A 64,380-nucleotide genomic window follows, 5' to 3' on the forward strand; every position below is an offset into this window, starting at 1 on the left:
GAAACTCAAAATATTCCAGCGGAGTTTAATGTAACTTCTACCGGTACTGCAGCTCCCAGTAGTACTCAGAAATCTACCACGAAAAAACACTCCGAGGGTCCAAGTTTAGCAAATACAAATATTCAAAATCCAACAGGAGGAATCAATGTAACTACTACCAGTACTGCTCCTCTCGGCGACACTCAGCAAACTACGATGAAAAGGCCCTCCTCAGAGGGGCCAAGATTGACCTCATCAAAAACTCCTTATCTCTCTGGAGGAGTCAATGCAACTACTACCAGTACTGCTGCTCCCAGTGACACTGAGCCAACTATCACTGAAGAACCATTTGAGGAAACGGGCTCACACTCATCACAAACTCCAAAGCTCCCTGGAGGCGTCAATACAACTACTGCCAGTATTGCAGCTTCAAGTTATACAAAAGAAACTACCACAGAAAAATCCTCTGAAGAGCCAATTTTAGCTTCATCAGAAACTCAAAATCTTCCAGGGGAGTTCAATGTAACTTCTACCGGTACTGCAGCTCCCAGTAGTACTCAGAAATCTACCACGAAAAAACACTCCGAACATCCAAGTTTAACAAATGCAAATATTCAAAATCCTACAGGAGGAATCAATGTAACTACTACCAGTACTGCTCGTCTCGGTGACACTCAGCAAACTACGATGAAAAACCCCTCCTCACAGGGGCCAAGGTTGACCTCATCAGAAACTCCTTATCTCCCTGGAGGAGTCAATGCCACTACTACCGGTACTGCTGCTCCCAGTGACACTGAGCCAACTATCACTGAAGAACCATTTGAGGAAACAGGCTTACACTCATCACAAACTCCAAAGCTCCCTGGAGGCATCAATGCAACTACTGCCAGTACTGCAGCTTCAAGTGAGACAAAAGAAACTACCGCAGAAAAATCCTCTGAAGAGCCAAGTTTAGCCTCATCAGAAACTCAAAATCTTCCAGGGGAGTTCAATCTAACTTCTACTGGTACTGCAGCTCCCAGTAGTACTCAGAAATTTACCACGAAAAAACACTCCGAGGGTCCAAGTTTAACAAATGCAAATATTCCAAATCCTACAGGAGGAATCAATGTAACTACTACCAGTACTGCTCCTCTCGGCGACAGTCAGCAAACTACAATGAAAAGGCCCTCCTCAGAGGGGCCCAGTTTGACCTCATCAAAAACTCCTTATCTCCCTGGAGGAGTCAATGCAACTACTACCAGTACTGCTGCTCCCAGTGACACTGAGCCAACTATCACTGAAGAACCATTTGAGGAAACAGGCTTACACTCATCACAAACTCCAAAGCTCCCTGGAGGCGTCAATGCAACTACTGCCAGTACTGCAGCTTCAAGTGAGACAAAAGAAACTACCACAGAAAAATCCCCTGAAGAGCCAAGTTTAGCCTCATCAGAAACTCAAAACCTTCCAGGGGAGTTCAATGTAACTTCTAGCGGTACTGCAGCTCCCAGTAGTACTCAGAAATCTACCACGAAAAAGCACTCCGAGGGTCCAAGTTTAACAAATGCAAATATTCCAAATCCTACAGGAGGAATCAGTGTAACTACTACCAGCACTGCTCCTCTCGGCGACACTCAGCAAACTACGATGAAAAAGCCCGTCTCAGAGGGGCCACGTTTGACCTCATCAGGAACTCCTTATCTCCCTAAAGGAGTCAATGCAACTACTACCAGTACTGCTGGTCCCAGTGACACTGAGCCAACTATCACTGAAGAGCCATTTGAGGAAACAGGCTTACACTCATCACAAACTCCAAAGCTCCCTGGAGGCATCAATGTAACTACTGCCAGTACAGCAGCTTCAAGTGAGACAAAAGAAACTTCCACAGAAAAATCCTCTGAAGAGCCAAGTTTAGCCTCATCAGAAACTCAAAATATTCCAGCGGAGTTCAATGTAACTTCTACCGGTACTGCAGCTCCCAGTAGTACTCAGAAATCTACCACGAAAAAACACTCCGAGGGTCCAAGTTTAACAAATGCAAATATTCGAAATCCTACAGGAGGAATCAATGTAACTACTACCAGTACTGCTCCTCTCGGTGACGCTCAGCAAACTACGATGAAAAAGCCCTCCTCAGAGGGGCCAAGATTGACCTCATCAGATACTCCTTATCTCCCTGGAGGAGTCAATGTCACTACTATTAGTACTGCTGCTCCCAGTGACACTGAACCAACTATGACTGAAGAACCGTTTGAGGAAACAGGCTTACACTCATCACAAACTCCAAAGCTCCCTGGAGGCGTCAATGCAACTACTGCCAGTACTGCAGCTTCAAGTGAGACAAAAGAAACTACCAAAGAAAAATCCCCTGTAGAGCCAAGTTTAGCCTCATCAGAAGCTCAAAATCTTCCAGGGGAGTTCAATGTAACTTCTACCGGTACTGCAGCTCCCAGTAGTACTCAGAAATCTACCACGAAAAAATACTCCGAGGGCCCAAGTTTAACAAAAGCAACTATTCAAAATCCTACAGGAGGAACCAATGCAACTACTACCACTGCTGCGCCTCCAAATGTCAGCGAGCTGTCTATCACCAAAAAACCCTTTTCGAAACCAGGAAGAACACCACCACCATTTGACGATGCTCACGGAGATGTCACTAAGAGTATTCTTAGTACTGCATGCCCCAGTGTCAGCGAGCAATCAACAAAAAAAGGAGCCCCTGAAACGCCCAGCTCAACGCATCTACCAAAAGGAAGTATTACCGAAGAGGGCAGTGACACGAAACCAAGTACTGCACATTCTGCTGTTACTGATCAATCGTCTACGGAAAATCCTTCCTATTTTGATTCAAATGGTAATATTGGAAATGGTAGCGGAGGTTCGTTTGATGGAAAGGAGTCCAACGAAAATGAGAAGGGAGGCAAGTACATCAGTGTGGAGGGAGGGTCCAGTGAAAGTGAACGCGACACGGATGAAAACAGACACTCGAGTTCTGTAAAGAGACGGCTACCTAGGCACAAAGCGTCTCGCAGACGCCGCAGGCACCGCAGACTCTTAAGAAGATTGTACAAGGTTTTGCGTTATTTCTGGAATAAGGATCGCAGCAGTAGCAGTAGCAGTAGTAGTAGCAGCAGCAGTAGTAGTAGCAGCAGCAGCAGCTATAATGACGCCACGACAAGCGAAGAAGCATCTCATCCAGGCAAGTGGTCTGGTAGGTTGAGCTTTATGTTTTTGTGACATATACGTTATAGTGCAATTTCGTGCTTTCCTGGGGCATATTGAGGTGGCAGTATATTGGTAAGCTAGTCATGATAAGTACATCGATATTGTTTCGAGATATATCGGACATAGACTTACTAAAAGTGGGTTTGGAAAAAAATGACTATAAATTGAAGCTTCCAAATGATGATCCACGGATATGCTGTTAAATTTTAATCAGGATGGGAGTCGAGGCTTATAGGAATGATCTAGAAAGGAACGTCATTAAATACCGAAAAATGTCTCGGAGGTGTCCATTGGATTTATTTTCAAATATTCTGTTGGTGGAAAATAGTATTTGCTATTTCAACTGTACCTGTCCGCTAATATTTCACGTAATTGTCACAAGAATCGGCCGCCAGTCGTCATAAATTCCTGCCCGAGCGGAGGTGGGTGTCTAGGCTTCAGAGAAAAGGAAAAGCTTTTTCTGACAACGAATGCTCGGAGCCCATTTCAATCTATTGGCGGTCTACTTGATACGCGTGCCCAAGACAAGGACAAAAAATGCAACGTATTTCAAATCGGAGACTACTACAAGTCACTAACTCTACCTTAAAACAGGCGCATAGAACTATGGCGTCCAAATTCGTAGTCTTGTCTCCGAATTTTTGCTTTAGCTGTGATACCAGCATAAAACACGTACAGATGTTCTTATGCAGAAATGGTTGTTCAATTTGGTACGAAGTATAAATTTTATGGAAACTCACAAAAAAATGAAAGACGTTTACAACCCCCTGCAATGCCGAATTCGAGCGCAGCTCTTGAGGAGGAGGAGGTGGAAGGGAGGGACAGAGGGGACGGTACGCCTCTCCTTTTCATCTACTCATCCCGTGCTCCTCGCCTCCTCCCTCTCGTCTCCTCCTCCCTCCTTCTTCCTCCTCCTCCATCCTCCTCCCCCTCATTCTCCTCCTCCTCCCCCCCGCGCGGTGCATTATGGAAAACGTCCCATAATGCAACGCGCGCGTCTTTGTGGTGCATTATCAGAATCAGAATCAGAATCAGAATCGGTTTATTTTTGTCACAGCGCTTTTACACACATGTGACAAGGGGGGCCAGGAAAAAAAGCTGCAAGTTTGCAGCTTGACGGGTTCCTGCCCCCCAAAACACAGGGCAGAGCGGCACTGTTACCAAAAACACACACACAAAAAAGACAGTGCAAATAACTTATGTAACATGACATTTAGCAATATATTAAGTATCGTCTCAATACACATTGAAATAGATAGATATAACAAACATAAGACAAACAATCTTTTTATTACCTGAAAGTTTAAATTGTACGGACATTTAACGAAAGTTTACCAACACTCATCTCCAGGCACGAAAGAAAAACACAATAAAGATAACTTATATAAGATATCGTATAAAATAAGTGCCATTGAAAATAGGTTGCGCTGCAAAAACAGACTGAAATAGTAGATATTTCAAACATATGACAAACATTTTCACTCAATATAATAAAGCCTGAGCTCTATGGGAATATAAGGTGTTCAACAGTGACGGTAATCTGTAACTCAACCTCTGGAAGCCAAATTTAGTTCTAGATGATGGGACTCCCCATGGATCCCAATGACGTGAGGGATATAAGGATACATTATTTTCAAGTTTAGCGAGGTCGAAAATTACTGTAATATGTTCTCGTAAGGCACGATGATATATGACCGTTAATCTATTAGAGTACATGTTAGATACGTCAAGTATTTTATGCTTTATAAATAAAGGAAGAGAACTATGGTCACGTGGGACATTTTCAATTATCCTTATTGCCTTTTTTTTTTTTTTTGCATTAACCTCAACCTGTCAAAGTTACTTTTTGTTGTTGTCCCCCATACCAGATGGCAATAACAAAGAATTGAATGAAAAAGAGAATTATATACTAATTTTTTTATAGTTACAGGAAATACATCTCTATATTTGTTCATTATCCCTACTACTTTACAAAGTTTTTTATGTATGTAAGAAACATGGGGATTCCACGACATGTGTTCAGAGAACAGAACGCCGAGGGTCTTTCAGCTGTCAACGCATTCTACTATATTTGGCCCAAAGTACAAATCACTGGACAATGCGATATCCGTGATCCTGGACATTTAAAAAGGACTGCTTTTCTTTTGGACGGGTTTATCGACAGAGAATTTATGGTAAACCAGTGTGTTAACTTGCGTAAAAAATTGTTTCCTTTGGAAGTGACTAGGTCTTCTCTTGGGTCAGAAAAAAAGATGCTGGTATCATCTGCATACATAATCAGCTTGGCGGAAGTTTCTATATTTGTAATATCATTGACGTAAATAATAAACAACAAGGTACCTAATATGCTTCCCTGGGGAACCCCAGAAGAAATACGCTGCATGTTAGATGACGAGTTTCCAATTTGAACATATTGGTGGCGATATTGTAGGTAGGATGCAAGGAGTGATAAGGGAATACCATGTATACCGTAACATTTTAACTTGTCAAGAAGAGTCCGGTGGTTTATTCGATCGAACGCTTTGCTAAAGTCTATGAAAATCTCTAAAGTTAAAAGTTTATTCCCAAAATTTTCTAATATTAATTCTTTCTGTACAAGTAAAGCTGTTTCTGTGTATCTATATTTCCTAAAACCGAATTGTGATTCCGACAACAAGGAGTATTTGCCAAGAAAATTGAAAAGTCGAGAGCACATAATTTTTTCAATGGGCTTTGAAAATATAGGAAGGATGGAAATTGGACGGTAGTTATGTGACGTTCCCCATAATGCACCGCGCGGTTAGGCCGACGCCTTAAGGTTACGCCGACGCCATTCAAGCCGGAAACGGGCGCCTAAGAGCTGCGCTCTAAAAGATCTGCAATAGAAACCCTCTAAAAACCCTCAAAATGTCAGAGAATGTTCCCTTCTCTTCGGTCACTAGATAGATGCGTAGCAAAGAACGAAATCTATAGTAAAAACGGGCTGTTTCTACGGAGATACGCTGCAGACAATGGGACCATATAGTTTACTTCTTTTAGGGGTCTTATTTGGCTACGCCGACGGCGACGGGGACGCCGACGCCGCTATACGCGGAAACGGGCGCCTAGGAGCTGCGATCTAAAAGTAAATATATAAAATATAGACGCCAGGAAATCAGATAAGACGTGTTCACAGAAACATGTTTGGTGAACTCTGGGGTTAAGTGTCCTGGCAATTACGAAGTTATGTAGCTGGGAAGTGGTGTCTTATCGTCGGGATTCCGTAGGTTCTTCGACTGCAGGGCGCCTTCAAAACATCGGTATTGAGGGTACTATACATGTCTTATTCTGTGTTAAAGCGGCTACGGTGCATGGACAATTGCAAGAAATATTCATTTTGAGCTTAACGTGCACCTGTATTTTTTTCCTTTTTTTTGTTTTTGCAGAACGTAGGCGGATGGTATTCCTAAGGCAGGCATCGCGCATGCTTCACAGAGGACACCATGCCAAAGACGCCACTAACACAAATGAAAACTACCGTCAAGAATGAGCAGTTTAGTTTGTTCATCAAGGATACACGTCACGTTTTCAAAAAGAAGCGCCATAACTTGGAAGCGCTCATGTGCCCATAATTTAACGCCGCCACTGCAAACATATTTCTGAAAGCGCAATGTTTCTGCTCGGCGTTTTTTTTTTTTTTTTTTTTTAATATGTATGTGTGTGTCTTAACGGTCACACAGTTTGATTTTGTCGTGAATAAAGTTATCGGGCGAAACGACTAGAATATACTGCAATCCAATTGCGCGCTTTTCTTTCCCTCTGCCCCTTTGTTTTTATCGCGTCGGAGGAATTTCTTTAGTTATAACAATAATGATATTCGATCTATCTCTGTTTATTAAGTATTCAGTAATAGCCTATTGACCTTGTGCTGGCACAAAATAGAAACAGCAGCAAAACGTGCAAATTTTAAGAAATCGGATATTTGAAACTGCGAGGATATGCAAGTACTGTTCAGCCATGATAAAGCATGAATCTAAGAGAATGGTCGAGTGTCCTGCTGCATAAGCTAAAATATCGAGGGTTTCAACACTTAGAGTGGAAGTTTAATACTCAGTCGAATCAGGGTTGACAAAAGTGTCCAGGGAAAGAAAAAGAGGACCGAAGCCTTGCAGGTGCGTGGCTTATTCTTCTGACAAGATGGGGAAGTTAATTAAGCAATGAGGGGTCTTGAGCAAAATTGAATCCGCATTCACCCGCCTCTAGTGCAGGCTCAGCAAGTTCGTAATTTCTGAACCAACTTTATTGTTCACGCAGTATGCCTTCCTTACAAGGGTTAGGACACTCCAAAAATGAAATATGAGGTAACTATACTGCTAGAACCCCTTGTATGCTCCTATATGTCTGCTATTTTTTTTTTTTTTTTTTTTGAAAATGGCACTATAGATTTGTGTATAAATTGATTTCTATGCGGGACCCACTGATCCACGCCAATCAGGAAGACCGCCATGTTTGCTGGGTCGGTGACGTCATTCGCCCAACGCGCAGCCTCCCACTGCACGCACTCGCAGATTTGGCCCTCTCGGACTGTCGTGCTTCAACTTCCCCATCTGCATTCCGCGTTTTTTTTTTTTTTTTTTTTTTTTTTTTTACACACAGTTTTGAGGCGATTACGTCTACGGCGTCGCTCGCTTCGACGGAGTCTTCAACACTAATCGCAGCAGCAACGAGAGTGATTGTTATCGAGAGATGTTGGAAGCTGGTCATTTTGACTTGGACACGCTGGAGACCAGCTCCGGGGACGAAAACAAGATTCGGCACGGACGAACTCGCCGTCCTAGGCGATGATCTCGCACGTGCGTGCAGGGTGGAAAGTCAGGGCAAGGGGTCGAGAGTAGCGTCCGAGTGGCCGAGTGGCGTGCGATCGTACCGTAGCGAACTTGGCCGCCTAGAATGACAGCGTAGCCCATATGGGCACCTTGGTGGATGGATGGATGCTAACAGCTGAACCTTTTATAACAGGCGGCAGCTTGCGCCATCCAGCCTAGAAATTAAAAACCAAAAGTATGATTCATCCCTTTGCCCTTACAGCCAATTTGCTTTCCCTCTGCGATTGTGTAACTCTCACCAGAATGACCTAGGGTGATCTGGCAAAAATACTAAAAACATCACCAAGCCAGCTCTTCCCCCCGGGTGAGGGAGTCGCCAATTTTCCTCTGGTCAAACCTAGTCGGCATTACCTCAGCATCGGGCCCACTGAAAGACAGGGTTGAGACTTTGGGCCGGAGCCACGCGGGAGGGAGTCGCTAATTTTCCTTTTTCCCGCCTATCCCCAGCCGTGTTAGTTCTCCCTAGATAATTTTCACCAGTATTTAAATCCCCTTTTTATTATTCGAATCCACTTATCCTCCATTCCTCCATTCTCGTCTGCAAACCCCAGCGCTCCAAGTCCGTTACCCCCCCTGGGAGAGCGGGAGCAACCCCTGTGCGCCTCAACACCAGATGTTCTCTTGTCTCGTCTTCCCCTTGGCATACGACCCCCCCCCCCCCCCCCCCCCAGCCCGTATCCATTTCTTCCCACTTTATCTATGTGTCCTGTACTTCGTCTCACCTTCGCATGGACTATTGTTGGCCGCGCATGCTAAAAGCGCGAGCTAGTTGCTTTGGATGAAACCGGGGCGGGTGCACGAGCGCTCGTGCAGCGAGTGCTCCAGTCAAGGCAGTCAAGGCTAGCCGCTCGCGCTTGCACGGCTTTCGCAGTTAGTCCACGCAAAGGTGAGACAAAGTATAGCCCTTAAAAAGGCGATGCAACAATTTTTGTACTCCGCGCAAATACCGCTTAGAACTAACCCCTGACGTTAATGACCTGTGAAATACCGTTCGTTTTTCACCTCACGCAATAGAAGTCCCAGAAAAAAAAAATTAAAGAAAAGCGAGCAGCGTTCACCCCCTCAACTCGCAGCCAGAACGAGCCTGGAGCCGATTATATGCCGCCAATGTTGATCATAGCCACGCGCTGGGGTTGGCAAGGCACAGGACACGCGCTCAGTTCCAGACATTGTTATGGCTCGGCTAGGGAGCCTTCATGTGCGCTTTGCTCCGAGCGCAGCCAAAGGCTGAGGGACGGTTCGCAACTTTGAGAAGAGCATTCCTACGCACCAGAAAGTAGTTCACAAAAATAATTTATTTTAAAATAACTGTTTTGTGCGTAAAAACTGCACAATGTTCCAGATGTGTACTGCTCAGAATGATTTTCAACTAAGGGAATCGAATCTCTGAAGTTTATGTTTCTATTAATATATGTAAATGCATGTGGTTTGGTGAAAACATGTATATCCGCTGGCAACATTGCTGCAGCGCTCGGTTTTTCTGTGTGATTTCGTTCCCGTAATCGCCGAATCATGTGCTTCGCTGCTTTCCTCACCGAGTCGCTTCAAAACGCCCTTTCGCAAAGGCACGTTTGGGCGTCAGGCGCACTGATCTCTATGACAATTGCTGGATCGCGCTTCCCCGCTTGTTCGCTGCAGCGCAAGTGAAGCCACCGGGCTTCACTCGCTTGGGATACGATTTGCCGTTTTTGCTAGCCTTTGCTGCGGTTTTCCAGCGTGCTGTGGACACGTTTTCTACTCGTTCGTCGTCATTCGCCGAAGAAGTTTTTTGAAGACTCTGTGTATTGTTGAGACTTGCCGTTGTGAACACGTGGAAAATTTTACGAAAGTGCAGTGTCGCAGGAAAAAGGCACAACGCGTCGAAAGGAAGGGCTGGCGGCGTGTTCAAAGCATCCTTGGCACGCCGAAGTGCCGTGTCTCTGTGCCTTCGCACGCTTGGATACCGACCAAGAACCGACGCCGTGTGTATGTGTTCAGCGAGTGCAATGTGCGTGAAGCTGTTCGTGCCTCTGGATCAGCGTCTTTTCCCCTCGCGGTTTAGGAACGAGCTTAATCCAGCGTCCACTAGCGACGGAGGATGGGGAGAAGGTACGTCTTTTTTTCGTCCTTAGACGATTTACACAATTCGTGCACAACAGCTCCTCATCACTGATCAGTGCTGGCTTATTATCAACCTACGCGACTCGCCTAATTGTAATTGGTCAACAGATTGCACACGACCATATCGGCCGCGCTTCAAAGATTTTCATTCTCGCCGTCTTGTACTTTTGCTTTCGAAAACCCCCCTGGCTCCACGTACAACGTTGCCCTATTCGTGCTCCCACGGAATCTATTAGAGTAGATTTGGGACATAGCCATGGTTAATATAGAACATAAGAATACGTACAGATCTCCCCCTTTTATTGATAGCAACTCACCGGAACAGCTGGACGATCCAGAACTCCGTGGCCGATATATATAAATGATCTAAAGGCATCTACGCGCGACACACGTTCAGAACTTTGGCGCGGCGTCAATTCTTGACCGGTATCCAAGCGTGCGAAGGCACAAAGATGCATCACTCAGCGTGCCAAGGAAGCTTTGATCACGCCGCGACACCGGCGACACGTTTTCGACGAGTTGTACCTTTTGATACGGCTTCACGCACATTGCACTGGCCCACACGCTCGTATAACCTGCAAAAACGTGCCATTTGTTTTAGATTTTCTTTAGAAAAGTTACTGTTGCAGGCGCCAGCACGTGTAACTACTCTTGTGGCATGAATATGCTCCTTGGTGCTTAAGTAATTTAGGCCCGCTTCAGACGGGGCAATTTCACCCAGCAACTTCACGTCGCAACACGAGCAACACGGGCCGTCCGCGTTCACACGCAGCAACCGAATTGCTACGACTTGCTATCATCATCATTTACTTCGAATTTTCTTGCACTATTTAGACGCCCTACGCGCTAAAAACATATTTTATATCTTTGAATGGCGTTGGAGAATACTAAGGCCCGCTTCAGACGGGGCAACTTTTCCAGCAATTTTGAGGTTGCTGGCGGGTTGTTCCCTAGCTTTCCCTAGATCGATGCGAATTGCTGAGATCGGGTCCGGCTCGAACTAGAGCACTATATAGCTCCTACGGAGCAGAGTAGCGCAATCCTTTGAACCCCGTGTTTTGCCGACAACATGGCCGACAGAGCGGCTCGGCGCGAGTCACGTGGTACTCAGGGTTCCAGGAGGCGGCCCGCCCTATGGGAGAATACATGGAGATCGACATAACACGGCTGATTAAAAAACTAACGGCGAGTTCACATTTTTCAAAACTAGCCTGTCGTGAAGTTAGTAAAGCGCTAAACACTTTATCAAAGTTTTAATAATATCGGATGCGTGTGCAAATTTTGAGAAGGCAATTTCCAAGGCAATGGCGTTTGAAGCAGACGATTTTTGCTCGCAGCGGAGATGGGCTTTTCGGGTTGGCCGGAGCGGGTCACGTGAATGGTGTGACGTCGCCGTGTCGTCTGCTGCATGATGCCGCTCAGGCAATTTTTTAAAAAAAAGTTACGTCCTTGTATGGCACAAAACTTATCGCATATTATTCTAAAATGTTTCATTATTATGTCAAAAATGATTTCCATTCCGCACATCCCCACAAAACTGAAGGAACAACGATTTTCTCACGTTCTCCATGCATTTCTGACCGCAGTTGGAACCTCCGGGCGTTCGCCGCTAGTCGCCGAGAGACGGCGTTCTAGATTGCGCTACTCTGCTCCGAAGGAGCTCTAGCTCGAACAAGCGAGCAACTCGGAGCAATTCGAAGACCGTTGAAGCGGCTGCAGCCAATCGGAGACGCGATATTTTCACGTGACACCCCTGTGGTGGTGATGATGACAGCTAAAGACTTAGTTCTGGTTTGGAATGGATCGTTTTCGGAAATAAACAGTTTCAGAACAATGAGTTAGTATTCTCAACGCCGTTCAAACATATCAGAACGCGTTTTTAGCGCGTAGCTGGGCGTCTAAATAGTGAAAGAAGAATCAGATTTCATGATGATAATGGCAAGTCGGAGCAATTCGGTTGCTGCGTGTGAACGCGGGCGGCTGGTGTTGCTGGTGTTGCGACGTCAAGTTGCTGGGTAAAATTGCTCCGTCTGAAGCGGGCCTAACTCATCTTTCTGAAAAGGTTTATTTCCGAAAACGATCGATTTCAAACCAGAACCAAGTCTTTAGCTGTCATCATCACCACCACGGGGGTGTCACGTGAAAATATCGCGTCCCTGATTGGCTGCTGCCACTTCAAACGGCTCCGAGTTGTTCGAGTTGCTCGTCCGTTTCGAGCCGGACCCGATCTCAGCAATTCCTGTCGATTTAGGGAAAGCTAGGGAACAACCCGCCAGCAACCTGAAAATTGCTGGAAAAGTTGCCCCGTCTGAAGCGGGCCTTAGCAAACGATTTCTAGACCATTTCTGAAAAGCGCTTCTGGCCGATGCCATTATCAGCGTTAGTGCGTGTGGCGCGTACATTTCTCGCCTCCAAAGCGACGAAAATGTGCATGCTGGGCTGGGACCCAACACATGTAGACTGTGATTCTCGTAAAGTATGAAATGTATAGAATGGAATAAACTGCATTCGTGTGGATCAGATGGCAGGTTACTGGTCATAAAGATCGTGCTAAAATGACAATTAAAAGAACTCTGCAACCACCAAGCCAAACATCAAGGAGCAATGGAATGCGTATAAAATACACAAATACACTGTTCATCTTCGAATAAAGAATATTTGCTTGAAGAAACAATAGTGCGTAAGGTACAGAAAGACATCATAAAACTTTTATTTCAAAATAAGTTAACAAAATTTACTAAAAAGAAATGTGTAACCGTTTTTTTAGTAACTTTTGTTAACTTATTTTGAAGTAAAAGTTCAAACACCCATCCACGAGAGCACATGGGAAGGACGTAATTCTATATAAGATTTTTTAAAATTATGTTTTGGTTTAGCACAGTTTCCATCAGCTATAAATTTGCGTGCCTTCCCTCAACGACATTAATATTTTCATGGTTAAAAAAAACTTTTCAGCCCTATATAAAAGTTTTCCGCAATAGAATAAATCAAAGACGTTTTCATCACTTCTCCTGCAAAGAATATTGCATGCCAACCATTTGACAAACCAGGAAAAGGGTCTATTGTATATTAATGGAGCTCAACACCTGCTCCATGAACCTCTGTAATAGCAGACAGGAATAGCAATATGTCTAAATTCATGTCGAAATTCAGACTTGAACTGACGTATCACTTCTCGTCTTCAACGTATCGGCCGCGTACAGCGATTACGCACATGCATAACACGAAATTCTTTTTGTAGAGTCCAGTGGTGAGCGCAGCGGGAATTCCGGCGGTGCAACGGTCCTGGGTTTAAAATTGGGACTGGAACTGCGCGGTTCCAGGCTGGATACAAGCTGGTGCCCCAATTTTGGGTCTAGGCGGAACCGGCATTTTTCATTCCGGCCTGAATCTGACATTTTCGTACGGGGTTAGTGTCCGCAAGTTCCCTCCCAAATACTTTTTCCCTCCTTTCGTGTGCGGCGAGACCCCTCATTCTTTAACGGCGTCGGCGGGTTGGCGCAGTTGACGTCGTCTGCTTTACGTCTGCTAGTCAAAGCGATGGCTGCTTTACCTTTCCTGCGTCTGTCGGAGATTCACCACTTTTTCACCGGCGAGAGTCACCGTTGCCTCGGGAAACAAGGAGATAACTAAAGGAAGAAATTGACCTCTTAATCTAAAATTGAGGTCAGCGGAAGGGTTCACAAGGGTCGCGCGGGCATATTCCATTCAGCAAGCGCCAGCCGGTCGTGGGCAGACGGTCGCCGAGCGCTAGGCCTAACTGCGGAACTCGCTTGGTCGCGTTTGGTGGAATCGTGGCCGTTGGAGCTTCTCTCGGGTGTTTGTGGATCCAGCGTTCTTGTTCGTCGTGGTCTGTTTCAAGTACTTCTTCCTTTTTTCTTGCTGCTTGAAGTCGGGACGCGTGACAAGCGCACGTAGAAACATAAACGTCCGTGGATCGTCGCGACCGCGACGCTGTTGGCCATGCTGATTTGATCGTAAGTGCGTAAGACAGCTTCGGAGCTGTCGTAGGATTTCGTCATAACCTGCGCAAAAACTTAAGAAAATTTCGTTTCGTGAATACGAATTTGTTCTCAAGTATTGTCTTACGCACATTTTTGGCGTAAGATCGTTTCGTGAGGCCTCTGCACTTACGAAAGTCGCAGGAAAGGTGAGACAGAGGCAGACGACGTTGCGAGCAGACGACGTTGGAAAGGAGCAGACGACTCTCAGATAGGGGGTCGCGATCAGCCAATCAGGGCTCGGCGTTCTGACGTCACCGCTACCCCTTGCGCAAGCAGCAGACGAACTTGCCCTCCTCATTATCTACCGGGCAGTGTGAGCTGTGGACTATGTTATTATTTTCCTCCGTTTTGTTCTTAGCTCCTACCGACGCCGCAAAAGGAAATAAACAAACGTGTGACGTGCAGCTAAAAAAAAAGGGAAGCTCTTTTTTTTTTTTAATAATTTCGTCGTGTAGCTTCCGCTGTTTCTTGTGGACTCAACAGCGAGCATCAACTGCTAATTTTCAATGCTTTTACCGACGCCCCGTGCGATCGATCGTCTTTGCCGAGTGATTTTGTATCTTTGTATCGTCTGCTAACTTTTCCGTTTCATTCGCCGTTGTTCACGACTGTTCCCCACTTCTTTTTATTGTCGTCTGGGATGGGGACTCCATTTTTTTGCAAAGTCCGGCAAGTGTTTGCACGGTCATTTTTCTCGTTACTTTTTGTAATGCTGCAGAGGCTGGTGCATGTTGTTTGCGCATCACCTATTCAGGTAAGAAATTGCGACATCGCAGTTTGTAACAGATAAACAGTAACCTCTTACGACGTAGTTCGAGTAGCTAAACGTCTTTCTTTTTGCTTCCCAGATACGCTTCAAGCGCGTGCAATCCCCCCGAGTGGCGGCGCGTGTTGTTTTTTGATTATCGTCGCAGTTGCGATCAGTGGATTCCGCTTTACAAGCGGACTGACCGTAATGAATAGTTTCTGTTGTTGGAGTGACGCACTGATCTCTATGTCTATTTGCAATTGTCATTGAGATCAGTGGGGTAACGAAACGGGGCACGCAACGCTTGAGGACGTCTGGGTCGTCTGCTTCCGTAGACTCAGAGTCCGCTAGAAACGTGCCGCGTCACGTTCGCTGCCGCTTTCATGGGTTTTCGGCGCAGTTTCCAGTATTGGCGAAGCTGTATCGTATTTGGTCACACGACGTTGTCCAACTTCGTTTCCTGTCTCAAGGTTGTGTGTACAAGCTGGTGCAAATGGTTGCCTTCAATTCAGATAGCACACAGGCTAAATTGAGGCCCTCGCGCCTTCCTTGGGGAAGTGGTAGTCAGCATTTTTCATTCACTTCTAATTTTCATGTCAAAACCTGGCAATAACCTTATACAATCGTGTGCGCAACAAAGACGAGGACAAAAGCAGAGAAGGGGACACAACAAGGCGCCTTGTTGTGTCTCCTTCTCTGCTTTTGTCCTCGTCTTTGTTGCGCACACGATTGTATAAGATGTCAAACCAACTCGCCCAAACAACCACTCTTCTGGCAATAACCTTGAACAGGAAGTGGAAACGATCTCTCCTTCCCCCTCCCTCCCATTGAAAAGTTTCTATCCTTCAATCTGTAAAAAAAAAAAAAAAGTCAAGGGGAGGGTGGTTTTCCGTTGACATTTCTAGGAAACAATTCGGGAGAAGGGGAGGGGAATCACTTCCGAAACCCCCGATGCCTGGCGCCTGGGATCAGCATCCCATTATGTTCACCCTTTAACAAAAAAAAAACAAAATTGTGCGACAGAGGTGGAATTTGGAATTGTGCAAAGCTGTTTTGTATTGCTTGTATTATTGGAAGCTCACAATTCTGAGAAGCAACTTATAGGCACTTCGGTTCAAAAATATATCCATTGTTCATTGCATTTCATTAGAGACTCGATTCCTTGATTGCCAACTTTCGAGGATTTTACAAAATAATTAGATCACAAACGTGAAATCTTGCAGCGGTATCCCACTCATGAACTGAAATAAATTGAGGAAATGATGAAATACAGAGTAGTATCCCCCCCCCCCCCCCCCAATAAAAAAGTTTGAGTTTTTTTTTTACGGCAAAAACACTCGTGACCGAACACATATTCTCCACCTAAACGTGCACTGGTGGTGCGAACCAGATGCCAAAGCTTCAGAACTCACCCTTAGCCCATTCAAAAGTTACAAGCGAATTCTTAATGGGGAAAATGGCGATTGACGGAGCTTTCGAATACACGGCGCTGAATGGGTACCAGTCGAAGAAAACGGCAAAAATGAGCCCCATTTCCTCATTGAAAAGTTTTTTTAGTAACTTTTACACGAAGGAACATAGTTCCGAAACTTTGGCATTTCGTTCGGACTGCTAGCACATTTGCGTGGAGAATCAGCCTTCGACGATACATACATAGTTTATTTATATCGCCACAGATATATCGCTACAGAAATGCGAGGAAAGGAACTGACAATAAAAAATCCCGATGCCAATTAAAACAGCTCACAATCCTGAAATCTCTAACTCGCCCTACTCCGTTTGCTGGTTTATTTCATTTAACTTGTGAAGTCCACACGTCGGGTTACTGTTGCTACGAAGGCAAGCATCTGATGTACCTGCTTGTAGAAATGGACATATTGCACCCTATAATGCCGACATAGAAGTCGCAGCTGCCCTATTGAAACCGCCTTGCACGACTTTCCCAGTTTGTCAGATAACCGGCGTTTTTCTTATAAATTTGTGTTTCGATCCTACATCAGAGTAGCTAAGTAATGCCACTCACCCCCATAACAGCCAAAGTGACCCTAATAACAAACAAGTGCATTACTTGTTCCCGATTCACAGTGAAACAAAAAACATTGTATATAACTCGAGGCAGTGCCCCAAATCAGAAGAGGCTGGAGCAAAAGTTGTGGAAACGCAAGTTTAATTTCTTAAAAATTATTTATAGCCTGTACACAATCATGCATATAGACATTATCCAACTAAACACTCATTCCACACTCTACCATGAAACAGTCGAGACAATCCCCTTAAACGGACCTTGGCGCAGTAAACAAAGGGAGGGGGACACCCATCATAGATCGAAAAAAACCCAAGCTGAGCAGAACACGCTTTGTGGTAGGTAAGGCATTCCACGCTCTTCCGCACACCGCCCAATGTTTTGGCAAGCTGCCGAGAAACTGGGACCTCGTGAACCGAAACACAATTCGCCCCTTAGCCAATCGCTCGCAATACAAGTATGCCAGACGCACGGGGAACTAAGACAATCCTGTGAGAGAGCTGTCCGTTCGAGGCATTGTTATTCCTAAGTTGAACAGAAGTAAAAAAAGTCAAAACAAACTTTGGCGAAAAAGAAAAAAAGAACCCCAAAGAACGTGAGCGAAAGTGCCGCTGCCAAACACGCCAAGGTCGTTCCATCGCCGCAGCCACAGAGCCCACACAGACGAGACAAATCCGCGTCCACCGATCGCAGTGGCAAGGCTCCTTTCGTTTCGGGATTTTTTTTGTACTTCCTTTCGCGACTCCTTAGGCGCTTCGCTCCACTGGCGAGGTCAGACTGCAAAACAAACTGCTTGCCACGCGATCGAGAACCTCCCAGGTCCGTTGCGGAAAAACAAAGCGAGAAGGTTAACCCACTAACCTCGCGGCAGACCCACGATTCCCAGTCACCTTGCACCTCCTAGCAAAGCGGCCACCTCGCTCCTAGAAACGTCTCGACAGCGCGCGGACAATACTGGGCCCGCAAAAAGTCGTGCACGCACACTCTTGCCGGATCGGTCCCTGCGAGCTTCCGAGGCGCGTCAAGGCCCCTAGAAAAGACGGTGCCTACGGTAGCAAAACCCCTCTCCAAGACCCCCGCCCACGTTGCCAGACCTCTACCTCTCCGGACCGATCGCCTCCTTCGAGCTCCAAACAAACTGTAAAAGTGGGAGACGGGGAGGGCAGACAGAGTCGGGGAGCCCAGATGAGAAAATCTGAAACATTTATAAAAAAAAACGAAGGGCAGCAGAGGGTGCCGGGAAGCGGGGTCCCTGCGGCTACTCCCACTCGGTGGTGCCGGGGGGCTTGGGCGTGAGGTCGTACATGACGCGGGAGATGCCGCTCACCGACTGGATCTCGCTCACCATCTTCTTGATCACCTGCACATTCAGAGGCACACCGTCAATGGCCGGCCCCCACCGCATTCGGGGCTCTCCAGACAGTATAGGGCCAACGCCGTCGCAACAAAAACACCCTAGAGTTCGCTATAAAAACATGAAAGTTCCAGCATGTGCGTTTGTTTTCAGTGAGGACATGAGCCGGGCAAACAGCACGGATTTCAGCCTCGCCTCCTCGCCGTCGTCTCTTCCCCTTTTTTGTTTTCGGGATATTGGGGGACCGACGACAGCCAGCAGAACGTGCGAGTGGCTCTCCAGACCCACCTGATGAGCACGCCCTAATCCTGTGCCTAAAAACACGAGTTAAAAAAAAAAAAAAGCTTTCCCCTCGGCAAAAAATAAAATGTGTAAAAGCGACCCGGAAGTCGAGAAAGACCTCCACTTCCGGTACACCAGACGCTGGGACTGTAGAAAACTCTCCCCGTTTGGACGGGCCTTCACTATAGTCGGATGCAACCTAAGAACAATCTTTTAGCTCCACCCACAAGCGCATTGCGCCCATCTGAAGTGCGTCCGCCGTCGAGAAAGTAGTTCGCTAGCAACGTTGCTTTTTCTTCCTCCAGGAAACGTGTCTTAAACTACTACAATATTTATTTAATTCATTCAGGACATTTAAATAAGTTAGAATACGTTTTTGTCAACGAAATAGCTGTTTAGTAAAGAAAGAAAGTCATGTCCAATGTACCGTCTTCCCAACTCATTTTTCTGTCCAAGATACTGTCTAACATACCGTCTAACATACCTCTCAGCAGTGCTAAGCCTCGCGCCCGCTTCGAAATTTTCGTTGGCGATAGCGTCGCTGGATTCTCACGTTGTCGCGCAAAAACTGCTGCAAACGCAAGCCGATACCATTAAGATTTCGTGGCGTAACCTCGGGCACGTAAAACACGGTGCAAAAAAGCAGAATAATTGTCACGAGAAACTAGCGTCGCGTTGCTAAGGCCAGCAGCCATGTTGAGCTTTTTTTTTTTTTTTTCAAAAGGATCGCGATTGCTCCACGGAATCGTGACGTCATGAAGACGATTGGCTGGCGTTTCTCAGCATAGGATTACATTTTCCTCTGAGAGGCATTTCCGATTTTTTCTTAGCTTGCAACCGACTATAGTCGCCCAAATTTCTTTTTGCCGGTCGCAACCATCCTCGTTCATTGGTACCGAGCAGCCGCAATGAAGCTTCCCGTCAACTCTTTTGCGCTCCCGCATTTATCCCTTTTGAGGATAAATAGGGAGTTTTAGAATAGCGCACGCTAAAGCTTTGCGTACGCAAAGAATAGCGCTGTCGCCACTGCGCATGCGCCGAACGCAAACCACGTATTGCGCTTTGCGTGCACTATTTTAGCGCACGCTATATCTCAGAAATTGCGTGCGTACGCAAAGGGCCTTTGCGCTCCTCCAAGAAAAATTCGTAATGAGAAGTTGGATAAAGCCAAGTCGAGCACAGTTAAAAAAATGGCGGCCCCCAGGACCATGGCTGCGGCCGCTTTGGCGGTGTCGTGAGCGCGACGTCGGCGGCATCCTCGAGACTGTGATTTTCAAGACAGGAGGATATTGCACTCGGTTTGGAAAACCGAGACAGGTGGGCAACAATCACCAGCACCTTGATGCTTGCGACGAGCGAACATTAATCGGCGAAGGTCAGTCTTGCCAAGGCGACGCATGCGGACACGACCGGTCGACCGCTCGCGTCGCATTCTCACGTTTAAAAAAATTTAAAACTGTTACTCCAGACCAAAAATCTTGTTTTTTCTCAAGTTACAGCATTTCGTGCGTGAAATAAAAATCGTGACTGCATCTTGGTGGCGTTGCAAGTGCGAGATGCTTGGGCTTTTCCGTCGCGGCGGATAAACGCTATTCTAAAACTCTCTTGCGTCGCATGCGCTAACGCAAGCACTAAATTTAGTGCTAGCGTGCGCTAAAATCGCGTACGTTATTCTAAAAATCTCTAATAACAAGCGCGACAACGCATTCGAAAGTTACCGCCTAAAAGTAAAACTGACCGCAACCTGGAAGGTTCTGCTATACCTGTTGTCGTTGGGAAACTGTAGTTGTATTTGTGCCGTGTTTTCCCTCATGGGGACTATTTTTAGTAGTAAAATTAGACACTCCATGCGCATGATACACACGAGATTATCAATTCGCGTGTCGACCGTTCTGGCAATGAAGGCAATCGAAACGCCAGCTCTTCCTACTCGGGCTTCCAATGCTCCTTGGAATTGATTTCGGAAGATGAGAACTCATCCTCCGACGAAACAGCTCCGTAAAGCACACCTGGCACGGATTCCAAGACCGCCGGAACCTCACGAAACTGGACGTGCCAAAGCAAAATCGAACGGAACTAAAGCAACAATTTTCACCCTCAAAATTTCATTTGCTTCTTCTCAATCTGGGGTTTGCAAGCAGTGTATGTGCTACTCTTAGAAAATAAAAAAACCTGCGCATCAACTTATTCTTTGTACAGGAAACTAAATTCGACTTTTCGTTTAATTCGATCGCGTTCAAAAGTTCCGGCAAGCGACCATACATTTCTATAGGAGGAAAAGTTTGATAGTTCGAACTCAGGAAGACTCCGCATCAGATAATTCGTCCCGAGCAAATGCGCGCGGGCTCACGTTGCACGGCACCACGGCAGAACCACCAAGGTATGGCGAAACACGGGCCTTTTGCTGCAAGGCCAAACATGTGCAAATATGCGCCTGCTCCCCTACGCCGTTGAGATGAACCATAGCAAACGACACGAGCCAGCACAACCAATCTGACGTGGAGTAGCGCAGAGAACATAGCACGTTGTCGGGCACGGAGACAGTGCATGCTCTCAAAGCACTTTTCTGTAGCATCGTGTGTGGTCAATCTTGTGCGCCAAAAAGCGCAAATTCTCTTTTCCTTTTTTTTTTTTTTTCTTTTTGTTGTTGACGGTCTGTCTGCTTGGCATCAAATTCGGCTTGTAAAGCTTTCTTAGAGTCACTGTATGGGCTCCCAGAGTAACGAAACTCCGAAGGTTCGTTTCAAAACCGCGGCGCTGCGCTGAAACCGAAATCATGGCGCCGCCATCTTGGGTCCACGCGTTGCCGGGGGTATGAAGGCAATCGTGTGTCGGAGCATTTTGAAAGAGCTTCATTTAAACTGGTCGATGGGCTACACAAAATCTTCTGTTGTGCTGCGAGTAGCTTCCGTAGATAATTAACATAACATTACATGATTTGCTCTCTACCCTTTTTTTGCTTGGCTGCGACGATAAGTCCAACGCAAAGAATCGTAGGGACTGCGCTATGTTTGAGGAGCTTCCTGCCACTGGGTCTGTGCGTTTCGAATTGACTCTTCGAACTGATCCTAGAAGTCATTGTAATAAAAAGACTCAGCATGTTGAGGCAATCTGAACGGAAAACACTGCGACCTAAACGCTATTCAGAACTATTTCGCGAAACTACGAAAATAACGAGAACATAAACTGCATGAAAGCAATTTTTCCCGGTCGTAACTACGTCACTCCAAGAGGCAAACGCACGCACACGACTTTTGATGGATTAGCTAAGTTTGCTACACATGTAAAATTGAGCAACGCGATATGCGACAGCGAGAGATCTTACCCAACACCGGACTAAACTTAGCCCATCGCTTACCAAATCCCAAGAGCGTCGCTTGTGTGGAACTGAACACAGTTGACGCCAGTTTGACTGAATGAACCAGCTGTAATCGGCACTTGCCCCACAAAGCTTGCGTGATGCAGTGGTCTCGAAATCTTTACGTTTTACTATGGCCTGCCAAGCCTACTTCCTCAGTCTTGCAGTTGCGTTCTTTCCAAACGGGATCCGGAAGAGTCTCTTTCCATTCTCCGACCTGCTGCTGCACCCAAAAGCACAACAAGCAGGCGTTGTGCCACTAAGTACACAACCTCCTTACTTTTAACGTCAGTAACCGCGTAGAAAAGTTCGCACGTAAACACGCGTTCGATGAGCAGCAGAGCGTGCGTGTGTGCAGGTGTTTACTGGACCCAAGATGGTGGCGATTAGAGCCGCTTGAAGCGCCGATGGAGGAGAGTCTAACGGTGCTTGCGTCACGTGATCGCTACCGTCCAATGATGCTCACCAAGCCAAAACATGATTGGCTAGAGTGAGTATGTTGTCGGCAAAATACAAAAAGAGAAGGAATGCGCTACTCTGGGAAGCCACACAGTGACTCTAAGCTTGCTCAGCGCGTGCTCTCAAAGCGCCGCTTTTCCGTAGCATCGTGTGCGGTCCATCTTGCGCGTCAGAAAGCGCAAATTCTCTTTTCTTTTTTTTTGTTATTTTTCTTTGCCATTGATGGTTGCTATCGCCGCCAAAGTCTGTGCGTAAATTTTTTTTTTTTTTTTTTTGTAGTACGCGATTTTTTGAGGACGTGACGTTGAGTTATGTTGCTGACCGGAGCATGCTTTTGGACATGCATTTTAAGCGCAGATGGCAGCAGACCATCCGTGAGCACTAAGACAATAAAAGGAAGTTTAATTTTAACCGTTTTTCTGTCCTTTTTGTAATTCAATCACTCGGATAATTCAACCAAATTTCAAGGTCCCGTCGAGGTCGAATTAACGGAAGTTTACTCTACTACCCCTTTAATGAACAAAGGACCCCAAGCACTAGGGTGCAACTTCTGGGAAAAAGATAAACGAGTAAGCTCGACCGCAAAAGGGGGTTAACTTTGCCACCTCGGCCTTTGGAGGGACGCGACAACTGCCGTAAAATGCTGCGCAACATGAGCCCAAGAGGAGCTGGGTGAGGCACGGACGTGCGACTATGCATCAAACAATCGCACCTTTCTCGGTGACGAAGCCCGGGAGGTAATGAAGTTCCAATTTAACTTTTACGGCCACTCTGTTCACTTTTCATGATTCTAGTCCCCGAATTGTAGTGCCGTCAGATTATTGTAGAAGAACAGATAGCACCACCTGCCACTGATAGTCAATTCCGCTGATAGATCTGGAGCGCCTTCCGAAAGCCGCGAGGGAGGCAAAATTTTGCTCCGTGGGACCCGCTCCAAATTGACCAGCAAAAGATGAACTTGCATTTTTTTGAAGCGACCCGCCCGAGACGGTCGGCCCTTCAAAACGGCCGCTGCTTGAACTCGACAAGCCGATCAAAGCCTCAACAGACTGAGCCTTCCGACGACCAGTCACAACTGTCACTGTTTAGCTATAGAAAAAACGCGTGACACAGGCCGGGTGAAAATATTCCTACCACAGAGCCCGTGTCGCAAATGACAAGGCAGATGTCTTCGCTTGCGACCGTTGCATATCTTTTGGCCACCTCAAAGCAGCGGGGCACGCACGGCATTCGCCATTGGTGAAGTTCAGATTGTTGGTAAGACTTTAATAAACACGAAGAGGTAACAAACCATCACTTTCACAGTCGTTGCCTAATCTGTTCTTGGGCCAAAGTGGGATTTTGCCTTGCCCGGGGGGCCCCGCAGGGTCCAAACCTACCCCGGGCTCCGTTCATTTGCCAGGATACCCTTTCCCCAAGAATGCCACGCACCGCCAGACATGGGTGGGCAAACCCACGTGGTTCGGGGTCCATGGTGAGGCCACTCACTAGACACTTACTGGGAGCCCGGGACCGGTGTCGCAGTTAACTGTGGCCACAATCGTTCGCTCCATGTGCGCACCTAAAGAGTCGCAGATAGCGGCGCAGAGGGGTGGCAGGCTCACCTCGAGGGGCAGGTGCTTGTTGGGGGTGGCGGGCACGCCGGTCATAAAGTCCTGGGTGATGAAGGTGCGCACCACGATGCAGTGCTGGCACGAGGGCTGGCGGCTCACCACGTCCCTGTCCAGGTGCAGGGGCAGCAGGATGACGGGCATCTGGGACAGCGAGGCCGCGTGGCCCGAGGCCCGCAGCACCTGCTGGGCCAGGTGGTCGCACTGCCGCAGCGTGCTCAGCACCAGCGGCGTCAAGTACGTGGGCGTCACGTCTTGCACCGGGAACGCCACGGGGCCCCCGAACACGTACACCACCCTGCGGGAAACCCACCGTGAACTCCTCTCCCCAGAGCCGGCCGTAAGATACCCGCCCTCCCACCGAGTGTCCAGTAAAGCCTCCGAGGCTACGTCCGAGACTCGAGAAGCAATCACACTCGCCACTCGCGGCGGTCGCACGACCGACTAGAGATACGGCCACACACACTTCGGCAGCGGGGAACTGCCGAATCGCTTCTCGAAACCTCTCGGGAGCTGCCACGGCCGAGGTTCGCGTTTTGCCGCTTTCCCATTTTCATTGCCGCCAACTGCAAGTGCCTCGTTAGCACAGCTTGAGAGATGGTCTTGGGAATCGTACGATGAAAGCGCAATTGCCACGTCGGCCCATTCGAGCTTCGGCAGTGCGGTACATACCCGTCGACTGAGAGGCGGCACGGAGTTGGACAAAGTTCTTTTTCGGGTGCTCCCACAAACCGGGGTGCTGCTCGTTTTAAAGAAATGGATATTCCCGATAGGTGCCAATCGGGGCCGCCGCAAAAACCTCCGTGCCTCTCTATCTGTGGCCGCTAGCTGAAAGCTGGCGCTTCAAGTTCAATGCACTTAAAGCTCTCGATGCACCGCGTGGTCCGGGCACTTTACGCCGGTGGGGAGCCCACCTGTTGATGTTGTGGCAGATCTTGGGGATGAGCTTGGCCAGCCGCATCAGGTCCTCCCAGTTGGTGGGTTCCTCGGCCGAAGACAGGCCCACCACATAGCTGTATGTGCGCCGGTCCCCCTGCAGCGTGTCACTCCACGTCAGACGCCCGGCGTGTCGCCCTATTGAGCGCCCACCCCGCCCTTTCCAAACCTTTCAAGGCAGGCAGTCAGGCGCCTAACCCGGCAGAGTTCGCCAAGGAGCTCCTTTGCGTCGGCCGCTTCGGCCGGCGTTAAAGGCCGAAAAAGCGACCAAATGTGTTACTCTCTACTCGCAAACAAAACGTTACATCAAAATAAAAGGAACGCTTTGCCGATAAAAAGTAAGGCATGCTACTTGTGCCTTATTGCCATTTGCATTACCTGCCGTTGACAACGACGGCCATTTTTGGCACTGGGACAAAGGGGTGTCAACGTTCATTCTTAAAGGGTAACTGCAAAGAAAAAAACTTTTTTTTTTTTAAACAGTCTCATTTGCAGGAGCGTGTCAAAAAGCAATATTTCCGCGAGAAAAAAATTTTTTATAGCAATATTTATTGCGTGAGACTGATTTTAGTTTGCAGCTATTTCGTCCGTTTTAAATCGCGCGCCACAAAGTTGGTGTGCCGTGACGTTTAGCACTGATTGGCTGCTATACTTCTCATTGGCTAAGAGACTGACAGGTTAGATCAGGGGTGGCCAGGCTGACCCGGTCTAAGAACCGCAAACAAAACCACGGAACTTCCAAGAGTCCCAAAGGGGGGGGGGGGGGGGCAAATTTCAGTCTAGAGCAATAAACGAAACTATCTACTTTCTGTCTATCCGAGTCAAAAGCAGTCCAACTGTACGTAAGGTAGCACGAGACTACCAAACCGCAACCTGTCTTTCGATTTAAAACGCATTCCATTTCTCCTTTAGGCGAAGTGCTCGTGTAACCGGGAGGAAGGCGGGGGAGTGGGGAAGGAGGGAGGTTAGGGGAGGGAGCCGCACTTTAACACGCCAAGAGCCGCAGCTTGGCCACCCCTGGCTTAGATCTTGGTTGTTAAAGCTTGTTTGCAAGACGGGCACTTACGTTTGGATTCATACCATAACAAACAAAAGATTCACCATTCTTTCATGGCCTCCGAAGTCTCTGCTCCCGCCTATCTCGCCTACCTCGACTAGTCGTTTCGCCAAAGTGGTCAGCGTTTCGTGCTGACCCAGGCGCTTGAGTGAGACTTCTTGAAGTGAAGTAGTGTGTGTTTAGCAGCTGTCGCAGGTGTTAGTGATAGGAAGCGACGCGGGGTTTTGGCTTTCATAGCGTGGTTCTTTCGTTTTTCTCTTTGCATGCTTAGCGTGCTTTTTTTTTTTTTTTTTTGCTTGCTTGTGCAAATGCTGACTTTTTTGGAGATGTCAGATGAGTGATCCCGACTGCGAGCCTTCCAGAAGCCATGTCGCCCCGAAAGGAATGCTATTTGGCTGGAGGCAATCGGGCGTTCGCGTAGCGATAAACATGTCCAGTTACATTCTCGTCATATCGCTACGGAGGCCGTCGAGATTCCCACCGGGTGCACCTAACGTCCGCGACTAGACACAGCTGTTACGTAAAAAACCTGGCACGAAGTAATAGCTGGGTTCCGCAAGGGTCGAAAGAGCGGGAGTTTCAAATGTGGAGAGGTTCTGACTCCAACTAAATTACGTCCTGTAGCGTAAATATTGCTGAAAAAATTTTTTTTTTCGCGGAACATTTGTTTTGAGACATGCTAGTCTCAATTAAGCTGTTTAAAAAAAACACTTTTTTTCTTTGCAGTTACCCTTTAAGGGAGTGTTTGCACAGTGAAGGGAGGAACAATTTTGAAGGGATGTGGGATGACTGCCAGAATTTGTACGCTATGCCGCCTACAAGCAGGTACAAAATTGAAGGAGGAGAGTGAGTGTAATAAGTAATGTAACTACGTTATCCGTAACTAGAAATAAATAATGTAAGTACGCTATCCGTCACCGTTTTGGTAATGTAACGAATCTGTCACTAAGTTACCAGAAAAAGTAATGTGCTGCCGGTAACGCCGTTACTAGTAACACGTTACCGCCAAGACTGTTTCGAGCAAGCTACCAAAATAATGCGGAAGCTTCAAACACGCGCACCGGTGCGGGGCGGCGAAGCTTCGCAGGCATGCACCGGTGTGACACGAAAAGGGCAGAGCAAAGCATGCGTGACATGAGCTGCGTGACCGTTTTAGAAATTGCTCCTTTTTTTTCCGCTCTAACGAGTGCACGTTCCCCATTTCTGAAAGATTACCTACGGTACAACTTTAGGGGGCGCTCAATCGGCAAGTTACCGTAGTACTCTCTTATGGCGACTGTGAAATGGGGCATGACAATTGGGAGTCAGACAACCCTCCCAGATGCACATCCCGTAAACAACCTATCACTCGCAACAATTGAATTTTAGAACATTCGACTGAGAGAAAACACTTGAGTGCAAAGAACCGATCGCGCCGACAAGGCCCAGTGGCCAGTCTACTCCTGGTCGCCAAATTTTGTGCCGGGGAACAAAATTTTGATGCCTTTTCTCCGCCTCATGAATGTCGAACGCTTATTCCGAGTACAGGAAGGCCAAAAGTGAAAAAATAATTTTATGATCCCTCCATACAGAGTTGGGCATTTATTTGAGTGGCATACTACTATCGTTGCAAGGTTTAAGAGAACGAGAGCAACCACATATATGGCAGCCACGGTCGTCAGAGTAATGAAACAAGGCAGCAAAGATACTAGACAGACAGCACTAGAAGCACCAACGGCAATCTTTATTTTAGTTTCAAAAATCTCCTCGACAACAGATAGCTAGCAGTCAGACCATTCCATAGTTCCGAGCGCGTTCATGTGAGTCTGAGACGCGATGTGGGAACGCGCGAGGTTCGCCGCAAACTTTTTGCGTCGGAAGCTTCCACATCTCCATCTCTGAGCTAAGCTAACTTCAATCAAACTATATATTTTAATCGACTCTGGCCCCAGAAAGCGCAATACCTTCATTGGGATGGCGAGTAAATGGCGCACATGACACAAAACTAAACCTATGCAGACGCCCGGCAATACCTAATCGAAGGAATTTATGAAGATCCTCGCTATATTCAATTATCTATTCGCCAATTACGAACCATATACGTAGGTCGTCTGGACATCTCTGCCTAACATCTGCTCATGCACAATAGCCAGTTTAATTTGCAACATTTTACCGCCAATGTAGGTACCAACATTCGCAGAGTTTCAGTTTCTTTTTAAATACGCCATGCGCTTTGAAACATCCCGCTTTGAAAGTCTGCGTGTCTTTTAAGCACACGGCTGTAATATTTGCGCAATGCATTCCCCCCCCCCCCCCAAAAAAAAAACAATGAACAAACAAACATGTTTTTTGGTTTGGATAAATAAACTTTGCACAGCAGAAAGCTTAAACTCCGTGAGAATGTGACTCTAGCAGTTGGGATAGAACCACATAAAACCCAATTTCGTCCAAACAAGAAATCACATTGTGGGCACCTCATAGCATCTATTTCATTGAAAAAATACCTTGTCAGCAAGAAAGAAAATAATATTCTCTTACTCGCTAATTAGTGTCTGTCACTGACATTAATCCAACATGCGTCCACAGTGTCAGTCCTTGTTTTGACAATACTAGGCGTAGGTGGATGTTGGCACGTAGACAAATTTTGTCTTTCTCACTTTCTTTTGATTTAAGTAACATCATGTTTTCATACTTTCGCTTGCGATCCCAACCGCTAGAGTCCCAATTCTCACAAAGTTAGAGCTTTCTAAGGTGCATAACTTTTTTTCTAAGTGGGCCAAAAACACAGTTCTTTTTTTTCGGGAACACCCTGTACTTTTCTAAACATTGATCACGGCGGGCTAGTCCCGTTTCATACCAAGCACCAGCGCAATCCTATCATAGGGCGTGTCTCCAGGGATGAAAACCCGAAAGAGGGAGGGAGAGAGCTTCACCTGAACACCCACGCTCTTGATGGGCAGCAGAGTGGAGGTGAGCCGGCACTGCTGGGACAGCCGCGTCAGGAACTCGCACTCCTCGTCCGTCGTGCCACTCTGCACTCGGTTCATCAGGGAGTGCTTCTGCACAGACGCACCAGACACCGGCCCTCAGCCCCGACACCCGCCCACAGAACACGTCCCGTCAACGGACCACCCCTCATGGGTCGTCTCGGCTACACTTTTCTGCCTTTCTATAATCTTTTTTTTAGAGCGCAGCTCTTAGGGGCCCGTTTCCGGCTTGAGCGGCGTCGGCGTCGCCGTCGGCGTAACTGCGCGGTGCATTATGGGTAAATTTCCCCGCTAAATCTAGCGGAAAAATTTTCCCTGCTAGACTTAGCGGAAAAAATTCCCCGCTAAATCTAGCGGAAAAATTTCCCCGCTAAATCTAGCGGAAAAATTTCCCCGCTAAATTTAGCGGGAAAAATTCCCCGCTATCTGCTAGATTTAGCGGGGAAAATTTCCCCGCTTAATCTAACGTAAAAATTTTCCCGCTAAATCTAGCGTAAAAATTTTTCCGCTAAATCTAGCGGAAAAATTTTCCCGCTAAATCTAGCGGAAAAATTTCCCCGCTTAATCTAGCGTAAAAATTTCCCCGCTAAATCTAGAGGAAAAATTTTTCCGCTAAATCTAGCGGAAAAATTTCCCCGCTGAATCTAGCGGAAAAATTTTTCCGCTAAATCTAGCGGAAAAATTTCCCCGCTAAATTTAGCGGAAAAAATTCCCCGCTATCTGCTAGATTTAGCGGGGAAAATTTCCCCGCTTAATCTAGCGTAAAAATTTTCCCGCTAAATCTAGCGTAAAAATTTTTCCGCTAAATCTAGCGGAAAAATTTTCCCGCTAAATCTAGCGTAAAAATTTCCCCGCTAAATCTAGAGGAAAAATTTTTCCGCTAAATCTAGCGGAAAAATTTTCCCGCTAAATCTAGTGTAAAAATTTTTCAGCTAAATCTAGCAGAAAAATTTTCCCGCTAAATCTAGCGTAAAAATTTCCCCGCTAAATCTAGAGGAAAAATTTTTCCGCTAAATCTAGCGGAAAAATTTCCCCGCTTAATCTAACGTAAAAATTTTCCCGCTAAATCTAGCGTAAAAATTTTTCCGCTAAATCTTGCGTAAAAATTTCCCCGCTAAATCTAGCGTAAAAATTTCCCCGCTAAATCTAGAGGAAAAATTTTTCCGCTAAATCTAGCGGAAAAATTTCCCCGCTTAATCTAGCGTAAAAATTTTCCCGCTAAATCTAGTGTAAAAATTTTTCCGCTAAATCTAGCGGAAAAATTTTCCCGCTAAATCTAGCGTAAAAATTTCCCCGCTAAATCTAGAGGAAAAATTTCCACGCTAAATCTAGCGGAAAAATTTTCCCGCTAAATCTAGCGGAAAAATTTCCCCGCTAAATTTAGCGGAAAAAATTCCCCGCTATCTGCTAGATTTAGCGGGGAAAATTTCCCCGCTTAATCTAGGGTAAAATTTTTCCCGCTAAATCTAGCGTAAAAATTTTTCCGCTAAATCTAGCGGAAAAATTTTCTCGCTAAATCTAGCGTAAAAATTTCCCCGCTAAATCTAGAGGAAAAATTTCCACGCTAAATCTAGCGGAAAAATTTCCCCGCTAAATCTAGTAGAAAACAACTTAAAAACGCATAACGTGTCCAAAACAATGAGCTCTTTTCAACGAGGTGGCACGCTAAACTTCATTATGCAGGTTGCCCACTGCCTCAGCACCTATCGCTTAGAGCCCCGCTTACCCAAAGCCCCGACGGAGTGCTCGGTGAACCTTACAACTACGACCAAACTCATACCCCTTTTAAACATTGTAAAAAAAAATTAAGAACATTTGCAGTTCTCTGCAATGCTGAACTGGAGTGCAGCTCTTGAGGAGAAGGAAGCAAGGGTAGAGAGGGAAGCAACTGCCCCTTCTCCCCCTCCGTGACGCGTGACGTTGCATGTGACATCATCACAAAACACATGACGTGATATATTTCCCGTGCGACCTCACGTGATGTCACACGCGACGTCACATGTGATGTCATTATGGGAAACGTCCCATAAAGCAACACACAGTGACGGTGAGAGCAACGCCGAAGCCGCTGAACCCAGAAACGGGCGCCTAAGAGCTGCACTTTATAACATTCTCGTTGCTCTTAGTGCGTCGTGAGACCACTCGAGCACAGAAGCCCTCGAAAGGCTTTTGGAACCAGACAGCTAGCAAAGGCTGCCGGAGAAACGGGCGGTACCTTGTTCAGCGCATTGGAGTAGTCTACGATGATCTTGACCATGACGCTAGTTTCGGAGAAGTCCTTTTCCATGTAAGGCTCCTCGCCACATAGAACGCGCACAGCCAGACCGGGCCCTGCGGAAAGACATCGACGAAAGCGGTCGGAAAACCAAACATGTCGACGAAGCTTTGCAGAATCCAAATAGAGTCGATTCGAAAGAGAACCACGCCCCGATGTAGAGTGACATCGACATTCGAATATGCCGCAAGTTGAGCCGGAAAAGCCAGGAGCCTGCGCGTAGCGACTGCACATTTGCGTCAAACGTGGTTTAGGTAGCCGGTTTTATTTACCCCGTGAAATTTCGAGACGTTGCTTCTTTTCGGCGAAAGCGAGAACGAAATGACGACCAACTCTCGAGTCGCGTGCTCCTGCCAAGAGGTGGTTCTATCTGTCCGTCCAGGGCAAACAGGGCAAACAAGACGAAACGAGAGACGCATTTCGAGTTACCGTTACAGATTCACCTCACCAGCCAGCTACACGATGCATTTATCGTGTAGCCAATCGGTTGCAATATTGACACCTACACAGTTTGAAAGTTACAACCAAGTTCAAATAACTAACTCTGCCACAACTTTATAATAAACTGCAACTTGGTTCAGTTGCGATCACACTTTCTAATATTATGTGAACAAATGTACAAATGTATGTCTATCTGGTCTCGACGCCAACGCCAGATGTGTTGTGACTGCCTCGACGCCAGCGAGCGGAGTGCCCAATTAAAAGCAGACTGCGCCCATCTTCCTTTTTGCACTGGAAACTGAACAGTTGGTCGGACACTGCGGTACTCCTCGAGACGTCGCGGTATACTTTATAGCTAGGGTTACGCATTTCCTAATAATTCCAGAAAACTCCGGAAGACACCTGCCAGTAAAATTTTGGTTAATTCGGATTTATCCGATAAACTCCAAATTTTGGCGTACCAATGGGCCCCCGCCCCTTCACCCCCCCCCCCCCCCCCCCCCCCCCAAAAAGAAAAAAAAGCCGGTAATAAGTATTCCTTATTAAAGTTTGAACAGCGCGCAGTGTCAATGGTCCTGAGAAAATGCCACCACAGTTATTTTTCAAATTCTCGGACCACCGACACAAAAGATCTTACTGCTTGTCTTAGCCATACTCGTAAGCATTTGAGCTCCCACAACTGCCCCTGCAACGCGACTCCTCTGCAAGAGCAACAGACGTTCGGAGAGGACTTTGGATGGGCTCCGACACTTGGGCCGAGCCAAAGCGCGGTCCGTCCCCCGCCCCCAACGTGCCCGACCGACGGTCGACGCCCACCTGGGAAGGGGTGTCTCTGGACGAGCTCGGAGGGCAGTCCCAGGTCTCGTCCCAGGGCGCGCACCTCGTCCTTGTGGAAGTCCTTGAGGGGCTCCACCACGCGGCCCTTGGCCCTGAGCTGGCGCACCAGGTCCGTGTCGTTGTGGTGCGTCTTGATGGCGTCCGCTTGGCCGCTCGCAAGGTGCGAGGCGCTCTCTATCAGGTCCGGCCGCAGGGTGCCCTGGCCCAGGAACACGTCCTCCGGGTTCAGCTGCAGCTCCCCAATCACCTCGTTGGCAACCTGGGCCAAAGGGGAAAGCCAACAGAAGGTTTGCCACTGCGAACTTCCTTCCGGGATGTCCCACAAGCCTCACACCCGAGACATTTCAATCCAGTATATTTAATTCCATTGTCTCCTTACAAGGTGCGTTATGTTCCAATACACATTATTCCAGTCTACTCTATTATGTTTCATTCTAATCAACACTAATGTTGTCTTCCAACTTGCTCGTTTGCCGGGCGTTTTTTTATCCCAGGGACATAGTACTTTTTTTTATTATTATTATTTATTTGCGCATACTGCAACCTCTGTGAGGTCATTGCAGGAGTGGAAAATATAGAAACAAATTAACATGCAAACAATACGACATGCCCTTGAACATAACAGAAATGAAAACCGTCAAGCGTTACTGAAAAGAATAGGCAGAACCGTGCTAATAAAATCATCATGGGGAAGGGTATGTATTTTACCATCAAGATTATTCCAAATTTCAATTCCACCGTAGAATACCGTGCATCCACCCATTCCACACTAAGCGCCCATTTTCAAATTTCTAAGATCCGAGAAAATATGCTCGGTACATTTAAAAGTAAAATTGATGATTGAACAAGCGCCCATCCCCCATTTTTCACAATTATCGCTCAATTTTGAGCGGGCGCTTGCCCGGTGTTTTACGGTACGTGGAAAAAACGAACATTTAAAGCAGTTAGTATGAGACTGAAAAGGAACAATATTTAATGAATATTTGTGCCAGATTAGTTTGTACTTCTCTCCATAGAGTGGGCAGACCCCATCCAATGCGACCAAAAGCTTGTGAAAGAGGGGTCAAAAGAGGGACATTTGTCGTGCCAACAAGATGACAGAAGAGAGGGAACGGCACTTGACTGGGGACAGACAAACAAGCTGGGCTCATTCTGCTACGATTCAAAGGCCAGTGAGGGAACCAGGTTTGTTTCCGCTTATTTGGTGAAATATGGCCTTCGTACAAAAAACCTCGACGCGCCACCTCATTTCGACGCAATCCTCGACGAAGCGCCGCAAAAACGCGGGCCACTTTTTTCGTTCGAAATTTGCCTCTATGGAGTATCGTACGAGAAATATTGTACGACTTTCTTTAGTGGTGCGCCACGTGCATGTACAAACCATGCTGCTGGAGTCAATTCAGTCTAGCAACTAAGGACTGCATATTCAAAGCACATTTTAATATTCACCCCTTTTTTAGGAGCGAAGCTCCTTAGGGTCTAGCCTTGACCGTCCGGCGTCCGTGTTCACATCAATTGCCATCCCATCTGTCTTCTTAAAAAAAGAAAACATGTTTGCGCAGTCGACAGGATTCGAACCTGTGCGGAGAGACCCCAATGGATTTCTAGTCCATCGGCTTAACCACTGGGCCACGACTGCGGGACGAGTAGGGGGCTCTGAGAGGTGGTAGTAACTCGAGAGCTGGGGATGTCATGAATGAAACGTTGCATCTAGCCGCTTAACGTCTACACAGGAGAGGGCGCTGGGGTCAAATGCGTATGTAATCGCGTTAAACTTTGCATGCATTGGCTCAACGTTTATAGACGAGAGGGCGCTGCAGTCAAATGCTCAAATGCATATATAACCACGATCCATACCACACATTCTCTTTCTGACATGGGCCATTGACTTAAGCGGTGGAGATGCATTCCCACGGCTTCTAGCAGATCCAAGCTAATTCGCTAGAAGAACCACTGGCTCTGCATTTCACCGACCATAAAGCAGTAATAATGAAGTCGAAACGCAACCCAGAACTCAGCACTACCTATGAGCAATAAAAAAAGAATCAGCAACATCAGTACAAACTATAAATAATAAAATCAGTATTCTCAGCACCACCAGAGCTTTGCCCCAATCAACATCATTCACCACATGGAGATGCGGCCTCTTTTTGTTTGGCAACAAACTAAGTGGCACCATCTATTGCGTGGTCCCAGCACATTTCTGGTTCGCGTATACTGTCGCAACCGGTTATAATGAGGTCGGTTATTCGCGACTCCAGCGACCTATAGGGGGCGCCACCACCAAACAAACATGGCGGCTGAGTCCAGGTCGCGTCGGCTTGGCCGCGTCGCCTGAATGGGTGGCGCATTCAATTTAAGAAATTTTCTTTTGTTGAATGCCCAATTTTATGGGTATTTGAACTGAGACAGTTAAGTGTAGCCGGTGCGCATAAACTTGCCGAGCATAGTTTTGTTTTGCCGGTGTTTTTTGTTCTTTTCATGTCAAAACTTACGTTTCGGAAACTTCGATTAAAACCGAAACTATGGGCTCCGGAGAAACGGTAATAGACTCTAATTAGTTTTGATCATCTAAGGAAAGCGGCGAGGGCTACAAAATTGTTCCACCAATAGTAATTTTTAGCTAACTCGCATGCCTCGACCATGCGACTTATCTGTCCGCGAAATTGAGCTTTTGTGCCTGTCCGCGTTTCAAGAAACAGCTGCAGTCGTGTGCTCGGTCAAGAACACAGGCTGGGGGAAAATTACAAAAATTAAGCAGCTTCTTGAGCCAAGGAGCGTGTCAACTCGCTGGCGCTTCACTAAGCAGCTGATACTCGTATTTCAATTCAGGTTTTAGTAGCAATCGAGAAGTCATTTTGACGAATATGCGGATTATATTACGTACTATGTCCCACTAAACCGATATTAGTATATTCTTCGGGTGAAATATGAACTTAGTTAACTAACTATTAGGCGTGAACTGCTGAATAAAAGTATATTTGACAGACAGAGAGATACTACTTAAACTTAGCCAAATGGTTCTAGCCGGTAGAACGGAGACGAGTGCGGACAAACTGAAGAGAGTCTTCATTGGAGATTCACGCAGAACCTCTCTGCATTGAACTTGACTTCGAATCCTGAACGGAGAAAATGAGTATTTTTTTGTGGCCGGTCAACCCGAGCAATATAGACGTATATTGCTGCTGGCTTCGACAGGGGTCATAAAATAAATATAGGAGGCGTGATAGATCCTAATGTCGTGACAGCCTCTAACTTTGCGAGACACGTCCCCCACCTTTTGAAAGCAGATAATTTCCCTCATTAATCATATGCAGCGAGCACGTTTTCTGAATCAAGTAATTGCGAAATTAGCCCAACTCCTTCAATGTGGACTTTTTCGGCGAAAAGCCGCCAAGATGAATAGCCAACGCACCGGCCGGCGTTAGTGGCTAAATCAACTTGAAGCTAATCGAGCACAACCAAACTCAAGGAAAGCAGCTATCGAACCTTCCCATTCACTTGACTGCAACATTGGTGTTCTCTCCAGTGAAACACTTCGTCTGTCGACCTCAGTCCACTGTTCTACATCCTTATAAAGAAATCACTTATCAGCACTTATCAGTTACCAAGCAGTCGTCACTTTGAATGTGATTAGAGACAGACGAGAAATCAAAACGTTTTTCCGCGATTCCTCCTCATCCAAAAAATCGAAAGCACGCGACCGTGTGTTGCGGAGTAAACGGGCTTTGAAACACGTGATGTAAAGAAACAACCTACTGAGGCTTCACCACACTAATGAACACTCAGGCAAACTTAAGAAATTTTCGGACCTTCGTAAAATTACATTGCTCGCCCCCGCGCCGACAGCACGTGTCCGCGAAAGCCATCAGAGACGCGGCGGGGCGCGGAGCGACCTGGACCGACTGGTTCCCGGTTTTCCCGCTTGGCGGCGTCCGTTTTGCTGGAGTCGCGAATAACGAAATAGTGGCTACAGCAAAGCAATCACGATTTCCCATAGCCTTTTGCACTTCGTTCTAACCGAAGTCGGTTATAACGAAATAGCAAAGTGATTTCCAATTCCCGTTGACTTCGTTATAACCGGTCTCAACATTATTTCCTAATTTTTTACTGCTCATTCTTTTACTGTAGAAGTGAATAAAGTCTGACAGTGCTACAAGTAGTCATTTCCAAAAGATTTGATTTTCCAAATACCGCAAAAGACTTCAGAGCAGGAAGTTGTTGAGGGCGCACACTGCTGCCACGACGTTTCAACTGACGCAAGAAAGTGCCAACAGAAGGCCCGCTCGGTTCACCCACTCCTCTCGCACCGGCCGCACGGCGTTGTGTTATACGAGCATAGCCTGTCTCGATACAGACGCCCCCAAATTTTTCTGCCGAAGGAGCATCGGGAGATTCAAGGAGACCACCAGCCCTCCCGACGCGCTCGAGATAAACCCTAGGGCGGGTCCTCACCCGCATGAAGGTGTCGCCGATGATCTTGCGCTTCTCCTCGGGGTGGGCGGTCTGGCAGAGCATGCGGGTGGTGCGCTTGCGCTGGGGCTCCCTGGGGTCGATGGGCACGGTGGTGGTGCCGTTGTAGAACTGGTGCGAGGCATCCACCACTCGCAGCCGCAGGCCCAGCTGGCGCAGCGACTGCTCCACCTGGACGCTCTCCTCCTTGCGCATGAAGCCGTTGTCAATGTGCAGCGCAATCACCTGGTCCTCCCGCAAGGCCTTGTGCAGCAGGGCCGCACACACCGTCGAGTCCACGCCCCCGCTCACCAGCATCTGAGGGAGGCACCCACCCTTCTGCTAACACCTGCAACGCCGGGCCTGAGTCCCAAACGTCGCCAGTAGATCCATGCAATGCCACCGGCGCCTCTCGCGGCGTCTTGTGGGCGCGACGCCAAGAGGGATGCGCTTCGCTCTCGCCGGCCGGATCGTCGGGCTTTCCTTCACAAAGCCGGTACAAATTCCGCGACGCTACACTTGAAATTATAACTGCGGACTACACGTCCGATAAAACTTGCCAATTAATCGCGCACACTCCCACCACGAACCTATTTTTGCGAGTCTATTCGCGTTATTCGACTTTTCGTTCCGTACGATCGCATTGCAAAGTCCCGGCGGGCACCCGAAAATGTTGACGAAGAAAATGGACACGTCATTTCGAATGCAGATGGACCTTCGCGTCATACAATTCGACTTTAGCGATTTCGCGTGGGCGCGCATCGTACCGCACGGTGATGCCGGGAGGCAGGCTCAAGAACCTCGCAAATAGGAAAACGCAATATTTTCGCTACAAAGTGGCCCTGGCAAGTGCAAATACCTTTTCGACGTTCGGCGGAAAGAGCGGACCCTCGACTACATGTCAGACGGAAGAACTACGACGGTTCGGCGACAATGGGGATGGATTTCATTCCAAACGTGAAACCAATTCTTGGACGAGACCTCGAGAGAAACACTCAATAAGACAGACATTGCGCCAATTTGAGACATCCGTGTCCCTTTCTCTGGAAATCTCCGATTTTATCTCCTTTCAGCCGAGTCTCAGGGTTTCCCATCCCGTTCAGCGTTTTGTCTTTTTGCGTAGAATGTCGGCACTCTCCCGAACGTGCCGTTGCGTGCACGTTTTAAGCGGAAATGGTACCAAACTATCCTGGACTAACCTGGGCAACGAGAAACAACTCGACTCTGATCATTTTTCCAACCTTGTTTTACTTCTTAGTATAATTCGACATCATTTCAATGTCCTGTCAAGGTCGAATTAACGAAGGATTGCCGCTTCAAAACTATAAACGCGATTTGTATCCCGGATAAATCTGGCCGACCGTGGCCACGTCTCGGTAATTGAGCTTCATAAAAAAAAATTTCGAGAATGATCCGGGCAAAGAGGCGCATTTTTGTCTCCTCGTTACGGACGACCCGCATTAAGAACGATTTTTTGGGCAACTGAGGTGTTCATATTAACGAGACAAAACTATTAGCAATCTTTAATTACCACAACCCCTGCCACAAACATAACAATAGCCTGGTCGCACTCGCTGGAATACAATTTTGTAGCTTCAAACTGTTTAAGTCTAGTGGGAAGCAGTGCCGAAAGGCCACCCACCAGGACCTTGCTGTTGCCCACGGTGCGTCGGATGTAGTCGATGCACTCCAGCTCCCGGCTCTGGAGGGTGAAGTTTCCCGAGAGGCCCGCCACATCGTACAGGAAGTTGGAGAACATGGCCTTGCCCTTGGGCGTCAGGTCCACCTCCGGGTGGAACTGCACCCCGTACAGACGCATCTTCTCGTTGCCAATCGCTGTGGGCAGAGGGGGATGCAAAGTGCCGTCCACGCTCGTTAACACCAATGTAAATGGGACGCTGAGATGGTAAAATGAACTAGCCAAGTCTAAGAAGCGGGACCACGCTCGGCATCGAGTAGACCAGGGAAGGCTTGGAACTGGCCCCCCTCGTTAGCCACACACGCCCGCAATCACCTTTTGCCTATTTTCTCGGAAAGCAATAGTCACCAGGTTCTGCACACAAATGCGACGGAGGCAAAGAGCGCGACTTGGAATATCCCCGCAAATTGCACGGTCACGCTTGGGCCACATCGGTGTCCCAGCAGAAACAGTTTGCGGTAGTTGCCAGAGGGCTCTTTTTTCCTTGTAAGAGGGAAAGTGGATGTAACGAGCTCACAAACTAACCTTACAAACAAACGTAACGAGTGATTGAAGCGAAAAAGCACAGTCTCACGAAACCCGTCCAGTCCAATCCAAACCGGTCCAAACCTAACCCCGACCGTCTAAACTAAAGCCGGCTGCGTGCAGCGGATCAATAAATGCCGACGCATTTTAGAAGAGCCAAATTCCCACCTGCCACCGTGGATCCGGAAGTGGCAATCACCTTGAAGTTCTCCGCCGCCTTCTCGATGCTGTCGCCGTGCGTAAGAAGCGCCTCCTCTTCCCGATCCATGCCCCTGCAAAGGCGTGCGGAAAGGCGCTCCAGGCATCCCAAGAGCAACGATGGTTCCCGGAGACTCGCAGCCACCGAGCATGTTTTGCATCGCCATAGATCTACAGACTGTCACCGGACCGGGAACTACGCCTTGGACTTTCTGGTCCGGAGTAACGGTCGCTCGCCTCCGACCGCAGCCGAGCAATTCTTCGGCCGCAATTGCCACGAGGGGGTTGAGAGGCCCGGACACTCCGAACAACAATGTACGCGCCAGAGAGCCGATGGCTCATAGTCCCGTATCAATGCGCAACTGGGATCAGTTAATATAGTGAAAACTCTTTACTCGGGAAGGGTAGGAACAATCCAAAGAACCCGGGTGCCCAAGAACCCCCTGGAGTGGTCCCTCCTTCCCTTCCTAGGAACTCAGTTTGCAAACCCAAGTTCTAGACAATAGACTCGTACCATATTCGAAGCAATCGTAGGGGCAAAATGCCACTAGGATTGTTTCTAGAGTACAGTCATCCGTCGGCTCCTCAATGCCCTAGGCTTCTTAAATGATCCGTGAGGGTCATGCTGCATCCTCATGTGGAGTCCAGGCCGCCAGACAGGTATGGGACGTGGCAGGCCGTACTCCTACTGCTCGCTAAGCCGAGGCAGGCCCTTACGACCGCCAAAGGTTTGCGCTTCCACGGGAGCTCTCGCCAAGATGAATGGATGCAACGCGAGTGAGCTCCGGTTTCAATTTCGTGCAGTCAGGGGTGGACCAGCCAGTTTTAGTGTGGAACAATTTTTGGAGCTGAAAATATCTCACTTTCGAGCACCACGCGCATTAGTTTGGAGCGGTTCGGTGCAGTTCCCCATTAGAGCTGCCGGCATGGATCGATGTAATCAATGACGTGAATCCCGTTTAAAAACCGAAAGTTAGCAGTTACCCTGTGCTGGCCAAATTGTCCTTCGAGTGCTGCGAAGCTGGGCCATAAACTCAGTCAAATTCGTGTTTTGCTTCCATCAGAGCTAGTGGACAAGGGCTTGCAGGATTGATGCAAGTGTGCTAACCATTGAGAAGTCCGTACAGAGTATACCAATCTAACCCACTCGATCGGGGAACTTTTTGGCTAGGGGGCCGGAGCATTGAATGGAAGTTTATTTGACATATGAAATGTCGGGGAGGGAGGAGCAAAAGGTTGCCGAAGCTACCTGACGAGGCTCCATTCCCCTTTTCGGCGCTACACCAGTCGCAGCAGCAGTGTACATGTCATACATAGAAAATTCAAGCTCAAAGTATTTTCACAGACACTGTTTTGACATAAACTAAACACAAACAAAACACGAACTAGGATGATTTGCCTTAAATCAATTCATAAATGAATGCGCAAAATATTAATCACCTGAGTCTGGACAGCATGAAGCAGTGACCCAATATTTAACCCGAGAGCGTAAAAGTGCACTCCTTTATTTCCTTTTTAAAGCTCCGCAAAGAAGAACAGCAATTTATAAAATCTATTACGTCTGAAAATTTGTTTAAAATTCCAGAATCAAGAAGCTAAATTTCTGTGACCCCCAGGAACCTGTTTCAGTGTCGAGGGCAAAAAATTAGGCAAGACCATATAAACGAGGAAAGAATAAATAAATAAGCCTAAATGAGCATTTAAATAAAGAAATCTAAATTAGAGCAAAATTTGTTTAAGAAAATGCGAGGTGCATGAACACATGTGGGCACTTTATTTTTAAATGCTATATGTTGCTAATTATGACATTAGAAAATAATTGCGACCCAGACAATTCACGAAGCATAAATCAAAGCGCATACGAGCTTCGGCATATTAACGCGGCATAGAAGAGGGCTAATGAGGACAATGAATCTGATGATGACAACGTGCGAGAGTTATGACACAGATCAGTTACACAGACAGGGCACTACAAACAGTAATGCTGGTCGTGACAAAGTACAACCAATAATGTGGCGAGAGAACCCCTAAAGCGCAAAAAAATGTCTTTTTATGCACTTATTTCTGCGTTTGTAGCAACAAGCCACAGGCCGGGCATCGTTGGAAAAACCGCGGAAATTCTAGGGGCCTCCGCTGGTCGCGGTTTAAAGACCACTTCTCTAGGTAATAGAGAGAGGCAAACTGGGACTACAGAAAGGCTTTTCACATGACACTATAATCAATGTTGTCTGGACTTCATACCTCGTAAAGACAACATGCTTCGTTGCAAATATATTATTTGCAGCGACACTTCCCGACGACCTCTCACTGTGAAAACATTGTCCGATGCGCTTCGCTTTTCCACGGCTGTGATAGCGATCTAGCTGCTCGAAAATCCAAGTTAGTAGACAAAAGCTTTATCAATAAAAATATTTCCGAGTTTTCTAATGTACAGACATTTTAATGAGTAGTACTAGCGAGGATTCATGTGATTTGACACGAAAAAAGGCAACAATTCGTAACCAAGAAGACCCGACCCAGCATGCTAAAGAAACGAGAACCATGTGCGCGCCCCATTTCTATAAAACGGCATTACAATTCTGAATATGGGCATGTGAAAAAAAAAGAATTCCTCACGCTTGGCAATCTTCGGTAGTGCACTTCAAAATGCAACTAAAACTGTTAAAACTGTGCCGCGTTAGGAATGTCGGTAAAATTGGGGTAAAACAATGCCGCACACCTGGAAACCTATATTGGACTGTGATGGGCCAAACCCCACTGGATTCCCACAGTCCAGATGAAAACGAAAACTCTTCCAAAAACCAATTCGATCGCGTACTCATTTGCAGGTTTGGCGTAGTTTGGCACAATTTCTTCCTTGGGGCGCATCAATGCGCAGGCAAGCAGGAACTTGTCAAAATGGCTCAAATGGTGCAACCGGACCACCCCTGTGCAGCGCCGAGTTGCGCTACTTGGTCAACGGGTCATTGAAACCAAAACCACTCGTCTCCACGGCCAACCAGGTCCCATAATGCAACGTGCGCAGTGTAGCACGACGGATTTTTGAAAGCAGTCCATTTTAGAAACCTACCCACAAACTTTCACCGCAATGTCCCGAGGATAAATGACGCAAGTTGTGCCTGCGAGGATCTTCTTATTTGGCCTTCCGAGTTTAAGCCGACTCGACTGAGATTTAGCGACGACAGAACCTTCCTTTTCTGGCCCAGGGTGGCCCTCAAATAACCTTCCAAGTTTAAGCTTCCGCAAGTGCTCGTCATTCTTTAGAGCGCGTCTTGCGGACGCATCTCCAGCCATCGGGGTAAACAACGGGCGCGAGGAGGCGTTCCTTCGGCCCAAGGCAACGCCGCCACTTGGGGCGAGCTCAGCAGTGCGCTCTCACTTGAACAGGGGGCACTTCTGGTCCACCTGGATCTTGAACTGCCCGTCTTCCCGAGAGTCCTTCTGGGTCACCGTGCCTCCAAACTCACGGTTGATCATCTACGCGAGGGGAAAAACAAACGGGACGCAAATTAATTCCTTCCGCTCGGAGACCCCAGATTTCAAAGGGACAGTCAACGAAAATGCCGAGCAGCACGACACGTCCGACTGCCTCTGGCAAGGAGCCTTGTCCCACACTGCCACCCCACACCAGTCTCTCGAACTTGACATCTCACAAAATTGGCCAAAGCTTTTGTTCTAGAATATGTCGAGACGCTCCGGCCACGGTCATCGTCGCAACCCCAAAGCAGTGACTTTTAAGGCTCGTTCTCAATAGGGACGAGCGAAACGACCGGGAGAGGTGATGCCAACAAAGTTTGCAGTCAAAGATTCCTTGCCTTACAAACAGATCTGACAGAACCGCCAGTACCGGCGGTGCTGCACACGTAGAGAGGGAAAACGACGTTCCAGTCACCGAGCTCGGCCGGTATGCAACAATCCCTCCCCCCTCTCTCTCCCTCTCTCTCTCTCCCCCCCCCCCTCTCTCTCTCTCTCCCTCGTCTCTCTCTCCCTCTCCCCCGTCTCTCTCTCCCTCTCCCCCGTCTCTCTCTCTCTCCCTCTCTCTCTCCCTCTCTCTCTCGGATTTCCTGGCAGACATCGGCCACCAACAAGCAAGGGTGTTTATTTGAAAAATAATAAAGTCAACCATTTTATAACCAAAAAGAAGAAAGATTGCGGCAGTAGTTTCTTTCATCAAGAAGCTCTGCAGAGTGAGATGCAACTTTTTGTAGAAAAAAAAGATCCTAGATTCACGTCTCCCGGCGTGCTCTTTAAATTTGAGTTCAAAGTCCCGCAGACTTCCCCGTGAGACGACCCCCAAGACGCTCGAGACAAACAAGACGGTGCAAAGGACTCGCCTGCATGCCATAGCAGATTCCCAGCACGGGGAGGCCACACTGGAAGATCTCGGGGTCGTACTTGGGAGCGTCCGGAGCATAAACCGAGCCAGGGCCCCCCGAGATCACAATGGCCCTGCGGAGAAAAGCGGCGTTTCAAAAAAACCGATCGGAGAGGGGGCGAATTGGCCGCCTGGGACGTGACAGGACAACTTGCGCCATCTAAAGGCCCATACGCACATTCGCGTTTGAGCGCGGTGCGTTCCGTAACGGCAAGCGGACGCGTTGCGTTGCGAAGACCGCTTGCGCCAAGCTTGTACACACAGTTGCGTTGACACGCAGTCAACCGCAGTCAAGAGCCAATAAGAACGCGCTATCGTCGCTAGTGGCTCACCAATAGTAAGCGAAATCCAAGGCAACATGGCGGCGCACGGCAACGGCGTCGGTGTTCGATCTTGGGACAATCTCGCCGGCTTCCCCGACGTTTTGTCAGGCTTGAACCATCGCAGCCTTGGAAAATACAGTCCCCACCGCTCCCCAAAACGAAAAAGCAAGCACTGCGAACGGCGAACCGGATACGTCTCGCCGAGTCGGCCGGGTGGGGCGAGCGAACACGTCATCCCCCCTCCTCTTTCGACTTCTGATTGGTCGAACGCACCGCAACGCTTTGGAAAGTTGAGCGAGTCTCTACTCGCTTGCGTCGCGCTACCGAGCGTTGCGGGAAGGCGCGCGTCGCTCTGCAAGCGACCGCGCCTGGCCGCAAGGACTCCGCAACGCACTCAAACGCGTTCAAACGCGAATGTGCGTATGGCCCTTAACGCAAGTAGGGGCAGCCCGGCAGCAGTAGAGGCAGCGATTGCAACGCCATGTTTTGAGGCGGCGGAAACAACAACCGTACGCTTGAGCGCGGAAAGAGCGCCCCGAAGGAACATGGATGTTAACGGCTCTACCCGTCCTAGTTGCCGGAGTGAGTGATCAACATATTTGACGTCGCCGTGACGTCACCCTACTTTTCTCTTTTTTTTTGCTCATTGGTCGCTCTTTTCTCGCTTCTTCGCTCGCTCAGGTGCCCGGAGCGCGTTACAATAGCCAAGGCTACGGCTGCGCCGGCCTGGTTCCCCTTCATGGGTGCTTTTACTAAAACAATTATTCGCACGCTACCGCAAAAAACAAAATAATTTTTATTTATTCTTTTTTTTTTTTTGTGCACGGCGAGTGTCTTTGCCAGTCCTTTGTCCTAACTGGTTGTGATGTTTCCTTTCCTTTGCAACTTTGGCATATGGTTTTGTTTAATGTTGCTTGCCATTTTTATTACTGATTTCTTATCAATATGCAAACTTGGTCAAAAAAAAAAAAAAATAAATGAAAACTTTTTTTTTATTATTATTGAATTGCTTAGGCTTGTAGATTGGTCCCAAGAGATAGCGGGTTGGGCTCCTAAACAATGGCCCGTGCAGACCTCCAAACCGTAGTCCATTATTCCCCAAAAATGATCACGACAGCCTTTCGACCGCTTCCGACGTTGGGCGAAAAAGGCTCAAGTTGCCCATGTGCTGATGTTTATACAACATCTGACGTTGCAACAAGATCGCAGACCAGTAAAGTTGCAGGTTAGTTTCGGTTTCGGTTATATTGTATTTCTACGACTGAAAATTATCGAAATTTTTGGGGGAAATTTACCTGCTGCTTTAGGCTCAGTTTCTTGCGCTCTTTCAGAAAATATGCTTACCGTAACATCCAGAGAGATGCCCCACCCCCGAAAGATGACCCACCCCCTATCTTTGGCTCGATTCGCTACTTCTTTTTTAACACCGAAAAAGAGCCCACTCCTAGTAATTGCAGTGTTCGGATGAATGATGACCTCGTTGTAAATGCGGCTAGTTAGCTATGGTGGGATATAAGCTGACATCGCTGACTGAGAAGTCATCTTTGCTTCATCGTCCCTCACCACAATAACAAGTTTCTTTCAACTTTTCTCGACTGCACACCAAGCATTAGCCTACTCCCAATTTTCACCCAACTTCCTCTCGATTTTAGGTGGGCTCTCTCTAGGAATATTCTGCTAGTTGAAAACGTTCAAAATAACGAAAGAGCTCCCATTACGACCCTTATGTGGTAAATCTTATCGAGAGGTTTCTTCGGGTAAGCGCATTCAACAGAGGGGCAGTTGTAGTCACCACCGAAACTGAAACGAACAGAGAAACATTTGACCGGCAAAAACCAGTCGCTTTGGTACGTCTCCCGTCGACGTACAGAGCGCCATCGGTGTACGAAACGTTAGACAGATATTTCAGCGGCTAGAGGAAACTGAATTTCCGAAAGGGTCCATTCCCACGGCCGATTGGCCAAAAGCCCTTTGAAGGGGCACAGGCCTTGTCGCACGTTCGGGGGGAGGCCGGAAGGAGGCCCACCTGTATCCCTGGTCGAGCAGGCTGCGGGCCGGGGTGGACAGGGGCAGCATGACCGACTCGACGCAGAGCTCCCGGATGCGGCGGTCGATGACCTTGCCGTACTGGGCCCCCGCGTCCAGGATGGCCACCCGCTCGCTGTGCAGCACCCCATTCAGCCCCTCGCTCTGGCCCGTGTCGTGCATGGCCCGCTTCGTCCCGCAGCAGCACTGCACCCCACACAGTCGTCACCCTCCAAACTCTATGGCCTCCCGGGCCACAAAATATACCTTAGAAAAGAATCCCTACGTAAATATAACTAGATCGGCATTTAAATACGGAAATTCAAAGTGGAGTAAAATAAACGAAAATTTAAGGTGTATTAATAGAAAACCTATGAAAAAATAATGACTCGCAAATAATACGGGCGAATATACCGTATATATAGTCTAATTCAAGACTTAGTTAATTATGTCATTATACAATAATTGAAGCCCCGAAAATTCTCCGGGCATAAATCAAAGCGAATATGAACATCGGCATATTTGCGCAGGACAGAAGACTAAAGGGAATGGTAGGACCAGTGACAATACGTGACACGTACGACACAGGGCACTAATATATGCGAGTTAGTTTTAACGCAGTTATGCAGACAAGAAACACGGGACTAAGAATGGATATGAAGGTGGTAACAACAAATCTAGAACACAACCGTCAACGGGATAATAATCGGCCCGGACACAAAGCATTTGGTGAGCAACGCGGTTCCCTTACACACACTTATTTTTGTGCCAGTAGCAGCAGGCCCGCCAGAAATGGGCTGTGGGTCGGGGTCTGGAGACCCCGACCTATGGGGGGAGGTCTCACGCATTGCGATCTCTTCGGAACAGCGGGGCACAGACTGGGGTGTCGACGGTTCTGTGTGTGGTTTCGACGGGCCCATCGCTGCCTCAATATACGTGAAGAAGCCGAGAAACATCGCCCACAAGGCCTATGTAAAACACCGGGGAGCACCCACCTTACTTTTGCCCAAAACTGCATCAATCTAGGCAGGGCGCTTGTACGGTCGAATCGGGTGCTTAACGTAGAATCTGCAAATTCCCAAGTTTGGGAAATGCTGACAGTGGGTGCTCGAACGAAGTGGGCGTTTCTGCGATATTTTACGGTAGTTCTTCTTTAGCTTACTTTGCAGGAAAACACCCGCGTCGCATAAAAGTAGATGAAGTTGACGAGCGCGCAAACAACCTCAACTCGTCGCAGCAAGACGAACGCGTCTCACCTCTCGTCCGCATTTTTTCTGTTGGGACCGGCGAAGTGAAAGCCTACAATTTGCCGCGTCCTACTTCCGTCTTAACCCCCCCCCCCCCACCCCAAGCTATGCGCAGTACCGGGCAGTTAGGCAGACTCGGGGCCCCTTAGAGCGGAAGGCTCGCCTACATTTTCTTACATTACATCACAGGAACATGCGCACTCGTACGTCGCGTGCAAAGCTACTCCTTGAATCGGTAGCTGCGCTTCGTACGAAGCTCGATTGTCCCAAGGACTCTCGACGTAAGCTCCCTCAACGAGACGTACGCAAACAGTACTGGGTGAACGAGCCCCAAAGACCGATATACAGCCTCGGTTTTCTACAGGGAAGGTAATCTTCTCCTAAACTGCGAGTGGAGGCCGCATTGGGGAAAGTTGAAAGGTGGAGGACGAGCAAGAAAGGAGGGCGGAAGGAGAAATGTCGACCTTTAAGCTTCTGCGAGTATTCTTGTCAGTTTCGACGACGTAAGTGTGCAAGATGCAACGGACTTGAACAAATTTCGTTACGTAACATACCTCGGCCAAATTTTCTTACAAAGTCCAGTTCACATAGTATCGTTTACTTGCGTCGCGTTATGCAGCAGAAACTTACGTCCACTTACGTACACCCAAACATCCGTGCTTCGTACGGAACGTGGCAACCAAATCAAGAAGTAGACTCGCCGGTGACATTTGAAGCGCGGAGGTCTCAGTGATTTATAATGTAAAATATGAAAACACACCTGCGTGAATGGGCCTCAAGTCGGGTTTCTGCGAAATAACTTATTTGAAGAAACTGAAGTTTGGAAAATTCTTCCAAATGCAAAATTTCGTGGTGATAAGCTCCACGCATCCAGAAATACGATGCACAAAAAACAATGACACGAAAGTGCAGCATGGCACACCCCTCACACTTCTGCGCTATCAGCAGCTGCCCTCGTGTTTTCCGATAGTTAGGGGGTCAAAGAACTGCAAGAACCTGCACGGAGCACTTCGAGTGGGTTCCTTTGTGTGGTGAACGGTCGTCCGGCTCCGCTCTGCTACAGCAAAATGCAAAAAAGAGCTCGCCCCCTGGGAAGCAGGTTCCAAACCATCGCAGACCAACAAAACAATTCCGTCGCGCCGACCTTGGGATGCTCGAAGATGTTCACTCTTTTTCCTCCTTTGTTAAAAGAGCGTGCGCACAAACGTCCAACGTCGACGATAACGTCCGAAAAAGGTGCATCAAAAGGTGACCAATAGCAAACTCGAGGAGACTCCTTTTAGAGTCACCTTATCGCCACAGGCAAATTGAAAAGCAATGGCCTATACTCAGGGTATTTCTGTAGGCCACTGCTCGAGCAAAGTTTCCCTGTCTTTCGCTGCGAACAACCTTGCAGGTACGGCTCTACTGTTTTATCTAGCACTCGTAAATCACAATGCGTGAAGCGAAGTCAACAGTAAGAATAAGAGAAAGTTAAGTTTGTATTCCTGATGCCAGGAAAAAGATCTCTGTGAAAAAAACACAAGAGCCAAACTGTTGCACGAGGCTGTGTCGCAAACACTCGCAAATTATTGCTCATCCTGGTGAGAATATGCCACCTTTCGAGCATTTGGGTCTTAACCCAAACGTTAAGATATTTATCGAACGACAATAAATTTGTATCGTTCAACTTGAAACAGAACGCAAGCGGGACTATTTACGGCCTCCTCTCCCAATCAGAGATAGTGGCTGCCGAGGACTTAGCCACGCGCTCCTTACAAAGGTCGAAAGGGTCGCGGGAACTGCCACAAAATGTCGACGGTGCAACCGATGGCGCGACCGATCGTTGCAAGATTTTTGTCTACATCTCTTTCTCGTAGAGGCAAATATTTTACCACAGTTAACTGGAAAATCTCAGAATGCTTTGGCAACAATCAAGCGAGAAATTTTTGCGACCAGCAACAAATTACTGAGACCATTACGCGCCGAGCGTCAGACTCCAATTAAAAGATGCGCGGGTTTCATCGATGCCAGACACCAAATACGACGAACAAGATGCCCAGGTGTCCTCGCTGCTGTCCTTTTAACAGCCCCAATGGATGTGGCCCTACCACAAAAGTCACAACCTCTGCACACTCCGGTCATTCGGCACTGCCCGACAACTCTAGGAGTACACTTATTTATTACACTTTGCCACGCTCCTTATCTATAGACGAGGTAGAGATGACCATTCATACATGCACGCCAAATTCCGAAAACGCCCCGACAAACTTCCTTTTAAAGGCGTTATTTCGAACCGTGTACTTAGGAAACGGAGTTGCGATCAAAGCGCGTTGAGGTTCCATTGCCAGCGAGCTGCCTCGCTCGTAGACTTACTTGGTTCACGCGTCCTGTAACGCTCTCACCGAAGTGCGACGGGAGAGTTCAGTCGTCGGCGGGCGAGACATTTCGGTGCTGCGCCAACTTCCAAACATTGGTCAAGGTCAAGACAAGAACCTCACGTTTGGTTTCGGCTGACGCGAGTCGCTCCCGTCGGAAGCAAACATTCCAGCTGACGTTCTGGACCGCTTTTGAAATACGGACCTCAACAGTGAAGGGGCGGCCTTGACAAGGTCGCTACGCCAAATCTACACTATAAACCCCAATTTCCCTTTTTTTTTTTTTTTTTTTTTTTTTTTCTTTTTTTTGATTTGTGTTAACAGGCGTGAATATCGACTGACGGCAGTTCTGACACAGACATGCGCGCTCGGGTGAGTGTAACAGAACTAGCCTTCCCCGTAAAAGACGAGAATTCTCGAGCGTGAAATCCATCCAGACATAAACTGCTCGAAATAAAAGTGCCCATGTAAACTAAGCCTAAGTTTACCGGCCGATTCTGTGCGCTCCGCCGAAGTTGCACCGGAGTCCTCGTCGCAGTCTGGCCGGAGAAGTGACGCGGGAGATGAGCAGCTGCGTTGCGTAACCCAAGGCCGATAGGACAAGCAACCCCGTACGAACCGGGAAACGTGGTCTTAGCGCGACGTACGAGTCGAATTAAAGGGCTCTTGGCGACGCTTCCCATTCAAACTACGGAGCAACCACCGACACCGCTACGCTGCCGTGCCCCTGCGCTGTGTCGCTCGAGGTAAGTTTCCCACTTCGCTGCACCTCGAAACGTTCCGAGAAAGATTCTTAGAACCGGCGACGGGAAGACCGAAAAGCCCCGGTAAAAGTCGCTGCTCTCCCAGACACTATGCAAAGACGGGCACTCCGGACCGCCGGCGGTGAACGGCGGTGCTCGCAATTTCAGCGTTACCTCGGAGATCGGTTGGCGTAGGGAAGCCCCGCGGAAGGTTCAAGACCGGGACGAGCGACGGACAGGATGCATCCACTCACCGTCAGCAGAGAGATTTTGTCAAATAGCGAGAACGCGACAGCAATCACCACTGTTCCGGACAGATAAAAGCGCGTGCGCTGGGGTCTGCGCTCCAAGCGGCGGTAGCGGAAACTAGAAAGTTGTGTAACAAAATTTCCTATCTGTTTGTTCGCATCTCGTTCGTTCTGCGCGCCCCTCCTTGCGAAATACGCTCGTAAAATTCGTGTTGTTTGAAAGCCCTCCGATTTGTGAGGCCTTTGAACGAGATGATATTTCGATATTACCATTCGTTGCACGGCGGCTGGTGCCACTGAGCGGCGCAGATGGACGCTTCGGCTTGAAATCGAAACTGTTTTTTTGAAAAATGCCCCACGCTCCGTGTTTTAACTTTGAGAGAAAATCTTTGACGTAGCCGGGATTTGAACACCGGGCCTTTAAATCCGGTGTGGTGAGCTAACCACCAGATCGCTACGCTACACGAACCACTGCACGGTCTGGTACCTGACCGGATATTGGGAAGTCCGGTGTTCAAATCCGTGGGTGCGTTTGGGGTGTAAACAAACTCCCGAGGTGCGCAAAGAGGGACTTGCACGCCCATTTCACCCAATGCACTTTTTAACTTAACTTACCCTGGATATTGCCCTGTCCGTTTTTGTTTTTAACTTTCTCAGAACATATTTTTTTTTTCTTTTTTTTTTTTTTTACGCAGTTTATTTAGTTTTTGGTGTGATCGAGAGGCACATAAGCAAGAACACGCGCGCCTCGTGAAATCTATCTCAACTTTCGAGATGACGAAGGAGCTTTAACTTCTATACGACATCGCCGAACACCTTCGAGTCGCCCGAACCGCGGCCTCATTGTTTAGGCCCGAGACGAGTGAGGGTAGAGGGCCGAACACAATGCAATCTCCGAAACAGTGTCGTGCTTGCCTCCTCTGTTGTTTCCCGCCAAAGATCGAGAGAACCTCTGACAATGCATTTACGCTGGCCTAAATTTGCACACATGAACGAACTGAAGGCCCAACATTCAAAAAAAGAATATTTGGAGCCAATCACTCCACATTATCATGTCTCTGTATCTCACTTTCCGTATTTATTTCGCTATAGTTTTTCTCTTTTTTTTCTTTTTTCGCAAAACCTGGCGATTGGGAACCGACTGCTCTTGGTTTGTCTCTCCACTCCCTGCTACCTTCCCCTTTCCCGTCTTTTTATACATATATATATAAATGTTTTAAAAAACACGAAATTACGACGAGCGTAGTTGCAGGAAGTGTAAACTGACTTCTGGAGTCAACTGTCACGTCCCCCCCCCCCCCCCCCCCCAGGTTTCTGTGTAATCGTTTTTTTTTTTTTCGGCAAACACTTGATTTTTTGAGAGATTTCGTCCACGATTGGACTTAATCTTCGCACTAGATTTGTGCATGTTTGTAGTAGTAGGCACTGTTTGTCCAACTTTTCCAGCAGCTAGCCTCTTCGCTAGGAGCTCGTCTCTTCCAGAGTGCCCTTGCAGCGGCAGACAAGGGGCGGCAAGGAGGCCGAGGATCTTATCGGCGGCCCTGCTCAGACCACGCGGGTCACCCGACGAGATACGCCGCAGGGCGGGTCGCCGTCTCGCTCGCCTGCCTGCTCGGCCCGATAACGGCCGCCGCCTGAACGCCCTCATAAAAGATGGGCAATCGGCCTTTCTTCCAGGGTCATAACCGCCAAACGCCGCTGAAACGGTGACTCGAATTAACGCCAGTTCAATCGGACGAGTACACTTCCGCCGTTTCATTTGTTTCCGAGAAACTCATATTATGTGTATTTTTGTTGTTGTTTGTCGTGATGTAAGCGCGAACCTGAAACTAGTGTAGGAGAATAGGGAGGGATTCAACCGGTGGGGGAGGGGAAAGAAAGAGCGCAGGACCAACTCCTCCCGAAAAGACTCATTTTGCATACTTTGGCTTTGCTAAGTCTTCTTGTAAATAAGATATTCAAGACCTCCATGCGGGCAGCTGCTGCTCGGTGAACGCAGCCGGTGCCCCGCAAGTTGGACGACCGTCGAATGCGGCCATACTGCACGAGCTCTAAATGCGACGAAGACCCAGAAAAATTCCAACCTCGCAGCATTTTTTTTTTTTTTGCTTTGTTTTTGCTTGCACGAGCATTGCCAAGAGCTCCTGTTGCCTATCGTGCACAGGCACATCAAGTCAGCGAGCCGGTGCATGGAGGACGTGGGCACGTGCACGTGAAACCGGAGAGTCATTGGGTGCAGTGGCATAGTCAGGAATTTTTTTTCCGGCCCGGGGGGGGGGGGGGGGGGGGGGGGGGTTGCTGGGGTGGCTGCGATGTCCATGACTTGCGATGCTGAGTGGGGGGAGGGTGGGGTCAAATAACACGAATTCAACTCTGTGACGTCACTGCGCGGTGGTGGCGCGTCGGGCGCACTTCCGGTCTGGGGCTGTGGGCAGAAGTCCCCATGCCAGACGCGTATTCCTGCGTTGTCTTGAAAGGAACCAGACAAAAGCCTGCCTTCTCGTCAAAACGCCGCGACTGGGGCCGTACCAAAAATTGACCGCATCTCCACGTGGTGAATGATGTTGATTGGGGCGAAGCTCTGGTGGCGCTTGTCTGCGTAGACGCTGAGCCGCAGCATGCCGAGCCTTTCGTTCGTTCTCATCCATGTCAGAAAGAGAATGTGTGATATGGAACGTGGCTGCCAATATTAAGCTGCCAATATGCCAATACTTGTGGTCATCAGATTTATTTGTTTTGTTCCAGCACGAACGCCGGAAAACCGTAAAGTTGTTCGGACCAACTGCGGACTACGTTCAGAGCGTCTTCAAGTTTAAACGGCCGCCTGATCGTTCGAACTGTCGTCTGCTCTTTCAAACGTTTCTGCTTGTCGTCTGCTCTCGACGCCGGCCCGTAGACTAAATGTTGGTCCGGTACTTGCGATAAGAAGTAAGTGCAGGCCTCAAAAGACTAAAGTTTGAAGGTTGGTAAGCAGGCCCGATGTAAGCAGTAGATACAAGGATATGTTGATCATTGTTAACAGTGACCATCACCGACTTGTTATGCCTAATTCACTTGGTCCGATTCTGCTTGCGATTTTCAGTGTCGACGTCTATAACCAGCTATAGGGTTCAAGCTTTTAAAGCCAAAGCGGAGTCGCGATTGAAAATTTGCGAGCGAAATCTCATCATGCGAACCATGCTTTAGCGTACATACTGGAATGAATCGCCACATGTCACATTATTCACGCGAAGTTTTGTGGTGTAACGCGAAAAAGGGCAGGGGGACTCACACCGACGCAGACAACATCGCATTCCAATGGTTTGTTTATGATAACGGCGTTCCGTAAAAAACGCTCAATTTGGACGCGTTTCTAGGAGAGTAGATTGTTGAGCTAGTTGTTAGTAGCGCACTGTGCTGTCTGATTCTCGTCTTTTTGTCCTTGTTTTTGAGCGCTAAAATGTATTCCGCGTTTCTAGGTTTCGCTTTCTTATCGGAGCGCATCTTTGCGCCCGCGGTCCTGCTCCCGGTGGTCGCGGCGCGAAGCCACCCCCTCGCCTCGCTCGTAGCATGGAGGGAAGTTGGCCGCATGTGTGTTGCGCGTCTGAACCACTGGGGAGTAGGACCGCGGGCGCAGAGCTGTGCTCCGATAAGAAATCGAAACCTGGAAACGCATCCAAACGGAATGCATATATACAATATATGCATTCCGGCTTTTATTTGGAACTGCCGGGCTCAGCTCGAGCTGTCGCGCGCCCTAGCCATTTGTCTGGTGCGCTCTTTTTCTTCATCTATATAACATTACACCCCCTTTTGTTTTGCGGTCGTCCCGACCGCTATTAACAAAATATATATGTAAGCTTTTTTTTTTTTTTTTTTTTTTTTTTTTTTTAACGAGGGTGGTGGTGGTGGTTTATGGGGTGGGTCGGGGGGTGTAGGGCTTCATGCGGGCGACGTGGACTACATCGGAGGCTGCTCGGCGTCGGTCAGTAGTGTCTTGCTGTGGCTGCACGTGGTATGAAAGGTCGGAGAGCTTGCGCGCGACTACGTACGGGCCGATGTAGCGGTGGAGGAACTTGGTCGCCAAGCCCTGGTGACGCTGAGGTGTCCAGAGTAACACAAGGTCACCTATTTCATATGAAACGGGGCGGTGAGTCTTGTTATACCGTCGGCATTGGCCTTGCTGGGATGTACGTGTGCGTAGCCGGGCAAGTTGGCGCGCTTCTTCAGCACGACACACGAGATGTGCTACAGTGTCGGGAAGTTCGTCATTTTGACGGTAAGGTAAGAGCGTGTCCAAGAATGTGGTTGGAGTGCGATTATGGAGAAGATAAAATGGTGAATAGCCGTGAGTGTCTTGAACGGCGGTGTTGTATGCGTAAGTAACGAACGGAAGAACAGCATCCCATTGGCGTTGGTCAGACTGGACATACATGGAAATCATATCAGCAATGGTGCGATTGAAACGTTCCACCAAGCCATTTGTTTGTGGATGATATGCTGTTGTGGGTCTATGAATGGTTCCACAAAGATGTAATAGTTTTTGTATCACCTGGGAAAGAAATACTGTTCCTCGATCGCTCAGTATGTGACGAGGGGGGCCGTGTCGCAAAATGATATTGTGTGAGAGAAATGTGGCGACTTCGTCTGAGTTTGCTGACTGTAAGGCAGCGGTCTCTGCATAACGTGGCAAATGGTCCATGGCAACAATGACCCAGCGGTTACCGTTGTGTGTAAGAGGAAGGGGCCCCAACAGGTCGACACCGATGCGTTCAAATGGGCAGTGAGGTGGATCGAGAGGATGTAGAAGTCCAGCTGGTGCGGTTGTTGGCCGTTTTCGTCGCTGGCATTGGACGCATGATGTTACGTATTTGGAGATGTCGCGGTACATGCCGTGCCAGTAGAAGGTATTGCGCGCACGCATATAAGGTTTAATGAAGCCCAGGTGTCCAGCTGTGGGGTCATCATGTAGAGCGCCTAAGATATCAGGTCGGAGATGTCTTGGAACGACAAAGAGCAGAGTAGGACCATGTGGGTCATAGTTCATAGTTCTCTAGCGAACCGTCCAGGAGGCGGCACAACAGTCTCACACGCGCAACGACCCGTCGATGGTCTAATGTCTGCCAGCTGAGGCGCCTCAGTCGATTTTCATAGGTCTGGGGGGTGACCAGCGTCCGGTCCGTCCGGAGAGTTCGTGTTGCACGACGCTGGACCCCCTCCAGACGCTGAGAGAGCATGGGCTTGGTGGGGCTCCAGATGGAAGCGCAGTATTCTAAGCGCGGGAGCACCAGAGCGGTGTAGAGGACGCAAAAGGCCTCCGGACCGCAGGAGCGTGACAGCCTTGTGACGAACCCGAGGGTTCGACGTGCCTTTGCCACGATGTTGGAAATATGTAAGGTAAAATCCAAAGTAGGTGCAAGGGTCATTCCCAGAATCTGAAGGTGTGTGGCGACGGACACAGGAGTGCCAGAGAAAGAATAGCAAGGGGGGTCCACACTCTTCTGCTTACTGAAGCGTATAGCAGCTCTTTTGCTGAGGCTTAGTCGTAGATGGTTGGCAGCAGACCAGTCTCCAATCAGGGAGAGGTGGTCTTGAAGGCGGGAGCCAGAAGAAGGGTGGTTCAAACGGGACAAAATGGTTGTGTCGTCGGCGTATTGGATAAGCAGGGTGTTCTCTGTCTTCGGCATGTCATTAACATACACTGAGAAAAGAGTGAGTCCCAGCACAGAGCCTTGTGGGACACCCGAGGAAATGGTGAAGTCCTCAGACGAAGACCCGTGGAACGCCACCTTGTGAGAGCGACCAATAAGGAAGCGAGCTATCCAACGTAGCAGGGAGCCGTGTACACCAACACCTGCGAGCTTCTGGAGAAGAAGGTGATGGTCCAGCGTGTCAAACACATTGCTATAGTCTAGTTAGATGAGGTCCGTGGAAGTGTGGTCGTTCAGCGCATCGCTTATGTAGTGCGTGATGGTGGCCAGAACAGTTTCGCAACTTCTTCCTGGCCTAAATCCATGCTGCGACGAGGAGAGTATGTTGCTGACGGACAGGTAATCTAGAAGGGTACGATTTAGCATCCGCTCGAAAGTTCTGCACAGGATTGAAGTGACTGAGACTGGCCGATACGATGAGACGTCATTCACAGGCTTGCCTTTCCCTTTGTGTATAGGCGTCACCAGGGCCCGCTTCCAGAGGTCTGGAACAGCAGCCGTGTCCAAGAAAGACTGGAATATTGATAACAAAGATGGGGATATCTGCGGGCAGAGCAGCCTCACGAATGCCGGTGGGAAGTTGTCAGGGCCTGGTGAGAGCGAGGGCTTAATTTGTCGAAAAGCTTCGTGGAGGTGCTCGAGTGACAGAGTTATGTCGGGCATCAGGAGGCTAGGACATGGCGTGTTCTCAATGTTTTGCACGAGCGTTGAAAACACCGCGGCGAAGTGCTGGGCGAACGACTGTGCAATATCGCGTGGGGATGTGAGAGGGACGTTGTTGTTCACGAAGGTTGGCTTGTTGCTACTGGTCTGTAACCTGCTCATGTACGACCAGAACAGCTTTGGGTCCTCCCTGGCCTTGAGTGCAACGTTACGGGCATAGCTGATGTGAGAAGTGTGGATGGCAGCTTTCAGCGTTCTCTGAAGGTCCTTTGCTGCCCGGAGTGTCTCTGCCCACTGCAGCCGCGCTGCCTTCTTGAAAAGCGCTCTTTCTGACTGGCCGCTTTTATAATCTCGTGCGTAATCCAGGGAGCCCTCTTCCTCCGGGTAGAACGAAGTGAATGAGGAATGGACTCGCGTTGGATGGCACTCGCAAAATCCCACCATAATTCAAAGTTTGAGAGACAGTCACTTCCTGCAGTCGTCATGCACCAAGGCGCAAGGTGAGCTAAATTAGCAAGGTGAGAGTGGTCGGTTTCATGAAATCTCCATGTAGTACGAGCAAAGTGGCCCTTTCTGGGCAAGGAGGTTGCAAAAGACACCTCCACAGCCATATGGTCGCTACCACTAAGGCCGGGATAAACATCGCAGGAGAGGACCTTTGTAATGTCCGTAGTGAAGACCAAGTCGAGGAAACTGCTCCGAGGCAGGTAAGTGGGGCTGTGGCAGACTTGCAGAAGCCCAGCTGAAGAAGTTGAGTCCAGGAGAAAATCGTCAATAGCATCACCAGGAAACGGTTCGTCGTGACTCCACCAGTCGTTATGCGAAGTAAAATCGCCAATGATCAGGACGTCACGGTACGGTTTCAGCAATGCACAGGTGAAGGAGGCGTCGAGTAGCTTATAGGCGGCGTCCCGCGTGGAGGGGGGGGGGGGGGGGGGGGGGCAGTACAGTACACGCACCCGAGCACGACACTACATTGTGGCGTGTAAAGATCGAGGAAGATCGCCTCCAGGTCGGGGTGCTCAAGGTCGTGCCTCCGGTCGACTGTGAAGCCGGTGGGAGCGGCGACGAGCACTCCACTTCTGCTACTTCTGTCTCGGCGGTATACATGGCATGTGCAGTGCCCAAAGGCTCACCGTCGTGCACACTGGCGTCGAGCCAGGTCTCCGTGAGCAGGAAGGTCGTGTTGTCTGGTAGTGAGCTTACAATAGACTGAAAATCCTGGACCTTATTCTTCAGGCCACGACAGTTCGTGTACCACAGGTTGAGAGGCTTACGCACTGTGCCACCGGCGTCAGGCCGGCTGCCCGACGCGTCCAACACTATATATATATATATATATATATATATATATATATATATATATATATATATATATATATATATATTATGGGTGGTTTCATCTCAAATCGTGCAGGCAAAAAGGGTCAAATTTTTAATTGCGATGAAAAAAATATATGTTATGGCGCCGTTTCTAAAACCGCAGTCGACACAAGCCGCAAGTTCGTCGGATTTTTTGTTCTCGACTTATGAATTTTTAAAGAGGCCGCGGCTAAAAGCAGTGTTTTTCACACCCGTCGTGGGTCGGATGTTTCGCTTGATCTCCCGTCATGGATTTTCAGTCCACATTATGTTATCTTTTTTGAAGCACTCTGTGGACACATTTAAAAGGCTCCAATACCATGAAATAATTTTAGGCCTTTTGCGTTTTTTCTGTAAAAATGTCAAAAACGCCTCCTCGGTCAATTGTTGACGAACTTTGACAATTAATTACTCGCGATCTACTTGGGTTAAACCGATAGTTTTTATGTCCACGGAGAGCCCAAAACACACTCTTTATATTTATTATAAAATGCCTTGACTGTATGAAATATCCTTTGCGGTACGTTTACGTTAATATTATGCAAAAACCAAAAAGTACCATTTTTAAAATTGATTTTCTCAAAAAACCCATTTTTTATTTTTTTTTATTTTTTGTTCAAATGTAGATATGATAGTTGTCTACACGAAAATCAAGCCTAGAAAGTGTATATTTGGTTTGTATGTTCTACATTTAAGCATCAATATCGTACAAAAACGTGTTTTTACGGCTCGAAATGGACTTGCGAATTGCGCGTCTTCACAAGCTTGGAAATAGTTTTTTTCTTTTTTTCAACGTTCCCACATAAAAATGAAATACAGTATTTCCACCCTGATATATTTATTGATTATTTAAATTTTATTATAGGCGGCAAGCTACATCGGAGGAGTTCCAAGAAGAGAAAGCAACACTTCTTAACAGACCAGCAGGTGTCGTAAATTTTTAACGAGTAGGAGTCGGCAGACGTTGATTCGGGGCCCTCATTGGCCTGCATGAACGTCCCGCCCTTTCGGAGCCAGCAGATGACCACGACCTTTCGCGCTCGTTGTGTTAGATGGGACGGCCCGTGACAGTAAAGCAAGCAGCGCACCCTGTGTCACGAGGAGGGAAATGGTACGATTGTGTCGTTGACGCGGTGAACAGTGACAGCCACCCAGGAGGAGTCTGTCAGAGTATTGCACAAGGGAAAGCAAAGGAATCGTTGCCTGAAAGGATGAGGACACCACGGCCTTACAATGTCGACGGTCAACAACTGTTCTGCCAGCCAAAACAACGCCGCGTGCGCGCTAAAACCGGCGGCGCGGGACAGAAATCCCGCAGACGCACACACGAAGATGGGCCGGTTTCGTTAGGGATGTGGGGAAATTTGAAACCAGCCATCCGTGCATCCGTGAAACGATACCGCCTGTTTGCCCTAGCTTCGAGCGCCCTATCCTTACCTTGAAACGGCCGTGCTCTCTCTCTCTCTCTCCGGGGAGATCCGTTAGCACCGAAGGGTTATCTATTAAACTTCAGGAAGAAAACGAGATGGGAGTGTTTAAGTTTAATTATCCCCACCAACCCGCTCGTTCTGTCCTTATAAAGGGTTATCTCTTTTGGAAACAGCAAAGCCCGGAGACTGACATTAAAACGAGCGTGTTGGTAAATATACTTGTGTTTGTCCTTGTCAACTATAACCGTTTGTGAAGAGTGGGCTTCTCCCGAGATGAAACGTTAGCTCCTGCTGACGTGTTCTTTTGAAAAAGGGAAGGGGAAAGAAAAAGTTTGAGTAACTGCAGAAACTACCTCGAAAGCTCCTCTCCCGATATGAAGCTTGAAGCATAGTCTCGGTTACCTTCTCGCGCATCGCCTGCTCGAATCTATTCTTCACTTTCTTTCGTACAGCCACTGTTCCGCACAGCCGTCGTGGATGTGCATAATAGAGGGAGGAACAGATTCGAGCATCATCTGGACGCCGTCATCCTGCCAGACTTCAATGTCGTAGGACCGACTCGTGTGTGTTTCTTCGCCCCGCTGAACTTTGTTTCTCGGGTGCGGTTTTTTCTGAACGTTTTTTTTTTTTTTTTTCAATGTTTTTTTACTAACTGTTTGTTAGCACTGTTCAGTTGTTGGGTTTATTTCGTCATGGCGTAGCGGCCTGGCGGTGATGTAGAGAGCGTGTTCGCACGCATTTGGTTGCGTCCCGTTTAGGGAATGCCCGGGGGAGTTGGTTTTTGTTCTTGCCATGTGCGGCTGAGTTTTCCCGTCTTTATTAAATTATTAATTTTTTGTTTTGTTTTACCTTTACGTGCCGTCGACTTCTTTGTCTGACTCTCCACCAGGCGTGGAGCTATCGCATTGCCACCGCTCGAACCTAAATACTTTTTTTTTAACGCAATTTTCGTTAATTAAGATCGGAGTTGGGCAATTTAGTTCCTATTTATTTATTTTTATTTCCTACCCCCCTCCATGACACACTCTCTGTGTGTTTCGGACCGTTTCTGTGTCACCACTTTTGTGTATTACGGAAGTGAAAGGACATTCCCTGGTGACCTGTGCGATGTGCGGTGAACAAGCCCCAGTGTTTGGTTTCGTAAAGAATTGTATATAATATCTCGACGATGTGGTGACTTTCTTTGTCTTAGTAATATGACAGCTAATAGCTAGTCGGGCTAGCTTACTTTGAAAGGTTTATAAATCGAAACAATACAACGTCTGTGCCTTTTGGTTATTGAAAGTCTACTAGGCCTGCTGATTTGATTAGATATGTATCTCATGGTTCCCGCTCTTATCAAAACATACATACATATTCAATACCACAAAATCCGTTTATAATTGATTACAAAATGCAGAAGAAAATTCAAGAAAACTTTTTCACAATTCACAGAGACGCATGGGTCGCTATGTCTGACTTAGGTCTTGCAAAACAAAGACGTCTTTTTCCGATATTGAGGCCTAAATATAAAACATGCAAACAAAGTATACACTTTCTAGGCTTGATTTTCGTGTAGAAAACTATCATATCTACATTTGAACAAAAAATAAAAAAAATAAAAAATAGTTTTTTTGAGAAAATCAATTTCAAAAATGGTACTTTTTGGTTTTTGCATAATATTAACGTAAACGTACCGCAAAGGATATTTTATACCACCAAGACATTTTGTAATAAATATAAAGAGCGTGTTTTGGGCTCTCCGTGGACATAAAAAATATCGGTGTAACCCAAGTAGATCGCGAGTAATTAATTGTCAAAGTTCGTCAACAATTGACCGAGGAGGCGTTTTTGACATTTTTACAGAAAAAAAGCAAAAGGCCTAAAATTATTTCATGTTATTTGAGCTTTTTAAATGAGTCCACAGAGTGCTTCAAAAAATATAATATAATGTGGACTGAGAATCCATGGCGGGAGATCAAGCGAAACATCCGACCCACGACGGGTGTGAAAAACACTGCTTTTCGCCGCGGCCTCTTTAAAAATTCATAAGTCGAGAACAAAAAATCCGACAAACTTGCGGTTTGTGTCGACTGCGGTTTTAGAAACGGTGCCATAACATATATTTTTTTCATCGAAATTAAAAATTCGACCCTTTTTGCCCGCACGATTTGAGATGAAACCACCCATATATATATACATATATATATATATATATATATATATATATATATATATATATATATATATATATATATATATATATATATATATATATATATATATATATATATATATATATATATATATATATATATATATACAACACGGGCACTTCACGTCATCGTACGTGGTCTCCGAGGAGGATATGAACGAATATGTGCAGATGAATGAACCGTACTTAATTTAATGAATCAAAGAATCGAAGTTTCCAGGAACCCGCCGAAAGCCAAAAATTGGCTTTCGGCCCACTCTGGCAAGCGCTCGGACAGCAGCCAGCGGGAGCACGTCACATCCGGCGCAATCGTGACGGAGTTTGTCTCGGGATGAGCAAAGCTGCGGCGAGGCTGACGTCTTCAGGATACCCTAGCCGTACCGACATCCACCATTTGCTCTTTGCTAATCGTTTAATTTGTTTTAAAAAATTATTTTCGTGTCCTTTTTAACAAGATATTGGTGTGTCCGATGTGATACGGCTCCGGGCTCCTTTGAACACGTATAGATCAAAAACTTTCAGCCTTCCCGCTCTGGTGAAGAAGGATAACCGGCGAAGCTGTACGCTCGTCCCGTGTGTTTCTTCTTCGTCCTCGTCTGTTTTGCGCGCAGTCTCCTACGATGAATTCCCACCAACTCGCCCAACTATTCATTCTACTATGATAGCTGGAAAGATTCCCGCCATCTATGAGCGACGGCGGCAACCAGACTGGTTGTCTGGTTGCCGTCATCGCTGATAAATGGTGGTAGCTATCCAGAATTTTGTGTAGTTTTGTGTCGACATTTCTAAGGTAACGGACACGATCCTGGGGAACCTAGCCCTTAACAGCTCCGCTGTAAAATAAGCGTCGAAATTTCGTTGTAGTATTAAAGGGACACTCAACTCTCCAAAATATTTTGAAGTGCCTGGATCGGACAAGTATGTTATTAAATAAAGTTCCCGCGAGCAACTTCTCTAGCTCAATAATTACGCTGTGAGACACATCTTGAGTTACGAAATAATACGAAATTAACACCTATACCGAGAAATTAAATTCAAAAGAGGTTAGTTTTGGTTTCCTTCAATTAAAACGTGCCTCCTGGCGTAAATATTGCGCTAAACACCGGTTTTGTTTTCAGGATAAAGAGGACCTGCGCTGGTAACACCACATGTTCCTCGTATAAGCAGTATTAATTTGTGTGGCTCAGTGAAGTTAGCACACTAGACACAACGCATCTCCGACCCTCACTATAACCGTCATTTTGGAAAACGAGCGGTCGCAACCCCAACCCGCCGCTCGCCCTCTCGCGGACGAATGGAGAACTAAAGGAGCGGGGACGGCACCAGCGGCGCGGAAACGATGGCGGGGACTGTCTGCCTTTGCGTAAAGCAGTTTTAACGAAAAAACTTTTCGTTTTTTCCTGGCTCCGCCAATTTTTGGCTTTCGGCGGGTTCCTGGAAACTTCGATTCTTTGATTCATTAAATTAAGTACGGTTCATTCATCTGCACATATTCGTTCATATATATATATATATATATATATATACATACAGGGTGTTTTTTTAGCTTAACAGATTTGTTGTTTAAGAAAAGCCGTGAGTTACACTTATGCCGCTTGTGGAGGTGAGTTATACGGCCAGGGGGACATATTATAGGGGGCTAATCGTAACAATCAGTCGTCTAATTAATTAAAATTTGTTAATTAACTTTTTAATTAATGGAAATAGACATATGGTTCCAATTAGAAAATTCCTCAGCGTCATCAAAAACCACTAAATCAGTCATTTTCAGAAAGACTTTTGGCGCGTGAAAAGCGTAGTATTGTACTAAAGTTACCACTCGTGGACCAGGTACAAGGCTGGTGCTGGCTCGATAAGAGACTGAAAAATCGCGCGGGCGCGTTATCGCAACCGCTAGCTTTGTAGCTGCTCCATGAGTGGTAACTTTAGTGCAGTACTACGCTTCTCGCGTGCTCAAAGTCTTTCTGAAAATTACTGATTTAGTGGTTTTCGATAACGCTGAGCAAGTTTCTAATTGGAACGATATGTCTATTTTCATTAATTAAAAAGTTAATTAACAAATTTTAATTAATTAGCCAAATGATTGTTACGATTAGCCCTTATAATATGTCCCCCTGGCCGTATAACTCACCTCAACAAGCCGCATAAGTGTAGCTTTCACGGCTCTTTTTTAACAAATGTGTTAAGCTAAAAAAAAAACACCCTGTATATGTGTGTGTGCGTGTGAGTGTGTGTGTGGTGAGTGAGTGAGTGAGTGAGCGGGCGGGCGGGCGGGCGAGCGAGCGAGCGAGCGAGCGAGTGGAGTGGAGTGGAGTGGAGTGGAGTGGAGTGGAGTGGAGTGAGTGCACCAGCACCTTGAAACACCCCCG

General features: G+C 47.6%; 2 protein-coding genes across 5 annotated transcripts in view; one reads left to right on the forward strand and one right to left on the reverse strand.

Moving 5' to 3' along the window:
• LOC121835664 (uncharacterized protein DDB_G0271670-like) overlaps nucleotides 1–6,694 on the forward strand; it is an 8,784-nt gene extending 2,090 nt beyond the window's left edge. The window contains exons 2-5 of the mRNA XM_042290107.1: nucleotides 838–985; nucleotides 1,239–1,354; nucleotides 3,058–3,172; nucleotides 6,591–6,694. Of these exons, the coding sequence (XP_042146041.1) occupies nucleotides 838–985; nucleotides 1,239–1,354; nucleotides 3,058–3,172; nucleotides 6,591–6,694 (483 nt within the window). The remainder of the gene's footprint in view (nucleotides 1–837; nucleotides 986–1,238; nucleotides 1,355–3,057; nucleotides 3,173–6,590) is intronic.
• Nucleotides 6,695–17,027: 10,333 nt separating this feature from the next.
• On the reverse strand, nucleotides 17,028–50,798 carry LOC8052995 (GMP synthase [glutamine-hydrolyzing]). 4 transcript variants are annotated; one of them, XM_040215535.3, is made up of 13 exons: nucleotides 50,679–50,798; nucleotides 46,079–46,284; nucleotides 43,689–43,803; nucleotides 42,734–42,831; nucleotides 39,325–39,428; nucleotides 38,575–38,768; nucleotides 36,936–37,250; nucleotides 32,460–32,739; nucleotides 31,143–31,258; nucleotides 28,874–28,999; nucleotides 24,883–25,001; nucleotides 23,963–24,266; nucleotides 17,028–18,265 (listed from the first exon to the last, which is right to left on the reverse strand). In XM_040215535.3, exons 2-13 carry the CDS (start codon nucleotides 46,258–46,260, stop codon nucleotides 18,164–18,166), a joined length of 2,055 nt encoding a protein of 684 aa, XP_040071469.1. In that variant the 5' UTR covers nucleotides 46,261–46,284; nucleotides 50,679–50,798; the 3' UTR covers nucleotides 17,028–18,163. The 4 variants fall into 4 exon arrangements, with proteins under 4 accessions (XP_040071469.1, XP_040358753.1, XP_040071468.3 ...); XM_040502819.2 differs by lacking the exon at nucleotides 50,679–50,798 and adding an exon at nucleotides 50,599–50,633; XM_040215534.3 differs by lacking the exon at nucleotides 50,679–50,798 and adding an exon at nucleotides 50,170–50,309.
• Nucleotides 50,799–64,380: the final 13,582 nt, after the last annotated feature.

Source organism: Ixodes scapularis, unplaced genomic scaffold (assembly GCF_016920785.2).
Source record: "Ixodes scapularis isolate PalLabHiFi unplaced genomic scaffold, ASM1692078v2 PGA_scaffold1__304_contigs__length_218370807, whole genome shotgun sequence".
Classification (NCBI taxonomy): domain Eukaryota; kingdom Metazoa; phylum Arthropoda; class Arachnida; order Ixodida; family Ixodidae; genus Ixodes; species Ixodes scapularis.

What these genes read in the sequence shown, in the direction of transcription:
- LOC8052995 (XM_040215535.3), bottom strand. Translation starts at nt 46,260, where the DNA reads ATGCACGACACGGGCCAGAGCGAGGGGCTGAATGGGGTGCTGCACAGC. An exon ending in CTGCTCGACCAGGGATACAG is followed by an intron (nt 43,804 to 46,078) that starts GTGGGCCTCCTT and finishes TTTTCTCCGCAG; the next exon opens with GGCCATTGTGATCTCGGGGG. An exon ending in TCGGCGACACCTTCATGCGG is followed by an intron (nt 32,740 to 36,935) that starts GTGAGGACCCGC and finishes CCTTTGGCCCAG; the next exon opens with GTTGCCAACGAGGTGATTGG.